This window comes from Denticeps clupeoides, unplaced genomic scaffold, assembly GCF_900700375.1.
Source record: "Denticeps clupeoides unplaced genomic scaffold, fDenClu1.1, whole genome shotgun sequence".
Taxonomy (NCBI): domain Eukaryota; kingdom Metazoa; phylum Chordata; class Actinopteri; order Clupeiformes; family Denticipitidae; genus Denticeps; species Denticeps clupeoides.
The window spans coordinates 1-53136 of NW_021629767.1; the positions used below are offsets into that span (position 1 = coordinate 1).

Consider the following 53136-nt stretch of genomic DNA (forward strand, 5'->3'; position numbering starts at 1 on the left):
GGACAAAAACGGGCGAGGGGATAGTTTGTGGAAGCCAGAAATGATTTGGCCAGCCAATGTGGGCCACGCCCGAGGTTCTTTTTTTTCTTTGAGATGCTACAAGAGGTTAGGGATGTTGAAATTAATCTCATAATCGATGCATCATCGATTATGACATAAGGACGTTGCTTGGTAATTTTCGGACTTTCTGATGATTTTTCTCTGGCTGCGCTTTGTAGCTGCATTCATTTTTAAAAATGCTCCTCAATGTCTAATATTCATCAGAATTAATCAGAAATTGACGGCAAGAAAACGTTGCATGCCGACTTTATTTGACGGCATCCAAAAGCGCAGCAGATCAAACGCTGGTGCTGAACGTCCACTGTCATTGGACGTTCGCGCTGACCTGACCCCACGAACGACAGAAAAGGGGCCTTAACTCTCATGTCACTGACCTATATGAAAACATAATGTGAAGTAATGTAGAAAAACTGAGAGTGAAGTGATACACAGCAGCACAGCACACGGTGACACAACGAAATGTGTCCTCTGCATTTAACCAGTTGCATCTCAGTGGCACCTTGGCGGATCGGGATTCGAACCGGCAACCTTCTGATTATGAGGCCGCTTCCTTAACCGCTAGGCCGCCACTGAAATCGTAATTGACTCGAATCATGAGACCAGTGAAGGTTCACACCTCTGCAAGACGTACACATGGGTTTTCGTGTGTCAACTCGTCAACCTGTAGACAGGCCACGCCTCCGTACCGCCCTTATACATTCAGCGGCGCTCTTTCAGCCGCCCATTCACTGTCTTTTCATTCACCAAAACAGCCACAGCCCGTTGTTTTCCTCTCCTTTATGCGGTGCCAGCGGGGAGGGGGAATCTTAAATTAGCGGTGGAGGGACACAATGGTGGCATTGACACAGGTGGCCCGGTGCGTTCCGCCGGGAGTCTCTGTCCACGTTCGTACTTCCTCTTTTTGTTACGATGACGGCGCGATGGTGTTCGAAACTGGGAAGGCAGTGAATGACATCACCTGCACCACGCCTGTCTTCCGTCTGCAGGCGTCCTCATTCAGCTCCTTTTGTCCCCTGTGCTTGCTTAGTGGCTCTTGCGCGTCCTTCTTTTCTCGCCTTCACAGGTTCCCTGTGTGTTGGTCCCTTTAGACTCACCATCTGCTTCCTCCTTTGTGTCCCTCTGTAGTTTCTCCGGGTGGAGCAGGACCGGGAGTGCAACATGGACTGCGCCGCAGCTCCCCGCAAGCCCCTGTGCGCTTCGGACGGACGGACCTTCTCATCCCGATGCGAGTTCCTCCGCGCTAAATGCCGCGACCCCCAGCTGGAGGTCATTCGCGGGCCATGCAAAGGTCAGGTCACCAGTCACACTTTGGCTGTGCTCGGGGGGCTTTGGGTCAAATCAGAAAATCCCGGGGTTAAATTCATTTGGCAATAATTGACGCTTTGAGCACCAGCGTGGAGAGCAGGAGTGACAGGGTGAGGGCCACTGCTAAGACGCTTAAAAAACCAGGCCGGTGCTTTCCCAGGACTTTACGGGCCAGTGGGTGCCAGCGGCCGGGTCCCATTGCCAGGATGCTGCTTTTCAAACTATCTGGACCAATTTATCCAGGCACATCATAACTAATGAGGGGTTTGGGCATAGATCTTACTCTTCTGGTGTTCCAAGCCATGTGAGAGCTAGACGTCTTCTGTAAATGGACGCAATAGAACAGAATAGAATGTTTTATATATTTATTGACAGTGTACATGCACTATGGAAATTGGAGGCAGACAAAATATAATAATATGATAAAGAATCATCATCAGGAATGACAATTAAATGCATCAACGGATGAAATAGCCAGATTTGAAAATGCAGACATCATTCAAAACGCTTCATTGGTTAAAAGTTGCTCAATGTTACGAACATGATATTAAACAATATAAAAGATATAAGACAAACATGGCGGTCATTAGTCAGGTGGGATAATTGGTGCTCTTGCGTTTTCTATGTCTGAAATCAGGCTGATTTAAAGAATCTGTCGAATGATCTCACCAGCAGGCCGTTAACTCACTTCCTCCTCAATTTTATTGGGACCATTACAAAACCAAAAAAGCATATTATTAATTCAAGCATTCTGGTAGCTGAACACTCCCCAAGTGCTGCAAAGGTTTAATGCCAAATGAAAAATCTGCACCGTAGTTGTCCTTTTTCCTCAGTAGAAGAACAAAAATTGCGTTGAATGGTCAAAAAAGGGGTTTGCGTGTGAACAAATGGGGTGAAAGAATAAAAGCTAAAATGCATTAGCCTGTCCTGGCAAAAGTGGGGGTTTCCACTTTGGTTCAAATGAGCGATTCTATGGCCTGGATACATCAAAGAATTTGGTTTATTCTGCTGCATCTTTTCATCAGTTGACGTGAAGGAGACCAGATGATTGATTTGAGACACATAGCTTCCAAGTTCAAATGCGCTTGGATTATAATGGGAAGTCACTTTGCAAGAGAACAAAATAGAGGCATATTCATTTAGGAGAGATGCAAATTTCCCACTTGTGGGACTAATAAAGGATTATTATCTTATGCTCGGGGTGGCAGGGAGGGGCAAAAAGCCACTGCTTCCCAGTAAGGGGTCAGACAGCTCACAAACCACATCATTGTGTCTGCTGTGGCATGAAGACTTGCGTTGACCACCCCTCCCCGCGCTCTTAACTCCCGGCTCTGCCAGTTCATCATGCAGCAACAGAGGACAAAGCCTTATTCTCATCGTTCTGCATGCGATGTCAGCGAGAAAGGGGAGAAAAGGATGAGGACCATGGCTGGGGCCATCTCCAGTTACAGGAAACTCTTACCACTTTCGTACTAGCCACAGACCATCCACCCACCAAAATGAAGGTTAGAGACCAAATGCCCCAACATATATTGGGGATGTATGCTTATGTAACGTCAAGCGCGTCAGCAGAATTTTCCAGAAATAAATGGATAAAAACAGGACAGGACTGCTGGCTAGTTATCTGTATACTGTCAGCACAAAGCAGACACCCAAGAAGACATACTTCAGTGATGTTAATTTCTGAGGTGAAAGGGGAGGAGCCCATTGTGATGATTGACAGCTCTCACGCAGCCTGCTTCCTCAATCTGGACGGTTGACACCTGCTCCTGTCAATATTTCCTCTTCGGTTGTTGTTCATAATGCATCTTGGTCACGGCGCGTGCGTGACAAATGCAGGTATGTTACATTACCATTCATTACAATTCTAGCATTCCGACTGGCCATGCCTGAATATGACATTCAAAGACACGCCCCACACGTGCCGCATCTGAAATGTCCCCATAAATGTCCACGAGACGGGGCAGAGGGTAACAATCGGACGACATGAGCAGATGTGGACCGTGAGACGCAGGGGACGGTGGGACAGACGTGGGCTAGACTGGCACCACGCTTGTTTTCGATCCCGGGAGCAGATGATTCAACTGTCCTGTCAGTTTTTCCAGACGTGTTTCTGCCCTCCGCTCACTTTTTTATTTTTTTGGTTTCTTTCCACTGAGGGATGGAGTGTGCCGGCCCAAGAGGCTCGCCGACCTGCGCCGTCCCCCCGTCTGCTGCTGCGGTGCAGTCAGAAATAAACCAGCCAGCCCCTGCTTTTCCCCTGTGCCGGTGACAGGGAGCCACCTCGCCAGACGTTTGGCTTCTGGAGAAAGTGACGCCTGGTGGAAGCCATTCGGATCGAGCCCGGCGGCGTTTGGCCGCTGAGGCCTGCTTTTGTGGCTTGTAACTTAGACGCCCGACATCTGCAATCCTGAGTTTTTGCTCGAATCAGGAATAAAGCGTTACAAAGCTGACAATAAAAAAGAAACAACACCGGCCGATCGGCTTCCCTTTCTGCTCGGTTCAGCGTGTGAGCTGGCCTGCCCCTGTCCACCGGGTCCCAAATAAGTCCTTGTTAGTCCTAATGAGAACAAAAGTGGGACGTTGGTACAATTCCCGGCCACAGGAGCATGTGCCGCTTCCTAAACATCCTGAATCATCCTGCCCGCCCATTCCTCTGCCCTCCGCTCCTTTTCTGTTGAATGAGATTCTTGTTCCTTTGTTTTCTTTATTCTTTCGTCTTTGCTGAGGAGTGTCGCTGGGAAACCCCCGCGCAGTTTTGAGTTTCTCAATGTTTCGCAGCTGCCGTAAGCAGATCCTTGTGATGTCTGTGGCCGTGGGTAAACTGAATAAAGGATTTTGCTCTCCCAGAAACATCAAGGTGTGTGGCTGAGAAGAAATACAGGAGCAGCAGGCCAAGAAGCGTGCCCCAGAGGTGTTTGTGCCTGTCTGCAACCCAGATGGCACGTATAGCGAAGTAAGGCGGCTCTTCACCTTCACAGCGGCTCGCTCACTCGTCATAGCCTTTATCATCAGCCATTGATTTGCATTATGATGTGCCCGTCTTGATGTAGGTGCAGTGCCACAGCTACACGGGCTACTGCTGGTGTGTCACGCCCAATGGGCGCCCAATCAGCGGCTCGGCGGTGGCCAATAAGAAACCCAGATGTCAAGGTATGAATACGGGGGGGGACTTTTTGTGCATAAACAGACGATTTAACTCAGGTAAAGTACTCGATTGTCACAAAATAAGCCATAAAACTATGACCAATATTGACTTGCATTTTGTCACAATGGCACATGGCAGTGGGTAGTGGGCAGTAGAACAGCTCCAAGTGCAGATATTTCATGGGAAATAAGTAGCTGCAGTCAGGCTGCCCACGCTGACCCATGTTGGTAGGGTGGTAGTAGCCTAGTGGGTAACACACTCGCCTATGAACCAGAAGACCCGGGTTCGAATCCCACTTACTACCATTGTGTCCCTGAGCAAGACACTTAACCCTAAGTTGCTCCAGGGGGGGACTGTCCCTGTAACTAAATGCTGTAAATGTAATTCACGTCCAAAAGCACCTGCACTGGGCGTGCAAGCATCAGAACTGCACCTCAGAGCACTGGAAGAAGGTGCCCAGTGTGATGGATTGGGCAATGTTCTGCTCGAAATGGATGTCAGTCTGACATGGACCCACTGAAGCAATATTTTGGCATGGAAATGGTATTCCCTGAACGCAGTGACGTATTATAGCTGCGTAATGTGCAAAATGAGTCATGAAGGTTCGGGGAACACATTACAATTTTGAGATTCTGCAGATCTCAGGCCAAAGCAAGTCAATATCCAGGATTTAAAGCATCTGCATCTTGATGCCAGATATCACAGCGTACCTTCAGAAGAGTGATGTCTGTGTTTCGACAGGTCAGGGCCTGTCGGCTGCCTGCTGGTGTATATTAGTGGATGGTCACAATGTTATGGCGGATCTGTGTTTTTTTTTTTTTTTTTTTTGCAGTCATAAATTAAAAAAAAAAACGCAGCAGTAGCATTGCACCAGGCGACGACATTCCTTCAGTGACGAGGAGGCAGCCGTAAATGAAATAACCAAAGGCATGCACTCCTCTCGGCTCTGGCAGCGCTGACTAGTTCTATAGTGGCCGCGATGAAAAGGACTGGCAGCTCGGGGCCGCGCACACCCACAGCATGATTTGCGTCTCAATAAAAGTGCATTGCGGAGAGTGTTTTAAAGGGGGCCAGTTAGATGACACAAGTGATAATGCTGGTAATGAGCTCATCATCTACAAAGCCTAAACAAACCTGTGCTCCACGCCACGACCCGCCAGCGTTTCTTCTCCCTGCCTTCGCACTTAACGGCTCCCCTTCTTTTGCTCGGCTGATCCCCAATTAGATTGCGCCTGGCGCTGATAAAAGCCGTGAAAAGTGAATAGGGGTTCGGCCCCCCTGCCGAGGGACTGTTGAATAGGCTCAGGTGCAGATGCAGCTTCTTTCTGACTTGTTTTAACTGAAGGCCGTGTTAGTGCACGAGGAAAAGAAACCACGAAGGAAGATTCTGTGTTCAGCTATGGTATAAAATTAGGCCAGTTCGAATGTGCATGTGAAGTGGCAGAATGTAATTGAAACTCTCAGGCATTGTGGCCACATAATTAATAGTGTGCGAGGCTCCATAATCACCACTTGCAGTAATATTTATTTTTTTATATTTTTATTAAAAAAAAAACAACAAAAAAACAAAACAGGATCAGGCATTATGAATAAGTGTCCCTTACGTGCTTCTATATAATGGCATTGAATTAGAATGAACATAAAATGCAGTAAGAAATAACTATAGTGGAATTATTATTGTTGTTATTGTTGTCCCTTTCGGCAAATGTTTCGTGTGAGACTGACAACTTTTCGTTTCCAGGGTCCAAAAATGAAAGGGTCAGCTCTCGAGAACCAGGGAAAGCAGGTAAATATATTTATATGTGTATAAGCAGTATATATTTTTAACCTGCTCCAGCTCCTGCTCCCGTCTTTAACATTTCCTCCTCAGAGGCCAAGCGGGACGTGCCAAAGCGGGTGAAATTAGGAAGCAGCGAGTGGAAAAACTAATAACCGCCGTTGCCTTTTCACAGCATGGCGAGAGATGGAAATCCCAATTGACATTTCACTCCGCAGGCTGATTACGTGGTTTCCATTGTTGTTTCCATATCGCCTCTAATCAATGGCTCTCTCACACAAGCTCCTCCTGGGAAAGGCATTTAGCGTTTTTTAACGGCCCACACCATCTGCGCTTCGATCTCTCCTCCTCCACTTCCGCGAACAACGGGATCGCCCCGCTTTGCGTCGTGCTAGGACCTGCCTGTGGCACGTCGCCGGTTTTTGTTTGATTGCGGGTGGTAAATTTGGGTATGCATATAAATCATTTAGGAGGAAAATAGTTTCATCCGAGGCCTGGAAATGGACTCTGCGTATAAAAGCACCGACGTTGTCTTCGTTAACGTGACTCCAGGCCCCTTGCTGTTTTACTCGCGAGGGAGTGCGTTTATGTCTGCGCTTCTCTTTGTAAACTCTCCGATCCCAGAGGACGGGCGCTACCCCGGCCCGGCCCGGCCCAAGCTGTTGCCCGTGGACCAGCTATTGCTTTTGTCATCACGGCATTGTGTTGCTCAACGAGTGACGGCGGTCTCGCTCTAAATTGGTTAACTAAACAGGACAGCGGGGGGGAAATAAACTTCAGCCTTGTGGATTTTGGGACTGCGGTGTCCTGGCTCTGGAAATAGCTTATTTTGCTTATGTAGGGGCTCGGCGTTGGTTCGGCCTTCGTAGGTGGCCTCTTTAACTCGCGTGTGTGTGTAAAATTTCTGTAATTGCATTCTGTAAACAGTGGACTTTGATGAGTCTGGACATATCGGGTCAGGCCTGCGAATGTCGTCCACTCAGGGTCGATTTCCCTACAGCCGTAGCCACAGCTCGTCTGTGCTTTGCCAGTGGTTTTGCTGAAATGCTCTCTGGCTTTGGGGAGTTGCCGTGTTGCTGCTTGTCTCATCCTGGGGTTTTCATTTGATCAAGTGCGCGAGCGGCCTACGGTTTGGTGGGCTGCAGTGTGCGTCTGTGGCTAAAAATGCCAGAGCAGCGAGGGGCCAAATGTTTCACGACCGCAGATTTCATTTCCCAGTGTCGAGGGCTGCCATGTGGTCCATAAAACCAACCGCCACCCCCACCTCTCGCTCCCAAGTGCCAACAGCCCATCCCAGGAGCAGCCTCCAGCAGGACATGACCCCATCGTGGAGGTTAACCGCACCTGGCTGTGGGTTTCCTCCGCCGGGGCTGACCAGCATCTTTCCCAATCCTCAGCCCGAAGAAGAACAAACAGTTACGGCGCCGCAGTCTCCCGGTCGCTTTCATCCCTGAACCCTCCGACACACACTCATACACTTCTTATGGGCCATTTTGTTCTCAAATCGCATCAAAAATCTAAAACGTTGCACGATATCTGCGTGCTGCAGAGTTGTTGCTTTTGTGCTGTAACATTTTGTACCACCAACAGAGGTGAGTAAAGTAGAAAAATATTTTACTCAAACAAGGACAAGTAAAACGTAGTCATCCAAAAACGTACTCAAGCAAGAGTACAAAAGTATGTATTAAAATGAGACCACTGTTGGACTGTAATATCTTATTTATTTTTTACATACGATGTGTTCAGACAGAAAAAAAATGTGCAAATTTTAGTAAGTACTTATAGTAAAAATAACTAGTACAATTATTAGTAAATAATGGACTAATTCTGAGCATATGAACTATCTTATATATGCAAGTTATATGTGTTAGCATTGATAAATTAAATAAAACAGCTAAATTACAACGCTAATGCCTTCCTCTACAGAAAATGTATAGAGGTCTACTAACAAAATGATTTTGAATGCTAAAAGTGTCTAGATGGAAGACTGGAATTCTGTATTCTTTCCGTAACCTTTGGTTTTAGCACTGGAGACCGTCGCAGCTGACATTTTCCATTCTGTCTTTGTGCGGTGTGACCCGTTTGTGTGTGATCATGTGACTGCATGGCTACATCTGATTGGTGAAATGGGGTTGTGTGATTAATTGTTGTATAGTAAGAAAGCTACTCAGGTAAATGGAGTGAATATAAATCGTTCCTACCCACCCCTGACCTTCAAACCACTACGCACTCATCACAATCATCAGTCTCCCTCTTCTCTTGTTTTCATTCTTGACCTCTTCTTCTTGGCCTTCACCTGATCTTTGTCTCTTTTACGACTCTCGCTTCTTTCTGGCCGGGCAATGTGCAAATAATTTATGACAGGAGCATTGCTGTGACAATCTAGCTTACTCTCATAACTGTAGTTTCCTTGCAAATCTTCTCCATTCTAAATGCAGATGAGTCGCCAGGACCTGCGGTGGATCCCCAGCCTTCGGCAGATGAACAAGGTAAGCAGTCGTTTTTTTATTCATCCCATGACACTCTCTGTCCCATAGAACAATGGCACAGTTCCACCAGGACAGATAATACACATTTTGTTGCTTTTTTAAAATAATTTTTTCCCCCCATTTACATTCATTCATATCTTCTTGCAGAAAATCTTTTCCAGTATCCCAGCATTTGGTCGGAGAAGGTTCGCAGAATGGGCAGACCGAGCAACAGAACACAAGGTGGGTGAATGATGTCTGCATGCCGTTTTTATACAATGAATTTGGTGAATTGAACCCAAATGCTTCCCTCACATTGTTCATATGGATCCCACAATGTTATACACATCCTGATCACATGCAAATTCACACATAAACTCAGAAAATGAAAGAACTGATTGTTTTAAATGCATTGCTCATCTACATTTCAGTTTAAAATGTGATAAAAAAAAAAAAAAAACTTAATGCAAGTTATATCACTGTTTAAGTTTTTATAATGTTATCGTTCTGTGTATTAAGCATTGTGTTCTGATGGGAAATGCTTTTAAGTGAACATATCTGAAACCAAGTGTGGCAATAATATAATCTATATGCCAATCAGAATGGACTCTCTTAATCCAGGCGGATCTGTTTCAAATACAGTTCCTGCTAAATCCATCGAGTAAATCCAGCCTCGAGTCGAAAAACTTTGAATCGCTTCCAAGGAAAATTTTGCTTCTCACACTAAAGCCAAGAGAATAGGGCTGAAAAAGTGAATATGGTTCACAGACACTTTTGTACCAGCTGGGTAGCAGATATACCCCCCCCCAGACTCACATTGTGAAACTTGGCGTGGCGTTGCCGTCCTTTCGAAGACGCAGCGTGGTGCGTTAGCGGCGTTGATGATGATAACCCTCTGAGCGAGCTTCCCCAAGCGCGAGCCTCTAATTGCCAACACATGCCGCGCACATCCAAGCACCCAGACGCTGCGATTTTATCATCTGCGCCCGCATACTGATGCGATTGCACGCATCAACAGACTCTTTATTGAGTCCCATTTTGGAAAAAAAAATGATGCATAAGTATGTTTTCATACGCTCATAGAAGGGAAATTGGGGGGGGTGCACTTGAATATTTATGTGGAGGTACATTTGTGTGTGTGTGTGTGTGTGCGCCTGCATGGAATCAGTTTGACTCTTGAAGCTGTTTCGATTTGTGGAGGGGCAACACAACAGCATTGATGGGTTTCATTAAGCAGCTTCCCTTCGGTACGGGACCACACTGTCAGAACGAGTTCATGAAAAGAAGAGGTGGATGAGAAGGAGGCTGCACATGCAGACATGTAATGAAAAGAAAGAAAGAAAGAAAGAAAAAAAGAAAGAAGAAGATCCCTCACTAGCTTCTGAGCCCGGAGGGAGGATATGAAGTCAAGTGGGGGGAAGGTGCTGAAAACCTCCATCTTCTTCTTTAGTCTTTTTTTTTTTTTCTTTTTCTGGATTTAGATGTTCAAGCTCAAAGCCCTGCTGGGGAGCATGAGGGCGGAGAATGTGGCTGCAGAGTTATTTGATTGAATCCCGATGTAATCATTAATGCTTTCGTCTTAACTCCATCCGTGCTTCAGCCTCCTCGGGTTTCCGTCCTGAAGGAATCCTCGTGGCAACTGCGTCGTTACAGGCGCAAATTGCCTCGTGCGGCCAGAGAAGCCCTCGTAGTGTCTCAGTGTGTATTGAGTTTGGCCACCGGGAGCTCGGCACAGCCTTCCCTGCTTATAATGCAGTCCGCACCGCCTCCGGATCCTGCTCCTCGCTTCGTTCGGCTCGGATTAGCATTGAAACCGGCACGCTTGTTTTATGAGGTCCAAGTGGTTCGGCCAGGCCTACCGAAACGGGCCTGAAACGGTGCCCGTGCCCGTCTCACACTTGCTCTCCCTGTGCCAGCCTCTTCGTGCAACCAGGAGCAGCAGTCGGCTCAGGAGGAGGCGCGGCAGCACAAGAACGAGGCGGTGTTTGTCCCCGACTGTGCCCACGGTGGCCTCTTCAAGTCGGTCCAGTGCCACCCCTCCACGGGGTACTGCTGGTGCGTGCTGGTGGACACTGGAAGGCCCATACCCGGCACCGCGACAAGGTGGGTCGCGGCCTTGTCCGTTCTGAAGCTCTGAAGCTGCACAAAACCATAAAATGTTCGAAAAAACATCAGTTGGATCAGCTGAGGTTACGAACCAACCATAACGAGTGAAATTAGATCTGGAAATGTTAGCATTATCAGATTTTAATGTTGTTATTATTATAACACAAATGTTCATATCAGCATCCATTTCAGCCTGTGACGCAGCACAAATTTGTGGTTATATTTATATGGGAACTGTTTCCTATCTCAAAAAGGAAAAAAAAGAGAGAGAGAGACTCCTATAGACCCTCGATGTTTATCTGTGAACGAAATTTGATTATAGGCTTAAAAAACCTGGTAGATGAACTGGCTCTTGTGCCTGAGAAGATGGACAGAGGAGCCAAAGCCTCTGTTCTCTGCTGAGGAACTGGTGCTCCGCAGGTCCTGGACGTTAGCTGTCATCCACTGGCACAGGGACGGGCGGAGCGGGCACAGTTGTGATGGGCCGAGGGGGGCGTCACCGGGGAGGGTGTCGCGTTAATAAAGCCGCCAGGCAGCCGGCCAGACTGCACAGACCGCCCCGGGTCCCCTGCGCTCCAGTCCTGCGTCATTTATCGGCCTTTTTCTTGCCCCAGAACTCCTTCCGCGGTCTTCATGTGCCGGTCTTTTCCAAACATGAGACGGACTATAAGCGCAAACGGATTCATGTATGCACATAAACAGCCACGCCCAGTTGCTAAACACAAGGATGTTGTTGTTGAACTTGAATGAAAATGTGTTATATTTCTGCTATACTTCGTATTCGCTTCATCTTTTTAACCACCATCATTCATGTTTGTATGGACGCAGGTACGAACAGCCGAAATGTGACGGCAATGCCAGAGCCAATCCCAACCCAAAACCCAAGGACCATTATAAAAGCCGGCATCTCCAGGGTAGGTTTTAAAAAAACCTTTCATGAACAAGCAGACATTCTGTTCCTCGCCCCGTTAACGCCTGGACTATCGCCCCGCCGATGTTCTGCGCCATCCCTCCCCCCCCTATGGATGGCTGCTCAACACAGAGGCTGTTGATCAAGCAGGCGAGCGCGTGCATTTCACTGTGAGGGTGTGTTGTTGGACGGGTGGGCCCGAGGAATTTCGGGCAGATGGGAACAGGGGATGGATGTGTGGCAGAGACGGACACTGTGCGGCTAGGCGGTGGGGGAGGACAGGCGATGCAGAACAGAAGATGGACTGGTGAGAGGGCCTGAAGGGGTGGGCGTGATGAACGATGCCGAGACTGATTGGGGGGACGGTAATGACATACGGCGCGGCTGTGGTCGGATAACATGGTCATTTATCATTGCAAGCTGTCATGGAAATGCAAATAAGATGGGGGGCAAACGAGAAAGGGGCGGGGGTGGCCTAGCGGTTAAGGAAGCGCCCCCGTAATCAGAACGTTGCCGGTTCGAATCCCGATGCGCAAAGGTGCCACTGAGGTGCAACTGAGCAAAGCACCGTCCCCACACACTGCTCCCCGGGCGCCTGTCATGGCCGCCCACTGCTCACTCAGGGTGATGGGTTAAATGCAGAGGACAAATTTCACTGTGTGCACCGTGTGCTGTGCTGCTGTGACAATCACTTCACTTTAGAAAACTTTCCTTTTTGGTATTTGCTGCGTAATATGTGATAGGAAATGACTATCGTGCTGAGTAAATGACTTTTTAGTTCGTCCACGGACATGATAAACTCGTATTGTGTGTGAGGTATGACAACAATGCGAACGTGAACGTAATCGGGGCCCTGAACAGTTGGCGGTTCTTCGCACCGCGCGTGTGGATTTCCTCCTGCGCATTCCTGCTATCGTATTTATTTATGAATTTATTTTCCGGTAAACAGGCTAATAACCGCCAAACAGAGCGGCCACTGTTTCCGCCGCTGTTTGTGTAGCGGCCCCTCCGCCAACTCTCGGCTTTTCGGAGCTGGTCAGCCCGAGTGGGACCTTTATAATATGCTGAAGTGCACCGTGTGGGTAATTTTAAGGTTAGATTGGGCAGAGGGGCGAAAAAGAGCCGTAATTCAACACTGTTTCTCTAATTATTTTTATTATATATATATATATTTTTTTACCGAAAAAACTATCTGTGAGTTTCAGTAAGCTGTAGACTCCAGGGGGTAAAAATGAAAACTTTCCTCCAAACAGGTATCGCTTTAGCACCTGCGAGCAGAGCGGCGGTAACTGTACGCGCTGCTGAGGCGCCGGCGATGAGAGCTTTATGGGCCGCCGGGAGGACGGGGCGGGCAGCATGTGCTGAAAGGAGCGAGGGATGTTTGGCCGGGCTTCTCCTGAGGGAGACGGGGGAAGAAAGGATGCTATTGGGGTTGAGGGTTGGGGTGCGGAGGCCTGCCAAGGCCCTGGTCCCACATGTGTTTGCAGAATTGAATGTACACACACACAGTAAATAATATACTATAATCTAAATGAATGCTTGGTAAATATTTTACACAGGATTATTTCATCGCTATAATATACTTTAATAGAAGAATTTCAACATTTCATGTCTCTATATAAATGTAAATGTAATTGAAAAGCTCTTTTCTGAAAGCACCGGATATGTTATTTCAGTTTCTGAAAACCGAGACTAGTGGTGCATTTTTCAGACACAACTTTTTGAAAGCCAGAGATCGATCGTGCCAGGGTTGTCTAGACCAAGCGAGTTTTAGAAAGGAAGGGGGGGTAGGGGGTAAAGTGCCACCAGGAAATGGCTTCGCTATTAACTTGTGGGTCAGTTCTTTTATTGGGTCTGGTATAGTAAAGCCTGGCCACAAAAAGCCGGTTAGCGTCAGCCGCTGAAGAATGTGTGAGACCAGGTTATAAAAACCCTTTCGAGGCCACGCGCCCTTAAAGCAGTGAGAGATATGGGCCTTGGTCCAAAGTGGTCCTCCTCACCACCTGTTTGAGAGGCTGAACCGTACTATTATCCACAGGCCTGGAGAATCTGGGCCCTCGGGGCCCGGGCAGTAAACAGAATGGGCCCCGGAGAATGCTGGGTTTCCAGGGAGAGTGTTTCAGTGGCCATCTGTGAGAAAAAAGGTGGCGAGATCCACGTGTTTCTCAGGGTCAGCGTGTCCCTCAGCTTTCCTAGTGCTCCACTGGACCCCCTGACCATTAACATTATATGGCCTAGCACACAATTACTATCATTAGTGTCAATCTGAAGGAACGTTCCTCCCCATATTACTCAGTTGCCCCCTTGAGATTGGCGGGCAGAATCTGCCGTTGTGTGAAGGTTTCAGTGGCAAAACAGAAGTCAAGCACAGAAGCTAAGAACTTATGGTGGTCTCAAATGACGAGGAATGCACATGCTGCAAGATGAATACATTCTGATGCCCATCTAGTTGTTCTTACGCTTGCTCAAGATTGCACGGACTAAATAAATTCATTAAACACACGACTAACAGCTGGCATAACAGAAACGCATTTTGGTGAGATTCGTCTTCCCCTTCCAGGAAGTGGGAAGTCTGGCACTTTATGAAAAGCCATAAAATAGGGACAGTCTTTTTTTATGTGAAGCTGGTGTTTAATGATCTTTGGCGTCCCTCCCCCTGTGGCTTGTAGGGGTCGCTTGTTGCGGCTGTTTCCACCGTGGCCACTGTGGGCTTGATGGGTCTCATATACTGATGAGCTGATGGCGAAACCTTCATTGTGTTTTTCCTCTTCAGGATGCCCCGGGGCGAAGAAGGCAGAGTTTCTCACAAGCGTCTTGGATGCCCTGTCCACAGATATGGTGCAGGCGGTCACAGACCCAGCATCGGCCAGCAGGTAAATGCCGCATGCGGACAAAGGCGTATTGGTATTCGTATTGGTGCTGGATTTAGTTTGGATGGCAGGCATTCTATGGGAAGATTTCCCACAATCTTCAAGTGGAAGCCTTAACTCAAATGATGGAACTTAACTTTAGTTGATAATCTCATTTACTATTTAGTCGCCATCATAATCACATCTTACTCACTAATAGTGTTGTTTTTGTCAACAACATTTATGACGGAATATCATAAATGGCGGAAACGAGACATAAATGCTGGTCATGTGACGATAATTATAATGAAATATATCTGGTAATATTGTTGCTGAATAAAAACAAGACAACCTGTGTTTCACTAAATAAAAACTAAAATGTCTCTTACTTTTTGCTGACAAAAGCAATGAAATGATTTTTTATTCTTGTTTAATCATGTTATTATTTTTATGCAGTATTTCTGTCGTATCTCCCATTTAGTCGCACAGATGAGGTAACTTCCTCAATTCTGATTTGCGGCATTAAATAGATTTCAAAATATATGCAATACATACAAAAGGTAGTGGGAAAAAAAGAATGAACAAATCAGAGCAAATTGTCTGTGTCTGGATGTAGTGTATTCTTGACTCTGTAAATTAACAATAATAAAATAATAATAATATAATTTTGTTCTATTAGGTACTATATTGACAGGGTTAAATAGAATTGCATTAAAAGAAACTAAAACTATAACAACTATATTCAATAATTGCTGTCTGACTGCCAGGATGCTGGAGCCGGATCCAAGCCACACCCTGGAAGAGAGAGTAGTGCACTGGTACTTCAGCCAGCTTGACAAGAACTCCAGCGGTGACATCGGCAAAAAGGAAATCAAGCCTTTCAAGCGTCTGCTGCGGAAGAAGTCCAAGCCTAAGAAATGTGTGAAGAAGTTTGTTGAGTACTGTGACATCAGCAACGACAAGGCCCTCTCTCTGCAGGAGCTAATGGGATGTCTGGGAGTCACGAAAGAAGATGGTGAGTGACACGAGGAGACGGGCAGCCGTACAGCAGTGAAACCTTCTTTCTGGTGTTTCAGTCATCTGGTTTATCTCTGATATCCAAGGAAATCCTTTTACGTCGTCTTTTTTTTCTTAGGAGCAAAAGCAAGCGAAGGCGCAACATCTAGCAAGGTGGTGAGTGTTTTTGAGGATGCATTAATCTTTACACTTTATACTGTTTACAAGATCCATATTAAGGATAAAAATGAACTTTGCTTGTGTACCGACTGCTACAGTGATGCTGTTTCTCATTGCAGATCACCTCAAAGAAGCAAGACTAAACCAGCGACTGAGATCCCGACACCCTGCCATCACCAAACGGCGTTGGAAACCATAGTATTTGCACTTTGTACTTAAAAAAAAAATTCACTTGTAAATTCACATTGTAGAGATGAGGTATTTAAACAGACTGCTGAATTTTTGAATGACGAAATAGTTAGCTTTTTTATGTTCTAAAAAAAACAGGTAAGAATAAAAACAAAACAAACAAAAAAACAGCAACAGCAATTCTTAATAATTAACACATACAATGTATGTGTCTTTTGTGTATGCCTTTCCCAAGTTGTAAAAGTTGTATTACGTTACGCTGGTGCAAGAGTGCTTGTTGTTTTCTGCTCCTGTTGTGGTCATATGTTAGTGTAGATTTATGCATAGTCCCCCCAAGAGCCGTGCGTCGTAGCCAGAAATGCTTCATTTGTGTTCCCACCATCCAAGCTCTTCCTGCAGCTGTTACAGTACAGTATTTGTCTTACTAAACACAGATCTTCACTAAAACCAGTTTTTAGCAAATGATTGATTTTTATTTGAAGTTTTTTTTTTTATACTGTTTTGTACATTCTACAAGATTCTACACATACTGTATAAAAAGGTCGGCTGTAAAACGTCTTTTGTCCTAATAAAAAGAATAAAGCTCAGAATTAAAGTGTCAGTTATTACTCATGCAAAACAGAGTGGAGATATTATCATCATCGACATCCCAGTATCACACCGATCCGAGGCCCCAGGGATCGTTCCGGCACAGTTGCTGTCATTAGCGTGTTGTCTGCTGAATATATATGAACCAAAAAAAACTACTCTTAAACAATGATAATAATGGGATGTTATTTAAAAAGGCCATTACTGTTCTTTATTCGTCAATGTGAAAGTATTATTATCAATAATACAATAATATAAATATCGCACCTATTTGTACGATGGCTGAAGAGTGAAAATTAAATAAAAAATTTGAAAAGCAAGTTAGCACTTTGTAAAACCAATCAACATTTCGTAAAACAAGTTAACATTTTGTAAATCAAATGTACATTCCGTAAAACAAATTTACAAACATGCGGAATGCTTTCACCGAAACAAGTTTACAAGGATAGGTACGAAAGGCCTGTGTGTACATTTTTTTAAGCAGATGGAAGAAGCAGTTTTAATACTCTGTGTGAGTAGATGTCATATTTTTGAGACTGGCCGGATTTTTAGAATAGTATTGGTTGTCATGTCTGGTCACCCTAGATTCCTACAAAACCTAATTTACGATCTCACACTAACTTTACTGTTTTCACTTAGTTTTGTAAATTGGCTTCGGTGATTGGTAAAAGTATCTTGCGCGTTTGTAATTCGTTTTATGAGATTTTCATCTGATTTGCACTTATTGGCCACCGTACAGGGAGTGCAGAAGTATTAGGCAAGTTGTATTTTTGAGGAATAATTTTATTATTGAACAACCATGTTCTCAATGAACCCAAAAACGAATTAATATCAAAGCTGAATGTTTTTGGAAGTAGTTTTTAGTTTGTTTTTATTTTTAGCTATTTTAGGGGGATATCTGTGTGTGCAGGTGACTATTACTGTGCATAATTATTAGGCAACTTAAAACACAAATATATACCCATTTCAATTATTTATTTTTACCAGTATAACATCTCCACATTCACAAATATACATTTCTTACATTCAAAAACAAAACAAATCAGCGACCAATATAGCCACCTTTCTTTGCAAGGACACTCAAAAGCCTGCCCTCCATGGATTCTGTCAGTGTTTTGATCTGTTCACCATCAACATTGCGTGCAGCAGCAACCACAGCCTCCCAGACACTGTTCAGAGAGGTGTACTGTTTTCCCTCCTTTCTCACCTTTGATGGACCACAGGTTCTCAATGGGGTTCAGATCAGGTGAACAAGGAGGCCATGTCATTAGTTTTTCCTTCTTTTATACCCTTTCTTGCCAGCCACGCTGTGGAGTACTTGGACGTGTGTGATGGAGTATTGTCCTGCATGAAAATCATGTTTTTCTTGAAGGATGCAGACTTCTTCCTGTACCACTGCTTGAAGGTGTCTTCCAGAAACTGGCAGTAGGGCTGGGAGTTGAGCTTGACTCCATCCTCAACCCGAAAAGGCCCCACAAGCTCATCTTTGATGATACCACCTCCACCTTGTCGGACTGGAGCTTTCTGCCCTTTACCAATCAAGCCACGGGGCCCATCCATCTGGCCTATCAAGACTCACTCTCATTTCATCAGTCCATAAAACCTTAGAAAAATCAGTCTTGAGATATTTCTTGGCCCAGTCTTGACGTTTCAGCTTGTGTGTCTTGTTCAGTGGTGGTCGTTTTTCAGCCTTTCTTACCTTGGCCATGTCTCGGAGTATTGCACACCTTGTGCTTTTGGGCACTCCAGTGATGTTGCAACTCTGAAATATGGCCAAACTGGTGGCAAGTGGCATCTTGGCAGCTGCACGCTTGACTTTTCTCAGTTCATGGGCAGTTATTTTGCACCTTGGTTTTTCTTGCAACCCTGTTGACTATTTTGAATGAAACGCTTGATTGTTCGATGATCACGCTTCAGAAGCTTTGCAATTTTAAGAGTGCTGCATCCCTCTGCAAGATATCTCACTATTTTGGACTTTTCTGAGCCTGTCAAGTCCTTCTTTGGACCCATCTTGCCAAAGGAAAGGAAGTTGCCTAATAATTATGCACACCTGATATAGGGTGTTGATGTCATTAGACCACACCCCTTCTCATTACAGAGATGCACATCACCTAATATGCTTAATTGGTAGTAGGCTTTCGAGCCTATACAGCTTGGAGTAAGACAACATGCATGAAGAGAATGATGTGGACAAAATACTAATAATTCTGCACTCCCTGTATATATGCGAGTGCATCGTCTCTTGCTCTTTACATTTTGTAACTCAAGGCGAGTTGAGCCTTATGTATTGACTAGATGATCCATGTCTGAGAAGGCAGGATTACAGAAGTACCCATTCACCTGAAGTCCTGGCTGCGTCCTGATTGGCTAGTCTCCTGTAATCACGCACATGTCACTAATGTCAATGGGAAGCAGCTGCGGATTAAAACGCCAACGTACAATAGAAACTTGTCTCTAAAAACAATCGTGGAAGAAATTTTGAAGTGATTTGTAAAACCTGAGCCCCTCGCTGCCCCACCCAACATCACCATTGCTGTAGCTCTACGCCGCTGTACTTTTTACACTGCATTGTTGTAGCCACCTCTAGAGCCGATGACCTCGAGATGACCTCGCCAGTCTAATGCACCGCGTAATTTATGATTAGCAGATCAGTCTCAGGCTTTGTGATGCAATCTAGTCCATGGCCTGGGGAACAGAGGGGCTAGATTACCAACTAAGGTCTCCAAAATGGTGGATTAAGGATTTATGGCATCTACCCAGTCCCCTGCAACCAAATAAAATGCCACTTTGGACAATAAATAAGCACAAACAGGAGTTTCAAATTTAAGAAACGTTTACATTTTTCAGCACCCAAAAGCAGACAAAAGTGTCAAAGTTGAACTGTGATTTAACAAGATTTTAGCTGCAATGAAATTTAATCTCAGTAATATATCCAGGGGTTTTATGATGGACTACATTAGAATATTATGACTATTTTATATTCCATTACTGGAATGGTTCTCTAAACCACCACCTTGGTTTTGGATTCTGAGCAGAACAGAGCAGAATTCAGAAGATATGCATGTAAAACAGGGGAATTCCACTTTATCTGCACCAAAGCAGGGAATTATCCCCAGACCCTCTGAACTCTATTTATATCTAAAAGGACTGCATTGTTCGAGCGAGTAATATGCTATTCTTGCATGTAGCGGCACACCTCAGCGAAACGACTGACATTTTGCGTACATGCTGTACTGTATCCAAGAGCTTGGACACAGAGTACAACCTATGGTAGGAATGGCGAGTAATCACATTTAGCTGCTTTAAAAGAATCAAACTTTCAAATGTTGTACTGTGATTATTTCAGGACTATCGTTCGGGTGTTTGTTAGAGCTTTTGCAGTGACTTCAGCTGGCAGCTTGACACCAGTGACCTGAACCCTTGGCCACTTTAGCTGGGTGCCCGGCACAAACCACATTCGCTTCCCCTGAGCAGGCGTTTAATATGCCACGGCTGCACGGAGTTCAGAAAACAAAGCGGAGGTAATCCTGTCCATCCTCCTTATTCCACTTCTAAGTCTTCTATTCCTCCCTCTCCGCTGATCACACCCGCCTCCTCGGCCTCATCCAGTTCCACGGTTGCTCTCCGACTACAAGTTAAACCATCAGCGTGTCATTTTTGCCGGGCTTGTTCATAGTAGCCTTTGTTCGGCACCAAAACACTCAAGGCATTGTTCACGCATTAACATATTACACCATGTTGCAAAAAGGTCATGCCACTTTTCACACAAACTGGTATAGACGCGCCATTCAGTGTGCTTGCACACGTTTTATTGGGCAAGAAGGAGGCACCGAATCCCACCACTGGCAAACCATGAGGACAGAAATTACTGTCAAAACCCATCAAGGCTTTAATGAGTATTGGCCTGACCACGGCGTCCCTTTGACTCAGGGCTGCTCCAGTGTAGGTAAATAGCAGATGAAGGAGACCTGGGGCCGAGGAACCGGCCTACTTCAGGACATAATGCACGATTAATTCATGCAAATGCGGTTTTCCACACATGGCTGAGGAACAGGAAGTCAACCGATCCTTTGCACTTAAACACACTGGCTTTGGCATCAACAGCATCACTCACTCAACCCCTGAAGTGATGCATTGGGTGGAGGTTATAATCAAAGCGAGCTAAAATGCACTTTCCATGATTTCAGCTAACGGAACTACACACTAAAACGTCCTATACAGAGACACTCTGTACTTCTCACACAATTCGGGTGGAAACTATGGAACTGGAATCAATTTAAAGACCCAAAGAAAGCTCAATAACTTGTGATCAAGTTATTGAACACAGACAAACACCATATGGCTTCAAACACGAGCTAATTAAAAAATATTTATTACAGACTCCCTGTGAAATGGGGAAGAATGCAGAATGCATAATACAGCATGGCATTAGACTTTCTAAAAACACAGCGGAAAAGGTCATTGAAATAAATATGATCAAAAGAATTAAACAGGGGTGTAATGTGCTTGAGTAACTGTGGTGAAATATGATCTGTTGGAATTTCTCTTGTATTTTGTTCTATATAAAAAAAATCCTCCTTACTCCTTCCATAACCACTAGTCTTTTTACTCAGGGTCCCGGGACACTGGGCTCAGGGCGGGGACTCATCCAGGGCGGGCGCACACGCGTAATTCACTCACACATACAGATCTTTCAGAATTGCCAATCTTTTGTACGGCAGGAGGACACCCACACCAACACGAGGAGAGCGTGCAAATGACGCACACATAAGGTGTAACCTCGGAGGAACGAGGCCACGCCGCTCTCCACTGCACCATTGTACGGTACCAAGGCTCCTCTTGCACTGTGGTATAGGGCAAGTTCTCCATGGACCAGACTTCACATGGCCCTTCACTTCCCACTCAATGGCCCCACTTCTGCTGTCTTATAATTACATAATCAGTTAATTTCCTGCACAATCCATTTAGGTTTAAATAACTGGTATTTGGGACTGATGAATCCAAATAGTATTCTTTTACGTTGGATCTCAGAACCTATGTATTTTGCACAAATTCAGAACAGCGAAGATCAAACGCAGCGGCCACAATGCCCTGATGCTCTGTTGGTGCAGCTCCTCACTCACCCCACTGCCCTTCAGAGCAGGGGAAGAAAAAAAAAAACAATATTTGCTTTCATTCTCAAATTTTTGTGAGGATTAAAACTATTGGGGGGTTTTCTGAACGTGGGGCAAGGGTGGGGTGGTTTCTCTTTAATCCCGCTAATTCGGAATCCACGTTTTCTCCTGGAAAGCGGCTGCCCGGTGGAGCCGAGGGTGGACGTGGTCGGGCGGAGTGATTCGGGAAGGGGAAGCATGGATGAGGGCTCGAGGGGCAGTGAGGAGGTGGGCTGTAGTGGTTATTGGGGTGGGCGTCCCGGGCCCTAAGCTCTGAGGGATTAGTGGGGTGACTTCTCTTCTGGAATGTTCCTCTGACAGCCAAGTCCCGCCCACCCACAGCTGCCTGCCTCAGACAGGTGCACGACAGACGGGAGGGCAGGAGGAGGGTGAGCAGGAGCGGGGAGGTATGGAAGAAAAGGAAAAAACGCAAACAATCACTCTCTCGGAGACATGGACAGATGAACATGGTGGTAAACACGCGGTCTAAGAGACTCGTAACCGCTTCACAGCAAAAAGGTCACCACTGGTACCAATACCTTAAAAAAAAAAAAAAAAACACTAATCTCACATTAATTATCTCATCTAAAAATAAATATGTATAATTACATAAATCTGTAAGTGAAATAATACCCACAATATTCAACATTATTGTACTGTCATTTCACTACTATCATTATTAATATTAATAGGATCAATTTCCTTCCTGTTTGATTTGGGTTAATCATACACAGTAAAACAAGTTGCCACAATTACTGACTCACTTTCTGTTTTTGACTGTGTTATTGTCCCAGTTCCCTATTCACACTGACCTCAGTTAGAACCCCTAACCTGACAAAACACAAGGCACATATTAATTTTATACAGTATTCAATTCCCACGTTTGAAATCAGTAATATAAATACACGACTGAGCAAATGCAATACTGTACATTTAAAGTGCATTTAAACTCCCTTTATTGGCCACTAATTGAGTAGAAGAATCTCAATTAGCGTTCAATATCTTTGGCCTGGGGCTGTTGTGACCATAACAGTGAAGATTGTGATGCATCTTTCGGGCTTCAAAGATCGCTTTCTTCTTCAAGGCTTGCTAACAATTGCTTAGTGCAGCATCTGCATGTGGCTGGAGAGATAGCATTGTTCTGGTGAAGAAAGACTCGGCAGATCCACGGTCTGAATGAAAGCGCGGAGAGCCAAGCCATACCTGAAAGGGAGCTGCTGTTGACAAAGCAGGTGCGTTACCGAGGCGGGAGGTAACTGACAGGAATGCCTCTGGACCACCAGGCAAGGCCTTTTTTTACTTCCATGGAAGCACAACAGCTACTCTAATTACCATGCGGCGTAATTCCAAATGAATGCCGGAGTTCCACAAAATCCACAATTTCGCAAGGACGACGAGCTTGAATTTTCTTCAGATTTCCCAAAACAGACAACACAGCTGAAATGATATAAAAGCATAAAGCAGCATGTGGAGCCGGAATAGCGCAATATATACTTGTATATATAGTTCTCAATTTACACCCATTAAAAACTATTTGCATTTGCAAAATACTAAACGGAAATATGCGTCAATTGATTTGTATGCAATTTCAGGAATCCAAGGGCTCTCGCAAATACCAACCTGCGAGCGCGAAGTCGTACTTGTTTTGTATTTTGCAAATACAAATTGTACTGATATGTTGTGTAAATTATACAAACAAGTAATTGTTGCACAAACCATAAAAAAAGTAATATATATACGAATGTTTATAGTATAATGGCCAACTACCATGTTCATCCATTTGCTGCTTGATGCAGCGTGGCTTGATGACATGAGAATTTAGATGACTTGGTGGATCTCACATGCTGTTGATTCAGGCCAATATGGCAAGTATGCCAAATTCACATTACATAACATTAAGCATGACAGATTTTAAAAGCCAACTAGAGTAATGGTGACTTGAGGATTGTTGGCCGCAGACTCCCTGCCACTTGGATTCTCCCATGGGTTGTAACCCCTAACCGCCCGCATTATTCACACTTAAAGTTCTCAGGGCTTTTAAAATCCCCACCCACTGTCAGAAAAACACGACTTAAAGAATTGTTATTAGCCCCTAAAAAATCCAGCAAAGCTACAAATCTCGGAGGCATTACAGTCACATTGTCCAGACTCGGCGAGCGGGCAGCCGCCGTAATCCCTGCTGAAAGAGTGTCAAAGGGGCTCTTGTTGCCCCCTCCACCCCTGACTCCCAAAAAACGTTAGAAGTCAGGTTATATGTGTCCTCTGTCAAAGGTTTGCTTTAAAGGCATTAGGTTTGAATGTCTGTTTCAGGGGTTAGACAGTCTGGCCAAGAGACCGGCGCTGTTGAGATAACCAATGACCAATGACCACTGTGATCTTTCAGCAGAAAAAGAGAAGTGTCTTATTAAGACGTCCCACGGGACCTCAAAGGGATCACAGATTGTTATTTTTTTTTGCTGTTGCTGCCCTGTGTTGTTAATATATGCAATTTAGCAATGGAGGCATTTGAATAAGTTTACACACCCCAGCATAACAAAGCGAGGACTCTCAGCGGTCATGGATTATTTCCTTTGAGAATTGGGTTTGGGCGAGAGACACCTTTTGTCCTTGTCCTTCTACCCACACAACTCACTGTCACCGTACCACCAATGGGAGGCTTAGTCTGAAGTGCGGATGGGAGAAAATGTGATTTGGAGGAGAAAAAAAGGAGAAATGCTAAAAGGTCAGTGAAGTGTAAGAACATGAGGTGCTGCTGGCCAGTAGCACGTCGGGCAGATCATTCGACTCTGAACGAGACAAAGGGCTTTTTCACCCACAATTCCGCGGGAATTGTGGTACATGGGCTTGGGCAACCATGAAGAAACACAGCAAGGCGGCGAGAGAGAAAGACCCGAGAATGTGCTTGCATTCCTACTTTGAACTGAACTCACGAAAAAGAGGGAGAAAGGGGGCCGAGCGAGAGGCGGAGGAAGGTCGCTTGAGGAAAATGTGGCGGGAAACGCAACAATGCGCGGCGGTGGGGACGAGATCCGCCGAGAGACAGGCGACACGCTGCAGTTGGCGCGCTGACAAGGCCGGCGGCACGGACAGTGCTGTTATTGATAGAGACGATCTCGGAGCTGTCCAGCATGTCACAACAGACACGGGGAAAAGCGCAGGTGTGCGGCCCGGGTCGCCTGGCTGCAGGCAGGCTTAGGCAAAGCCGCGCTTGGCTGACATACCTTTGCCCGTATAGGGTTCCTCTAACCTATACAGTCTACCTGGTGGACCTGGGTGAGGGCAAGGCGTCCTCTCCAAGCTTTCCAAGGTGCGTTAATCTGCCAGGCAGGCCATATTAGGCCTGCAGAATTGTGTGGGATCGGCTGTGATGCGATGCTAGCCTCAGGCGTCTCAAAACAAGTAATAAAAGACTTCGTGCAGTTGTATGATGTGCAGTTTACATAAGAGAGAGTCCCTGATTTACTGTAGCTCGTTACAGTCATATTTTATTTGAAATTGACTTGTTACAATGTATCCATACATTAAGATTTACATTTACAGCATTTACCAGACGCCCTGATCCAGAGCGACTTACAATCAGTAGTTACAGGGACAGTCCCCCCCTGGAGACACTCAGGGTTAAGTGTCTTGCTCAGTGTATTACCCACTAGGCTACTTACCCACTAGACCGTCCATAAATGGTCCAGCATACCTTTTAACAAAATATAGCACCGGATATTTATATTACATACATTTACTACTGATCAAATGTTTAAGGCCATACATGTTTTTTTGGATGGGAAGCAATTGGAAGGTACATTAAAAAAAGTACTCAAAAAGTCATCATCATGAGGCAGTGGTGGCTTAGCGGGTGAGACAATCACTTCACTTTCATTTTCAAATTGGTAAAAGGTCCATATATTGTTCATGTTGTAAATGACTTTTCATGATGGAATATCTGCAGACATGTAGCAAGGAATGTTGTGTTTATTAAACCAAGTCTGTCACTTTTTATTTGAAATCCTTTTTACTTATTTAAGCAGGACTGATAACAATTGCAACAGTTAATACAATTGGCCAAATTGCATCAATAGATGTGGGTTTGACTACATCATTATTTCAAACTTATTTAAACTTATTTCATGCCTTTTTAATGGAAACCAGGCAATTTCTCATTGATCCTAAACTTTTGAATGATTGTGTACATTTACGTACACACACACACATACATATACATATATATATATATACCATAATCTACAATACTTAAATGGTATTGCATTTTGTCATGTGCTACACAATATTTTCTGGTATTATATTAAGTGCTGCACATATTTATTTCATAGAGTGTGTTGAATATGGAATAACTGTAATTATGGCTAGAAAAAAAATTATAAGAATCTTACATTTACATTTACCAGATGCCTTTTTCCAGAGCGACTTACAATCAGTATTTACAAAGGACAGTCCCCTTGGAGCAACTTAGGGTTAAGTGTCTTGCTCGGGTACACAATAATAGTGAGTGGGATTTGCACCTGGGTCTTCTGGTTCATAGGCGAGCGTGTTACCCACTAGGCTACTACCCACAATCTTTTCTGGTTTAATTAAACTAAATTTATATCATTAGCTGCTACGTCAACAGGATCACATCTTAGTCAATGGTATTATAATGAGTGTTAATTGAGATGCTAAATACCATTGACGATACTGTTTCATTCTCCCACATATTTAAACAGAATGGCCCCTGGTCATTTTGACCCCGCAGGCATTATGCTTCTTTCAGGCATGATTGGGATCTTCCACAGCAGATTCCATCTTTGACTAGGGGTTTGTCTCAATTCAGGGGTCAGATTCTTTGGAGGCCGCATCTTTAAGACCAGATGTGGCCTAAGTGGCTGTCCAAAATTCAGAGGGTCCTTCAAAGGCAGCCCAGAAATACAACCTTGTTTATGGGGCAAGAAGGACTCATCCGCTTAATCCTTCATGGTCAGACCTATCCAATCATTTATGGCATGTCGTTCCTCCAGATAAAAGGGTAAAATAAAATAAAAAAAGGATTATTAGATCCTCTGAGGACGTTGTTTGTAACGAGCTCCCTTAAATTTCTAAGGGAAGAGTTACTGCTGGAAACACTGACCTTTGTAAACCATGGCGTGTGGACCCAAATTCAACATACTCTAAATACCTGTGATGGTCCCCTGTGAACATGCAAGCAAGTTGTTAGGAGAGCAATGTATTTTATATTGCCCCCTTGTGGTCTCCAATAGCTATAACACAATAGCTACAATACATTTATATAATAATAAATGTACGTGCAGATCAATAAATGACGTGTCCCAAAGATGCTGATTGTGCACAAATTAAACTCGATCACATTCACACCCTCATTTGAGTACACATGCACACACATATGCATGCACGCAGAGTGACATTCTCACAGAGACACACATTCATGGATGTGTATGCTCTTTTCAGGCTGCCTTGGGACATGTACCTCTCTGGCTGCAGCCAAACGAGTTTGGGTAATCACCATGTTTGCTTACCCATTAGCCCCCTCTTCAGATGTGAGGGGCGTCGGGGCTCCCATCGTCCCCAAGGGGAGTTTTTCACTCACCTCCGCTGAGCATTATGGGGGCCAGGACCGCATAAACACCCGCAAGAGAGGGTGGAAGAAGGGGGCCTTCCCAAAACATTCATCATTTTTAGTGTCCCTCACTGAAAATGTTCCTGTTTGTGCCACTCAAGTCAGCATAAAAGTTTTCAAAATTTCCCTAAGAGGACCATTTACCGCACAGAAGCACCAGTCTGAATCTGAGCCATGGATTAAGAAACCTGTCGTTAATAAATTTGTCCAGGTCAAGCCCAGCATGGCTTCAGGTTCATCTTGGCACGACAATCAGTTGTACATTTCGGGGCTGTGTTTATTTGAAATACTTCCCAGTATACTCTGCTTCGGTCACAAAACGCAGACAGAGCCGCAAGAGCAGCCACAGTGGTTTTGAGGCCATGAGGCACGTCCTGGGGCATCTGTGAAGGTGAAGAGTGCAGCATTGGAAAGAAGGCCAAAGTCGAAGATGGGACGCTTCATTTGCACTCGTACAAACACATAAACATTCACACTGGACGAAGAGTGTGCAAAAGGCCATTTATGACTCTCAAAAAAAGCAGCTCAGCAAAAATCATGGGCAGAGAGGAGAGCACGTGCAGATTGTACTGAATTGGTGGAGATTCAGCATCATTACAGGAGTTATAGCATCTAACCCAGAAGTGCTGAAGAAAGGTATCATATTCAACTAAAGAACGCATTTAAAAAAGCAGGCCATACAGTAGCATAGTGTTACCAGACCTTACAGTGCATACGGATACAGCACGTGTGTCACGTCCATGCGGGCATGACGCGGCGGGTGCACAGAGAGGAGGACGAAGAGTGACGAGGAGACGAGGAATGAAGGACGCTTTCACCTGACATCACGAAACCGGGGTTTAATGGTGAATCACAGGACAGGGGAGACATCCGAGACGTAGACACTGGTGAACACGGAACATAACTTCAAAGACCTGACAGCGGACAGAAACGAACAGGGCAGCTTTATACAATTAAACACAGGTGAAAACGATTAGGGAACATTACACAGGACAATGAAACTCCGGATCCCGGACCGGAGTAACCCCCATTTCGGACCGGATCCTGACAACGTGCACGGTTGCAGTATATACACTGAAAAAAGGACTAAACAAGACTGCACAAAACTATACAAAAAAGTGGTAAAAAAAAGAAATATACCACTTATTACGGATGGTTATTTATGCCAAAAACAAATACAAAAGTATTGGACATTTTACATTAATGAAGAGATATATTGCCCGAATGCAAGATGAATTTGAAGGCAACTTGTTTGACAGGTTTTTAGAGGACAATTTACGATGCAGGACTGATTGACTTGAAAAATGCACAAGTACACCGTGGAAAAGGCTTGCCATTAATTATTAAAGCCAACATTTGCTGGGCAAACATACAAGATGTTAGTCCACAAATCGACTCTTGTGTGGACTGTTTTGTTTAGCCTCCCTCCGACACTTACACCAAGTTTACAAAGAAAACATTTAGGTTGTGGTATTTGTAAGAAATGCAGCCATTAAGAGTGTCAATATGAGCCAGGTGGTTTGCTGAAAGCTCGACACTGTCCCGTTACCTGGGCCACAGGTCACCAAACCTCAGTGACACATCAAGTCCTACGTCTGGCCATTCGTTTCTGCGCCTTCGACGTCAATGGCAGCATGTTGAAGGCTCGTTGTGGCTTCACATAGGACAAATGTACTGTGTTTAGGCCAGTTTAATCGATATTAAGTCCAAAATATTCTAGCATTGTTGGTTCTAATCCCAGTAGACATTAATAACTCTGCAGGATATCCTCAGTGCCAGGTTCCAGGCGCAGCAGAATCAGCCAGTGTTCGAGGCTCGTGCCCTATCCACGGTCATCAATCACAAATAGAGAGGGCTGTGCACGGCAGCAAATGGAGCTGACGGCTTGACACGACTTGGCCATTGCCGCGGCAGAGAATTCCAGGCGAAAGGATTACTTGCATAGCCTAATATTTCATAAGACAAGAAAGCATTCATGCTCTTTCTGGAGGGGTTTTATTGGCTTCTTAGGTTTGATTTATTTATGTGTGAACACTGCCCCCTTCCACCGTCCTCTCACCAAACATTAACTGTGATATTTGCCTTTGCGTCTCGTTATTTAGTCGGCACTGGATTTGCATTTTAGTGGCTTTTCTTTTCTTTTTTTTGGACTCATGTATCAGAGTGGTGGGAGCTGAGCGAAAAATCCACAAATGAAAAAAAATGTTCTCGATGACTTGTGCAATGCAGAAATTTCCCCATCCATTAGATGACATTTCAAGGTTTCATGTTTTTATTGAAGGTAAGAAGAGGGATTCTGAAATCCCATTAAATTAATAAGGGTTGCTAGACTGAGAGGGAACGGAAATGTGTGGGGAAACGAGCGGGATAAACATAATCGGCTAGCCTCCATTTCACCTAATCAGCATCCATTTTCGCATCTCTTGCATCTCGCACGTCTTAGAATTTGATAAAATCCCTTTTACTAATCACCAAAACAAATTTACAGGGAGAGAATTATATGGAAAGGACAGGTACTATAGACCGGATAGGTACTATAGTTCTTCTAATAAGAACGTGCCTGGGAAATACACTGATTTACATTTACATTATTTACCCGACGCCTTTAACCAGAGCGACTTACAATCAGTAGTTACAGGGACAGTCCCCCCCTGGAGACACTCAGTGTTAAGTGTCTTGCTCAAGGACACATGGTAGTAAGTGGAATTTGAACCTGGGTCTCCTGGTTCATAGGCGAGTGTGTTACCCACTAGGCTACTACTCCCCTAAATGTATTGATTGTACTCCGAGGGCAAAATGAATTGAGCATTGCTCAGTCTGTCTCACAAGTAAAAAAAAATTCCTGCTTTGATGAATCGTGACATGATAATGTCCTTTATCGCTGACATCTTGAGCAATGAAGTTTATCTGAGTCCATCTTGATATCACACATTCCTGCATTATTACCTTGTGCGGAGCAAGAAACAATCCTGCTATTATAATAAAAAAATTATGTTTTTTCCTCTTTGTCCCTTTTTTTTTCACATCCAACAAACATAGAATATCGTGCCAATTAGCAGCCTACTACACCTGGACAGATGGATGAAGCACACAACGGCCCACAGTTTACACACCCGCGCTACCCTGACCTCACAACATCTCGCTTGATCAGATCCCGATAGATATTTAGAGGAACATAAGCACTGGCGGCTCTAACTGTCTCCGGGATCTCCGGGGGGGCCAGGCCTCGCGGCACAGGAACCCGGCTTCCGAGCTCCGCTGTTTACGTTGTGTCCATTGTGTCTGTCGGACTTCGCCTGTGACCCCAACCTGCGAAAACATACTGGCTGGGGAGCGAAAGAAAGGGGCAAGTCAGGCGCCTGCCCAGCGCTGCATGGCTTAGCGGCGGGCGCTGGTGGCTCGGGAGAGAGGGGGCGAGGAGAGCTGTCACAGAGGGGCTTCCTCTTCGTGCCAAGGTGACAGGGTTCTGCGGTTGGGCCGCGGCACAGAAGCCTGCACTGTACCAGGCAGCGGGCCCTCTGCTCCCTGCGTCAGTCCCAGCCGCCGAGAAAAGAGCTACATTATAGTGCTTTGGCCTTCGACGCTCGCCGCTAATTCACGGCTTTAAAAAAAAAAAAAAAAATTCGTCTTGAGGCTGCCGTGGTTTCAGGCCCCCCCCCCATTCCTCCCATTTTAATGACGCTTTTTAATGAGGCACTCAGCACCCAATCACATCGAGAAACACGTTCATGGCATCAGCCGCTCCGGGTAAATAACGCCACGGGCACGGGATTGAAATGGCCTGGTCGGGAATTCCGAATGTTCTGCAAGTGCTATACGTCCGTGTTTGTGCATCCATGACATGTACAGCTGTGCTGTGAAGGCTGAGAAAACAGACAGACACTTTTATAGAATCCATCTGCTCTGCTCCGTTACCGTTATCAAGCCTTAGTCATTGTCAGAGGCGGGTAGTAAAGAGTTACATTTACTCTGTTACCTTTACCTGAGTAACAGTTGGAAAACTTTTTTTTACTTTACTTAACTCTACTTTATTTTATTTTGCAGACGCTTTTATCCAAAGCGACTTACAAGAGGAAGACACCAGCAATTCTCGTTTGGTTTCTATAGATTTTGAGTTTATGAAAGTAAGATCCCTGATAAGGCCCAACTTGTCAGGAAAAGAACATGCTCGGAAATTGTTAAGTGCTAGACAAAGAAAAATGTGGGTTTACAACGCCATACTTTTTACTTTTAATTGAGTATACTTGTGACTACAGGATGGGCCATTTAATGGATGCACCTTAATAAAATGGGAATGTTTGGTGATATTAACGTCCTGTTTTCAATAGGAAGAGGGTCATGTGACACATCAAATTTATTGGTAATTTCACAAGAAAAACAATGGTGTGCTTGGTTTTAACGTAAATTTATTCTTTCATGAGTTATTTACAAATTTCTGACCACTTATAAAATGTGTTCAACTTCACTAACATTTCCCATTTTATTAAGGTGTATCCATAAAAATTGCCCACCATGTACATTGAGCAACACTTGACCAGATGCCGCCAGTAGATCTAAATAACATGACTATGGGCAGTGGTGGCCTAGTGGTTAAGGAAGCGACACATTTTGTTGTGTCACCATGTGCTGTGCTGCAGTGTATCACAATGACAATCACTTCACTTCATGTCGCACCATTTCAGACGTAGCAAAACTAATCCCATGACACCGTTTCAGAAGTATACCACTATGCATTTTCTGTGCAGGAATGAATTAGCATCAGCATATAGAAGATAGTTAGTCCATTAATTACTATAAATATATATCCTGTAATAAGTTCCAATTATTATTGTAAGGAAATACTAGAATTGGCACAGTTTTTTTTCAGTCTGATTACATCATTTCCCAAAAATAAATGAGATATTTCTGTACTTGAATAGTCTCATCACTACATAGATTTGTACTTTTAGTTTAATTTTAATTACTACTTTTTACTTGTACTTACTATTATTATATACTTATAATATTTACATATATACTTGTATTGAGTAAAATGTTTGCCTACTCTACACACCTCTGGTCATTGTCTTTAAAACAGACATTAACTGCTGTTTTTTGGTCTTTGGTCAAATATGCAAAAAGTGAGGCTGGGGAATTTATATGCACTTGCCAAGCATTATCGCGGTAATAACTTAATAACTTTGCTGAGCTACTCACTGTGGAGAGGGAGGGTTGAACCTGTTCGGGCCATTGTGCTCGGCGGTTGCCTGTAGACAAAGAGTCAGAAGAAATGGCGATATTTGTGCCGCTTGCGTCTCGAGTGTTTATGCGATTAGCAGGAACTCCTGTGTGGTCCGGTCTTAAACGGAACGCAGTGCGAACATGAGCACAGTTCAGATGTTCCAGCTCTACTTTAGTGTTTTTTCATTTGTGAGCAAGTTTTTGACGTAAGGTGTTTATTGGTACAAAATACGCTACAGGTAGCAGACAGCTGGGCTTTTTTTGGCATTTTTCCTGCTCATTTCAGCACAAAGAACCACAATGGGCTGTGCATCCATGGATGAAAGTGGAAGAAAATTACAGTTTTTTTTTTATCATTGTTATACACTGCAGGGCAGAACACGGTGACACAACGAAATGTGTCTTCTGCTTTTAACCATCAGCAGTGGGCAGCCATGACAGGCGCCCGGGGAGCAGTGTGTGGGGACGGCGCTTTGCTCAGCGGTGCCCTGGGGGCTCTGGATTTGAACCGGCAACCTTCTGATTACGGGGCCGCTTCCTTACCCGCTTGGCCACTATATCAACCCTAAAGAGCTTTTCACAGATGTTGGATACATTCACCTGTCCACTAATCACGTGCAGCATCCTCATCCTCCTTGAATAGCCTTATCAAAGAAGGGGATTATAAAAGGGTCTAAGTTGAAAGTATCTAGGACCTAAGGAATTTATATTTTCAAACGTTTGGCAAATCTGTAACCTGTTTCATGCATATGAAGTCAGATAAATGAACACGAATCTTCAAGTTATCATCTGCAGCAGATGTCATCCCATTTGTCCAAATGCTACCTCCTCATTCAAACGAGTTCCCCAGTTAATAAGTCGTAATTATGTCATAATTGCACAATCACAATCACAATTTTCCAGACTGGTAAGCAGGACCTGGCGAGGAGCACCGAGCGCCGCTGCAGATGAACACGACCGCGGGCTTATTAACGTGCTGTGAGAGTTCAGGGCCCAGCTGTGTTTGTGCTGTCATTTCGGTTTGTGTTTGATTGACCCCAAGTCATGTGCTCCTCCTTGTTAAAGCCGTGCTCAAGATGGCGTGAATTAGATGCAAGTCAAGCTTTTCAAAGGGAATTCCTCATCATAGAGCTATTCGCTGCTCAGTTGAATGAACTCATTGTTTCCCAAGTTCGTTTGTCTTCCCTATCGGGGATTTTGAATAATTTAAGATGGGGAAGCCATTCAAAACATGTGTAATTGCTAAGATCAAATCAGCGCTTGTTGGCCAGTTTATGAGTGTTAACTGTAAGTGAACCACCAGTAAACCTCAGGGCTACTGAGGTGAAATACCAATTGTCATGGCTGTACATTCCAGATTAACAACCAGGTATAAAAACAGATATAAATACGATGCCGGGTCCGTTTACATGATCCCACATTGGGCAGCTTGGACTGCTGCGACACAGTGGGGAATCCTTGGGAATACTGGAAGGCCACATTCAAATGTAAGGCCATTGTGTCGGTAGCAACCAAGCATGACGCCTACAAGAGGGCCAGGCGAGGAGATGTGCATATTTAATCTGGGATGAGGATCACATCTGCTCATTCTCCCACTCACCTTCATCTTGTTTGTTCGGGAAGTAGAATGGCAAACGGGCTCCAGACCACACAGGTTCTTTTTTAATGGAGATGCCGAGCAGAAAGGAGGGCAACAGAATAGTTTTTCCGCTCTGGCTTGGCCCGTCTGTGCCGATAATAAAACAGTTTAGTTTCACCGGGGAGACCAAGTTTGGGGGCGAAGAGGTGCACACATCTTAAAACAGGTTAAAACTCGTCTGCTTAATATCATGCTTTACTCCCTGTCCTCCCGTGCCTCCAGAGATCATCGTTTTATTTCTCCCCTTCACCCTAAAGCCGTAAAAAGGTCACTGTTGGTCTGACCCCATCCCAATGGCAAAGGTTCACTTCAACATCAGTACTAAAGGGTGGTAGTAGCCTAGTGGGTAACACACTCGCATATGAACCAGAAGACCCAGGTTTGAATCCCACTTACTACCATTGTGTCCCTGAGCAAGACACTTAACCCTAAGTTGCTCCGGGGGGGGACTGTCCCTGTAACTACTGATTGTAAGTCCCTCTGGATAAGGGCGTCTGATTAATTCTGTAAATGTAAATGTAAATTACTAAAAGTATGAACAACTGACTTGTGGTGTTTTTCTGAAACAAATGTTCACAATGCCTGCAATGAGCAGGGCACATTTGTGGGTTTAAAATGCCACATTTCAAATGACATGTATCTACTTATGTATTCGTATCATCGTGCCACTTTCAAAGCCTCAGATTGAATAAAAGACACATGTAAACAGGTTCGTGGATGAATCCCATTAGCATGAATTTCAGTAAGTCTTTGATAGCTGCCAGGTTTAGGGTTGGTTCATGTTCCTAAAGAACCACGGGTAGGGTACGGCATCCCATCCAAACCCACACTCTCACCTTAGACAAGCTGCAAGGGGCCAACACAAGATAAGCGACTCCCGCACGGACCCTGGCATTTTTATATCCGTCTTTGAAAAAAAGCTCAGAGGTAAATGGCGCCTTTTAGAGACAAGCGTGAGCCCTTTCACCGTGCACATAAATCCGCTCGTGATTTATATAAAAGTGCATGAAGTGAGTGGAGTGTGACGCAGAACACACTCGTAAATTCAACAAGGCACGTCACGGCGTACACGTTATTTATAAGGATCGCGCTGAAAGCCAGCATCAGGCCGCACAGAAAACGTGGACGTCCAGGACGCCCCAAGGACAGAGCTCAAAAGGTTTTGGTTAATTAAAAAATTTCTCACCTCATGGATCATCGTGAAGTTGTGCTAAATAAACCCACGCCATCATCTTGAAGGAAATCTGCAGATTTATCAGTTCACTCGTCTTTGTACGGGCAACTTTCTTTATCAGATGTAATACTTCACGCACCGTGCCCTGGCAGCCACATCCAAGCCTGCAGGTGTGTGTCTCAGGTCAAAAAGTATTTGTTTCAGACCCGACCTGACTGCTTCCAATCTTCCACCAATGCTTTAAAACAGACATAATTAGACGTGCGACAGGATCGAGTTAAACGATCTGTGACAGCGCATTGCGCACAGGCCCTGGAATCTTTTACAAATTTCTCCTTAAACAATCATCTGCGGTACAGTAAAGATCTGTTACGGCTGTAGGACGAGAGCAGGACCGGGCTGCTTGTTCAGACCATCCCACGGGGTGAAGAGGGCAGAACGAAGAGCCGACGAAGAGCCAGAGCACCTGCGTCACCACGGGGCAACCAGGCTGTTCCTCTTCGAACGCTCATTGTGATACAAACTGGAAATATAAATGTGACTGATAATAATTTGTTTAAAAAAAAAACATATTTATCATGCTAAATTGGCAAGAAATGCAAAGTTACAGGTAAACTACAGGTAAACTTCACATTTTTTACAGTTAATTTTACACATTGTTCAGTAATGATGATTATAGTTTTGTCAGATTTTTTTATAGTGTTATTCACGGCTCATTCATTGCATACTAACACCAGTTGGTGACACAAATCTCTTATCCAGGAGACGCTGGTTTGGATTAAAAAAATTGAAAAGTGAAAGTCAAGTGATTGTCATTGTGAAACACTGCAGCACAGCACACGGTGACACAAGGAAATGTGTCCTCTGTATTTAACCGTCACCCTTCGTGAGCAGTGGGCAGCCGTGACAGGCGCCCGGGGAGCAGTGTGTGGGGACGGTGCTTTGCTCAGTGGCAAAACCTGAACCGCCAAGGTCGGCAATCGCTTTCACTTCACCATGCACCATGACACTAGAAGACTGACCAATCAGGAAGCACTCGGGTTTGTTCAATTGAAATGGCCGATTGCAAATCCTGTTTTAGCTGAAAGTGTCCTCTTTTCCAGAACGGCAACATTGATATGGATGTACATTCTTTTTATACAGTCTTTAATCGGATGGGGTTAAAGGTTTTTTTTTTTCATTCTCATTTTTAAATAAATTCACTGTAGACTTTTTTCTCTAAAAATCTGGGTCTTGACACTTTAATCCATCTGTGGCAGAAAATTGATGTTTACCTGTGTTATTCAACTGAATGGATTTAGTCATTTTGCCCAAGAAGCAGCCAAAGCTGTAATTTGCAAAGGTTGCGTAAAAATATCTGTTAAAAATGATAATCTTCATGCAGACTGAATCTTTCATATTTATTTCGAGAAATGTTACTGTACATTGAAAATGTGGGCAAGGTCAAAATAAAAATGATAAAAAAGGAGAGGAATTCGGAATTTGAAGCGGCTTTGATCTTTGGAAACGTGGCCTTTGTTACAGACGGTGGGTTTCAATCCGAAAAACCAGCATGGGAATCCCCACGACGCGCAGGCCTAACACAAACACGCGCGTTTATGTATAAATACACTTCTGTGAGCGCGCACACCCCCCCCAAAAGCAGCCGAACGATAGCATTATTCAGGCGAATACCTGCCACATGATATCAGATACCCGTCCCTTCAGGCTTGTTTTCTTCATGCGCTCGGAGCTGAGGACGGGCTCATCCCGGGCCGATGGTCCCACATGTGACAACAGCCCATGTTTACTGCAGATACCGCGTTTCCACCCCACGCATCCGGCCTGTGCCAATGCCACCCATTGTTTGCCAGTACAGGTACGCGTTATCACCCTTTCTTTCTCTTTTTTTTCCTCTCTTCCTGTTCCATTTTGTCGCAAGGAAGTCTCTTTCATGGGACAATAAAGTGTTTCTGTGGTCCGTGTGCAGGCAGAGGGAGGGAGGGAGAGATCCAGCCACAATGCCACGCTTTTGTTTTCTTATACTACTCTATAGAGCCCTGAGGGGACATGTATCTCTGTGTGTGTGTGGTGGAGAGAGTGTGTGGGGTTAAGTGAGATGACAAGATGAGAGCCCACAAGGTGTAACCAACCACATCCCCGCACCGTCAGTGTGAGCCCTTGATTACGTGACGGCACACCCGTGGCCTGACACCATGTATTATGTCACCCCGAGGAAGTGCTTTGATGGCAATGAGGGCAAAGGGGGATCCTGGCAGGACAATGTTGCGTTGTACATTCCCCACTCATCTTAATGCCAATCTAGGTTTTGGATTAGAAGAAGACCGGCTGCTTTAAGATTAAAGAAACCTTTTTTTTTTTTTTAAAGTAACTCCCACCTGGACCCTTTCTATGTCTCATAGACATGTACATGAACACATAAACACTGACAATGTCAGACATTTCAAGGTACACATGACACTTCTGGGCTTTTATTCAGCATATGGGATGCACAACATTTCAAGATGACTCTTTGAATAGAAATGATATTACCTGGACGTCTAAAATAAGGACTAAAATTCTGTCAGACGTCAAATATTTTAATGACTTTGGCAATTATGCTGGATCTGGAAAGGTTGCGCTTGAAGGCCTTTACTGTCCATTCCAACACTACACTGCCATCTACTGACCAATCAGCTAACAGGTCTCTCCCTGCACTATACACAATTACAGTGTTCTTTATTCTGTTTATTTTTCTGGTATAGTCTTACAATGCTGAATACCAAAGGTGGGTGGATGGATGGATGGATGGATTATAATACAATATATACACCACTCAATCCATTTAAGATAACTTTTTACTTTACTTTACTTTATTTTGCAGACGTTTTTATCCAAGCGACTTACAGGAGGAAGACACCAGAAATTCTCGTTCAATTTCTATAGATTTTGAGTTTAAAAAAACTAAGAGCCCTGATAAGGCCCAACTTGTCAGCAAAGAGCATGCTCGGATTATTATATATATATTATTATTATATATTTTCTATTTTATTTTGTGCAGTGTGTACGCATGTGCATGTGTAACTGTTCGATTTGTCTGAAATACTTTTTGAATAAGCGGGTTTTCAACTGTTTCTTAAAGGTGGTGGTAGTCTCGGCTAGTCGAATGGAGGAGGGCAAGTAACATTTAAGTGTGGGGGGTGTCAACTGTAGGGCCTGTCAAAGCCCATTGAGACTGCATGTGATTTTGGGTTCTATAAGAAATAAATATTGTTGTTGTTATTTAAATGTCTGAACCTTGGAAAAAAGATTTTATTCACTCCAACAATTGAATATAAATATATGGTCCTTTTCTGAATACAGAAATGTAGAGCTCCATGATGGCAGAGACTCAAAGTGCTTGATAGAATGTCTGGTTTTTTATGCATAAATTACTAGCTGTGACAGGGAAGGCTTTTTCAAACTTATTTATTTATCTCCATGTTCTGTTTGGTTAGGTTATATAATGCCATCATCATAAGCTATTACCTGCACGCCTGTTTTTTTTGCAATGCCATGTAAAAATCCCAGTAAAAATATTTAGATTATTTAGGTAATAGCAGTACATCTTGCAGTGAAATGCATCCTGAACTAAAAAAAAAAAGTAAGCAAGCTCAAATGCAAGCAAACATTATGTTCGTGGACAGACATAAGACACAGACATCACCGAGTGAATCACTGGCCATGATTGTGCATAGACTTGTTTGTAACCCACTGCAATACTGTTCGCAATACCAAAAATGTGAGGACTTGCTAGATCTCCCAACATTTGGTCTGCCGAAAAACGGGGGTTTCCCGTTTTGACCACTAGAGGCCGCTACCGTAACGCATGTTGTCGCTGACCAGCGGTCCTCATGCAGATGCAGATTTAACAAAAGCTCCAGGCACTTTAATAAACTTCCACAGCCCTGGAACAGCACCAGGAATGCCGCAGAATGTATTCATGTTGTCAATGTTTCTATTCGGCGTAATTCTAAACGAGGTTATTAAATGGGTAACGTGGAAAGGAGGTGAAAACCCGCCTTGATGCTCCGAGCGGTGGGCGGGGCCTCGACGTGCCCCGCCCCCATCCCAGGTAACGCCGGCCGCGTCCGGCCCCCCGCCCTACAAATGCGCCGCGGCTCCGCGGAGGGCTTCAAGACGACATGCTCGGCAGGAAGGCGCCTGGAGCCGGGATGGACCGCGGCAGGGCCGGGGAGAGGCTGCGGGCGGCGCTGGCGGGCCTGCAGGAGCTGCGCTTCCTCCGGGACAAGCAGCGCGACATGGTGACCTGGGCGCTGCGCCTGGACCTCGCCGAGCCGCCGACGCCCTTCGTCCAAGTGGCTCCCGGCGAGATCACCGAGGAGCAGAGGCTGGAGGCGACTTTAACAGCACTTAAGCAACAGCTGGTGAGAATTCCAGTTGCAATATCCAATGTAGGGTGGTAGTAGCCTAGTGGGTGACACAGAAGACCCAGGTTCAAACCCCACTTACTACCATCGTCTCCCTGAGCAAGACACTTATCCCTGAGTGTCTCCAGGGGGGGACTGTCCCTGTAACTACTGGCTGTAAGTCGCTCTGGATAAGGGCGTCTGGTAAATGCTGTAAATGTAATATCCAGCGTGCATGTATAAATGCAGCCGTACTGTAAACGGTCGCACTCGAGACGTGAGACTTGTTCGTTCGTGGGCGCAGCAGGGGGTCGGACAGGGTCACAAACCAAGGTTCAATTCAGAAGGCTCCGAGGGGGGTCACTGATCATTAACCCGCTTTAATGAGAATGGAACACACGGCATAAGTTTGACCCCGTCGTAGAACTGCAGAACTTCAGAGGGCTTTTGTGATTTTTTTATTTTATTTTTTTAAGTGTTGCTCCTCCGGCTGCTTGAGGACAACGAAACGCGAAGAGATTGTTCCACCTCAACACATGGCTGGGCGTAATACACTAACCCATTTCAGACTAACCTTTTTTTTTATTATTAATGGAAAATGTCGTGCCATGAAAGAGTTCAATCTTCAAAAAATGCCCCCCAGTGCTTTTGTCAAGTTAATGGTCAACCACCCTCCTCCTTTGTTTTCGTCCCATCGTATAACCAGGAGTGATCCCGAACTCGCCCTCCTCCCTATTACCCGGCCCATAAATCCTGGCAAATCTCCCCGGCATTACAATGGGCTGTTATTATCTAGATTACTGTCCTTTTGATAATTATGGTCTTTTGTTTATCGGTTTTGTTGGTCCTGTTGTGTTGCAGACCCGGGTGAGAAAACAGGACGTGGGCTTGAAGACACATCTGCAGCAGCTGGACCAACAGATAAACGAGCTGAAGCTGGACGTGTGCAAGGTTTCCACCGAGCATCTGGAGAGTGACAGTCGGCCCAGTTCCGGTTCGTTTTTCCTTTAGCTTCTGCTTTCACTGTTGGCAGTGGTGGCCTAGCCACATGTGCCACATTTCTACATATTTTAGCCCACTTCAGGGTCAGTGGTGGCCTAGCGGTTAAGGAAGCGGCCCTGTAATCAGAAGGTTGCCGGTTCGAATCCCGATCCGCCAAGGTGCCACTGAGGTGCCTCTGGGCAAAGCACCATCTGTCATGGCCGCCCACTGCCACAGTGATGGGTTAAATGCAGAGGACAAATTTCACTGTGTGCACTGTGAGCTGTGCTGCTGTGCTGAAGTGACGATCACGGCCCACTTGTGACGTACTTTGCGTTAAAACGGTCTCCCCCCCCCCGCAGGGTTCTACGAGCTGAGCGACGGCGGCTCCGGGTCCCTGTCCAACTCCTGTACGTCCGTGTACAGCGAGTGCCTTTCCTCGTCGTCTCAGACCAACCTGCTCCAGCCGTCCGCTTGCCCCGCCCCCAAGGCGGAGTCGTGCCGCCGGCGCTCGGCAGACGAGAGCGCGGCCCGGGCGGACCCGCCCAGGTCGAGGGGCGCGCGTCTGGGCGGCAGCCGCATACGCACCAGCACGACCAGCGCGGAGCGGGCGAGGCGAAGGCCGGTTTCCACGGGTGAGAACAACTTTTACTGCTCCCTTCCTGTCGCGGTTCCTGTAACGACGACGCATCCTTTGCACGGCACAGGTGACCTTGACCATGTGACGGCGCCAGGACCGGGATGCGGTGGCTCGGCCTTGACCTACAGCCTCAGGAATCCCGTGGTGGACCTGAGGTACCAGAACGACCTGGTGTCCCGCGGCGGCGGGGAAGTGTACCACTACCCGAGCCCGCTCCACGCGGTGGCCCTCCAGAGCCCCATCTTCTCTCCCTGCGCGGACGCCGGGGGGACCCGGCGCCCGAGCGTCACCGAGGCCGCCCCGGCGGTGGCCCGCGGCGCCGAGGAGGGGGCTACAAAGGGCGTCGGTTACATCGACAAGATCCTTCAGCGAAGCGCGAGCAAGATCAGCGTGCGGGAAGATAACGGGCCAGACGGGCCCCAGGTCGGCTTCGCTCGGCGGCCGCCGGCTCGGGGTTCAGGTTCCGGTGCGGTGCGTTCAGGGAGCCGCGTCGAGCCGCCAGGCAGACCAGATGCTGGCAGGAGGGCCAGCGAGCAGGCGGCACCACAGACCACCACGGCGGAGGTCGCGGCCTTGGCAGAGGAGGTCAGTGGGAGGAGCCGTGAGACCCCAAAAGCCCCGGAGAGGAAGCAGAAGCCGGCCTGTCCTTCCGAAGAGCTTTCGGCCAAGCCGGCGTTCGTCCGCGCCCAGTTCGTACCCGCCGGGTCTCAGCATGTCAAAGTGGGGCATGCGGACAAGAAGATGAAAGCAGCGAAGCTGCGGAGGAGAAGTTGCGACAAGCCCAGAGGGCCTAAACCGCCGAAGCCGTCCTCCAAGGAGAGGGACCTCGAGCCCTCTTCCAGAATGCGTGGGGACAGATATCCGAAACATTCCAACGCGGGAAAGCACTCCGGCCTCTCTGGACTTCCTACACCTCCATACGCCTCCTGTGGTCACCAAGTCAGCAGGTCCAGTAAGACCTACCGCCCTCACCACCTCGTCTCAGACCCCACAGCCATAGACCCAGGCAGGACGAATCACTTGAATCCATCAGAAGGCTGGTCGTCCCACCCGGCCGCTGGTTCCCAAAAGCAGAGGATGAAAGACGTCCCGGTCCATGGAGCCACGCGAAGGTCAGCGGTCACGCGGACCGTTGGCGCCAGGCCGAAGTCGGGCCACTGGCCCTTCCAGCCATCCAACCAGAGCGGCTACAATCCCGGCCCGTTCCTGGGCGCGGCCAGATGCTACCCTCCCAGGTGCGAGTCCGTGCTCTCGGAATATTCCGCTGAGTGCGCCTCCCTGTTTCACTCGACCATCGTGGAGAGCAGCGGAGATGAGCTCAGCGACTACACCACCAACCGCTATGGCGACAGCGAGTCCAGCCAGGACTCCCAGTCCCACACGGATTCCGACAGCAGCCTGTCCCTGGACGAGGAGGACCTGGAGGACGAGGAGCAGGAGGGAGGGCTGGTCTGGGCGGAGGCCGCGCTTGGACCAACCGCAGCTGGACTCCCTCTGACTCGGTCCGCCAGGCCTGCTGCATCCACTTGCAGAATCAAGGCCTCTCGTGCCCTGAAGAAGAAGATCAGAAGGTTCCAGCCGGCATCCTTGAAAGTCATGACCCTTGTGTAGCTGTCTGTCCAGAGAAGAATGTTGTCAGAAAAAGACGACCTGTGACCTCTGTCAACATTAAAACGGGACAATGACCACGTCGTGTTGGTAGTAGATGTAAATGATTCCTCTTTCATCCAACAGTTTGTCAGCGGTGTCATTATGAAAGAATGTTAAAACGAGTGCAGTTATTTCATTGCTTTAAACCAACATTATATATATATATATATATCGTGTTATGTTTTCTATTCACAATATTTCTTCTCTTTTTTTTTTTTTTTTTCTCAAACTGATTCATGCCTTTCCAAAATAAAAAGCTATTTAATAATAATGATGTCCTGTGTGTGAGCTCTACCCTGGACCTCCTACTGAAAGCCACAGCGAGGTCTTCACAGCGCCTGAAAGGATCATTAAAGGCGGGGTTATAGCCTGAGTTTATCTAACTGACAATTACGAGATGAGGTTTCGAACCCAATGACTGTTTTCTGGGGCGCCTTTGTCCCAGGACAGAGTCTTATCTGAGGGCGAGATGGGCGCACACACAGAGGCTAAGAATAGAGCAAACTGTAAAACAGACGGCACGGCTGGCCGGGGGATTCGCCAGAGAGGGACCTCCTCACCAAAAGTCTCATTTTCATAAAGTCTGCTCAGACGTTTCTATTAAAAAGTTTATTATTAGGTGCACACAGCCTTCACATTCTAATTCATGTGACCCCTGGGTGCTTATTGGCTAACTCTCATTTTATATATATATATATGATATATATATATAAGAAATATTGCCATGGGGCAGTGGTGGCTTAGCGGTTAAGAAAGCGGCCCCATAATCTCACCAAGGAATCTCTTTCTGAATGCATAGTTTCTAAAAAATAAACAAGATATTATAATACAGCGGTTACTCGGTACTTGAGCAATTTCATCGCTACATTCTTTTGACTACTTTTATTTTGGACTTGAGTATTCATTTTTCGGAGTAACGCTACTCATACTTGAGAAAAATAGTACTCTACCCACCTCTGTACACAACCAGCTGTGCTGCTACTATCCTATCAAAACCAACATTACCTTTCCGTCTCAGTATCAGTGCTCCCCACATGCATCTGCTCCATAATGGTCACAGTGTTACAGGTGATCGATGGAGGCGATTGGCAGACAAAGAGTTTGGCATCAATAGCCGATTTCTCTCAAGGGCTACAATTTCCTATGCATTACGTTACATCCAGAGGCAGGGCGGACATCAAAGCAGTTGTTGCAGCTGTCGCACAGGATCCTGCTCATCTGATTGCAGATGGCCCGTCTGGCTCGCCCCTGATCTGTCTGGATTCGTTGACCTCTGAACTTGCTTGAAGAATTGGGAGAGGTCGTTGAGATTAGTCCAGTTGCCCTCACACGGCCCTGGAGTTGCTCTTTGAAGTTAGGGGGAGGGGGTAGAAGGCTTGACCTTGTGTTGCTGCCGCAAGGGACTTTCAGTGGTCCACGTTTCCACAAAGCAGCGAGGTCAGAGGTGACTTGTTTGACATGCATCTCCCCCGTTATCTCGGTGGTTCTTCTTTTATACACGTACTTGTAGCATTGTGTCTGGATTTAATCATCTGAACAAGTTAAGCCCCCTTGTCCACCTTTGGGAAGTCTACAAATTTGTTCCGAATTGGTGTGAGCAACGCGCAAAGTAAAAAAACTCGACATTGATGAAAACATAAGGAGGGGCTGCTGCGCACCTGCAGCCGATGTTTGGTGGGGTATTTCCAAAAGGGCAGGGGTGACGGCTTAAGGCTATAATAATTTAAGCTCTGCTGGGGGTACTGAAACGCTAAAGGATTACTGGTGTCATTAGGGATCTTGTTACATCGATTACATCGGCCTCCAGGCTCCAGCCATGCAAGCACACACTTCAGTTCAATACTGACACCAGACGAATCCGTGTGTGGATGTCGGAGCAGTTTAATAACACAGAGGAAGCGTAGTGGGTGAAATCAGTACTTTAAGAATCCCTATATGCCTGATCTGTGAATTCAAGAAATGTAATGTTCACATATGCAGCAAAGTGTAAGCTGTTTGTCTTATGTCTTAATGATGAAACGCTGTGAGTCGCTCTGGATAAGTGTAAATGTAAATGTAAGTCCTGAAAAGCATCAGTCGTATGATTTAAAGGGCTCCATACCGAAACGCATTTCTCTAAAACAGGTTTTCGGTTTCTAAAAAGCCTGCTTCCACATGGGAGCGTTATCTGAAATGTTGTTGTCCACACGGAGATGCAGAGCACGTCCCGAACGCTGTTTAAACCCCCCTCCGCACCTGTAGGTGGTGCTGTAATTCACCACGCAACTGGTTTGGCATCTACATTTACATTTACAGCATTTATCAGACGCCCTTATCCAGAGCAACTTACAATCAGTAGTTACAGGGACAGTGACCCCTGGAGCAACTTAGTCTTGCTCAGGACACAATGGTAGTCAGTGGGATTTGAACCCGGGTCTTCTGGTTCATAGGCGAGTGTGTTACCCGCTAGGCCACTACCACTACGTCTAGTGAGTTAAACACGCCGTTGTTCTCCAGCCTTGTCTTTCGTTGGATTTCTTGTAGCTTCAGCGAAAGTGGTATCCACCATTGTTGTATGTAGGACGCATTTGAGGTCAGGTTAGAGGTTGGGCTAATACGTTATCGCGAAATTAGCGTTTTCACGAAAAGGTGCTCCGTTGTCCACGTGGAAAAGCGGAAGTCACAGGTTCAAATCCCACCCATTACCATTGTGTCCCTGAACAAGATACTTAGACTGTCCCTGTAACTACAGATCGTAAGGTGCTCTGGATAAGGCCGTCTGGTAAATGCTGTAAATGTCCCCTGAAACGATGACTGACGTGGGTGTGGGGTGCACTAGCGGCTGGCGTTCGGGCTTGGGTCGGGTCAGTGTCAGAGGCAGGGCTGGAAACTTTCTCGAGGACAGAGAAGCGGGTCGGTAACATCGGGGACTGTCACGTCGGCAAGCTGATGGGGGAAGGAACCGCACAGGCGGGACATAATGGGAACGAGGATTTATTAAACAATAAAGGAAACGCGGCACGAAGGCCGAAAACGGTGGAGGACCAAAACTAACCTGCCGATTGCCAGAACTCACAACAACACTACACACAATAATTGCAGGGTCCACAAAAGAACGTCTGCTGTCTCGATTGGATGATGTCTCCTGCTGCGGCCAATCCTGACAGGGATCCAAAAAACTTGGTCCTCTCAAAGGGGGTCAGCGTGAGGCTTGGTCAATCAGGAAACGGTGGTTGAGGTTGATTGATTGAGGTTGCACTTTGGGCATGGCGTCCTTCCAGCCCGTCGGGGGACAGGGACGGTGACGCTCCTGTGCGACCTGGCGGAAGGACGGTAGCCGTGACAGAAACGCAGTCTCCGTACGGACGCAAGGCCAAGTCGGACGGAACTTTTACCGTTTTAGAGTTGTTGTGTGGATGGGGCCTGTGATACTGCTTGGGACTCCCCTGTAATGCAATGACAGAAACTCATGTTAAGCTTTTAAGCTTTTATAAGCACATTCTGAAAGCACCAACAAAGGAACCAGACGCAAGTCTGGGTTAGGCAGGAGCGTCTTGAAAACACGTACAGACTGGTCACAGCTTGACGCACCACGGCCTCTGTGTTTTAACATTTTGCTGACAGCGCAAGATCTCCAATACACGAAAAACATGACAAACAAGCGAAAGCGGCGGAAGAAGATGAGCGAAAACAACAACTGGCCTCCAGCAGACAGGCGATAATTAAAGTCGGGCCTGCTGGAGCTGAAGGTCCTGTCGGTGAGGTAATCCCAAACCCAAACAAGGGAGAAGACCATCCCGGCCTGTTGGCTTTTCACTCTGCCTTCACGGCATTGTGCACGCGTCTCCCGGGCATCAGTTTATCATGGGCTGTAGCAGCTGTGTGTGTACAGCTACGTGCAAAAATCACACAAAATAAAGTTTTATACCATATCCCTATAGGAATAGCAAGAAAAAACTATATTAACATAGAAGCAATTCATAACCTTTTTTTTTTTTTATTTAGTACCACACGATCTGCTTTCAACCACATGTAATATATATCGTTAAAATGTGTGATCTAACCTCACTTTCATCCTGCACTGCAGACGTTGGTGAGGGAGCGTGCAAGTGTTGACACAGGCGAGCCTGAAAAGTCATTACTCCTCCAGGTTCCCCTTCATTTCTGTCAGCTAACTGTTATAATTGCCCTGACATTGTGTAAAACGAAATATGGCGGCAGGCTGTGCGCCAGAAACAGACTCACAGAATGTGTAACATGCATGCTTTATTGTAACATAACAGACTGTGAGCTCCTTTGAGGTTGAAGTGCAAGCAGTGGCAAAAAGATGAAAATACTGCCAAGCTAATGCGCTGCGCCAAGTGCCTTAGGTGCAAAGTACAATAGATGTCCCACGTCGAGTTAAAATCGTGTCTTTCATCCTATTTAGAAACCTATCCGCGAGAACTGGACATTCTGTTTGAGACGGACTGAGCTTCTCGGAAGAAGCTGTGCCGAATTTGACAAAGGCTGCGAAACTCCTCACCCCGCCTGACCTTTGCCAAAGGGCCTGGCTGAAGGCTGAGGGGAGGGGTGAAAAGGGAGCACTTACTGTACATATCAATGGGGATGGCAGTGGAATTCCTGAGCTCATGAATGTAAATGTGCTGAAGGATTTGTCCTTGGGAAGGACGGCGGGAGCGAGACAGGGACAGGGCACCCCGCTTAGCAAAGCCTAATCCTTCCATTCACCGAAGTGTTTGTTTAGTAGCGGTCGTTTCTGTGCGGTACCTCTTCACCCTGGTCAACAAATGGTTCAAAAGTTCACTGAATGAGCTGAAAACACAGACCAGATAAGGGCATTGTTGCGGCCCTAAATGGAACTATTTGGAACAGAAAAGTGGTTTCCTTTGGGGTTTCCCTTCAGACAATGGCTGAGATAACCTTCAGTAATACGCACTTTACTTCCTTCTACTTTTTATTTCATCTACAATTTAATCAAGTTGTGAAGGTTTTATTTTGGTTTCTGCCTTGACATAGTGCCCACATAGCATCTTCATAGCGCGTTGAAGTTCAGCGTAACAACAGCCTATCGGGGGAAAATGCATAAACGCATTACCTCCATCAAGAGAACACTCGTGGACCAGAGTGGTCAGCAGATGTTGTCCTGCTTCCTTCAACCCATGGGGAGTCCAGGACAGAGGAAATGAGGAAATGGATTCACAGCTCAGCCCCTTTCTCATTTCAATGGCCCAGTGAATGGCAGGATTTACAAACTATAGGCTGTACTGTAATCCCCCCACTGGGGCGTGGACGTGGGTTTAAATCTCTACAGCAGATGCCTACAAAAGAAGTAATGAGTGAAAATCATCACTGAGAAACACAAATGTTTTAGGTATTATGGCGTTACAGGGACGAGTACCAGAGCCTCGGTTCACAGTTAATTGATCTTTTTTAGCAGCTTTCTCACATCTTTTAAAAATCTTACTCAATATCCATCACAGCACCTTATCATTGGACTGGCCTGACTCTCACTCACTCCTGACGGAGGGCATCAAAGGTTGCTCCGGACAAAATGACGGCCCCGCTCTCATTTCCGTCACATCTGTCAGATAACAGAAGGGGGGGACGAAGAAGGAAAGCCTTCCTGTGCTTCTGAGATCGGGTTCCTATCTTATCTTTTGCACTGTTGGTATTTTGCCTGTCCAGCTGTACCAACAAATACAGTTCATCCTTTCTGGACATCTAAGCAAGTTGTAATGTGTTTGTTAACATGGACTCAACACAATGGACTCGGCTCGTTTTGCTTTTTGGAATCACTATTAAAAAAACTGTCATTTTGTAGCAGAGGAATCAGATTAATGACCAAGTGAAAATAGTGTAACATTTGTAAAACTTTCTTTCTGTTTCTTTTTTGCAAGCCTCCCAGCCAATCGGGTGGGGATTGGGTTCTGAAGAACATCACCCCAGTCAGACACCTCCACTTCAAGCCTTTATCTCTCCTTCACATGTGACCGCTTTCCTCCCATAAAGGGATTATAAAGCCATTGGAAGTGCAGTTATAATGACAGCTTGAAAGGCTAAGATTCCGCAGCTCCAGTGCTAATGCGGCCTGTGATCTGTAAAACGCCAAACGGCAAAGCAACCCGCTGTCAATCATTCCGTGTTTGCCTTTATTTAATGGTTTTAAATGCTATTTGGTTAAATTTGTCCAATACAGGATGTTTGTTACATCCACTGCATCAGTTTTCTGTAGCCTGGTGGCTCTTGAGCAGGGGGGAGGCCTAATTAAATTCGATTCATTTGGGGCAGGCTGTGCTGGCTAGTGGGGGGAACGTTTTTTTCGCTCATGCTGTTAATCAGAATCTCTGGGGAGCAGCCAGTGGTGAGCAGTCAGTTCCCTTTCCAAAACTGGGACAGGTCCCAACACGCAGGTGTTCAAAAGTTGTAGATAAAAAGCCCCTTCAGACTGAGACAGTCCTCTAAAAATAAATCCCTTTGCTTGGCGCGCACGTAAAGATTTGAGTAAATGTCAAACGATGGACTGAAACGTCCACTATAGGCTGGAGTGAAGCAGAATTCATGGCTCAGATCAGTTCGCAGTACTTCAGAATAAAAAATATCAAAAATAAGAATGATCAACTTAGGGGACGTTATCAGCAATTGCTGAAATTATTTTCTTCATTTTATGCTTCATTTATTATCTCTGTGAAAACAAACACAGACCCTGCACTACCAGTCAGGTGGCTATCATGTCATCTTAGCCCCAGATGGTCCTATCTGTCTTTTTTTTTTTTCTCGAGTCGGCCCTGACCCCTGGGTCAGGCGAGGAGGTTGAGGTGACGGGGAGTCCCCATGGTGATCCCCGCTGGAGCCCTGGGTCTGGGGCCCGACGCTGTCTTCACACTGAAACCCAATGCGGACTGATGGGCAAGATAGATGCCGCTGTCAGGACAGCACAAAGCCCCCTTGTCCCCTTTCGAGACTGTATAGGCAGTGCAGTAAATTATACACGCCGAGGCTGAACACAAACAAGAGTGTTGGGCTATGGTCATTGCTATAGAATTACAACCAGAACTATGGTAGAGTGCAGTTATTGTCAATGGAAGACATGCATGGACACAGCTGGGCACTTTCCTGGGAATCTTCAACAACGACTTGATCTTGGTTCAATGCAGTAAAGCATTTCTATTTAAACTAACTATTTATTGAGAAATTTGAGCCAAATATGGCTTGAAATTGGCAGACCAAAAGTAAAATAGGTGTAATGGGCATTTTGACCCCATCACTTCTGATGGGGCCATGACCCCATATGGTTTATAATTGTGAGGTTGTGATTGATGTAATGTACACTGGAATGTTCCAAAGTAGTATAAGGGTGTTTTATAGATAATATATAAGGCAATATGGTCTACCTCAGGAATTGGGTAAAGTCCATGCCATATGTAGAACATATCAGCAGTTGCCATAAAAACACATATAAAAAAATAAAGGCAACTAAAAATCATTGTAAAAATCTCCATCATTGCATGGTCCCAAAGTTTGTCCATGCCATCTTTCAACTTGTTACTTTTAGCTCTTTATAGACCCCGGTAAGCAGAAGGCTCGGGCTGATGTGGAACTTTTTTAGGGCCAGTTGGTGACCAGATTAGCACACGAAAGGCTTTGAAGTGAGCATGAGGTGAGATAACATCCCAGATGGCAACTGGTGTGAGGACATGTGTGATATGCTTTTTTTCCTGTTCCACTTACACCCATTTGCAAGGCTCTTCTACAGAAGTGATAAATTACAAAAGACTGACACGGGCCTCATTTCTGAGAAGCCCAATGGAAGTGATGCAATATAGAAAAATGGTTCTGTATTGTTTTCCATGGACTGAGTAATTTATACATTCCCAGAAATGACCCTTTGATACTGTATTTGTTCTCCAAAGATAAAGTTCTAAAGTGGTATTGCTATCTACTGACACTTAGCATGGACACATCTCACATAAAGGCAAAAAAGCACTGAATTGTTATGACCTGCAAAAAACTCGTTTCCAATAAAGAATTATATTTCATGCAGTCTGGCAATGGAAGCATATTTGTAGCAGCCTTCTGAAAAATGTCCTACACTTTCAATGCTCCACAACATGAAGGACAGAAATCAACGTAGATATTGGAGTGCAAGGCACTAGGGATTACATGCTTGCGACTTAATGACAGTACACAGGGCTACCTGTTCATTCCCCCATTCATTACCAAGTTTTGGGCTTAGCAATCAAGCAAACAAGAAAGAACAGAAAAGCCTCAAAACAGGAGGTTTTAGGGCCCCCTGTAAAGGCGAATGTGAAGATTGCAGCGCGAGTCTCTGTTTTGGTGCCAGTTTGGCAGTCAACCTACAGTGAGCGCTTAAGTGCAGGAAATTGCTGTGAAACTACTCAAAACATCCATTAGATCGTGAAGCCCGAACAGATATTCTGAATTAGGGCTAATGCACCTCTCACCTGTTGATTTGGTCCAACCACGTGGTTCCAGTCTCCATAAGGGAGAACATGACTGAAGTTAGACAATTTATGACTTGTTCATTCTTAACATTGCTAAATGAGAAAAAAAACGTATAGCCAAGACAGCAAAGGAACCCGTTTTACTGATATCTCACAGGATCTGGGCTGTGAGATAATCTCTCTGTGATCTTTATGGTGTCTGACTATCTGAAATATCTTCTGTCAAGCCACAAATCAGTCATTCTTATCATGTGCAGTCATGTGCAAGCAAATGTTTTTTGCCCCCATCACAATACTCTTTTGCAATACACATTTCTTATCAACAAATTTATTTAACTTCACAATATTGCATTTTTGTTAGAATTATTGTGTGAATAGGCAAACATTACTTTGGTGGCATCTGTACAAGGCATATAATGAGGGGGGACGGTGCTTTGCTCAGTGGCACCTTGGTGGATTGGGATTCGAACTGGCAACCTTATGATTACGGGGCTGCTTCCTTAACCTCTAGGCCACCACTGTCCCAATATAACATCTGGATTTTGTAAGTTTCCGATTCCTCACTTTAGTCACACTTTTTTTAGTTCAAAATGACAGATTGCAGCCCTTTATCCCCTACAATGCAGCCATGACATGTTTTGTCAGCTGTGTAAAGCGGTATCTAGGGATTCTAAGAGGAAAGCCGTAATTTTTTTTGACAGACATAAATGAGCCGTAATTGCTTTCAGACTTTTCTTAGCAAAATTGTACACAGAGTACGGTTCTGGACCCAATGATGTCACCATAGCATCGTAAAGTGGCCCACGTTTCTGCAACTCCTGTTTAATATAGACTGTTAGCATCCCACGCTGGTGATATTGGCTCTCAAATGTGTGACATTCCCAGTGGCAAAAGTCTCACCTCATCGTCAGCCAACATGTGTTTTGCCCAAATGGGAGACGGGCATCTACCCGAAGCACTTAAATGACGCGCTGGCTTCATGCATGTGTATAGCATTTCGTGTTAGCATTGTTGTTCGCACACACACACACACACACACACACACGTTTGCTGCAATAAGAGGGCTAATGGGTTCTTTTGTGCCTCTGTGTTTGTGCACATATTTACATGAAACTCTCCGGCCACGGTTCCCTCAGAAACGATCTATCTGCAGAGGCGAGGCATGTTTTCAAGTATGCTAATGATTCCTTATCCTTATCTTGTCCATCATGCTGAATTAAATCCAATTCCGTGTACGTTGAGCTTCGTCATTCGCGACCACTGATGCTTCAGTCACATTTGCCAGCTAATATTCATGTACTAGACAGCATGATGGCATTGATACCAAAGTGAGGAGATTATCCAGAAACCGGTTGGGTGCAGCCGATTGTCAGTTTCACTGTTCGTCAGCACCGGAGGACAATTGTCCAGACCCTTCAAGATTAAAGAAAGAAAGAAAACAGTGTCGTCCTGCATGATTTGCACCTCAGTGCTCGGGACAACTCGGTCAATCAGCACATTTTTCAGCCGGAGTCTAGTTTGTCTGTCTGTTTACCAGCTGACCGTGCCGCTGTCGACCCTACGTTGTGTATAGATCATATCGGTTGACTGTGAACCAATGTCCGTTTGCCACGCGGGTGGACAGCTTCTAACCGCACTAATTTACGGG

At 45.6% G+C, this 53136-nt stretch overlaps 2 protein-coding genes across 2 annotated transcripts; both read left to right on the forward strand.

Annotated features, from left to right (window-relative positions):
* Nucleotides 1-1185: 1185 nt before the first annotated feature.
* On the forward strand, nucleotides 1186-16583 carry LOC114773754 (SPARC-related modular calcium-binding protein 2-like; the record flags this gene model as incomplete). Its single annotated transcript, XM_028965926.1, is given in 13 exon segments — nucleotides 1186-1348; nucleotides 4216-4245; nucleotides 4248-4321; nucleotides 4419-4518; nucleotides 6255-6299; nucleotides 8729-8779; nucleotides 8927-9001; nucleotides 10675-10861; nucleotides 11693-11778; nucleotides 14548-14647; nucleotides 15391-15638; nucleotides 15759-15796; nucleotides 15919-16583. Coding segments are annotated over 13 exon segments (1221 nt in total), but the record flags the coding sequence as incomplete, so codon positions are not given.
* Nucleotides 16584-39548: 22965 nt separating this feature from the next.
* LOC114773748 (dapper homolog 2-like) lies at nucleotides 39549-43164 on the forward strand. The gene is made up of 4 exons (XM_028965908.1): nucleotides 39549-39791; nucleotides 40635-40767; nucleotides 41117-41389; nucleotides 41462-43164. The coding sequence occupies exons 1-4, from the start codon at nucleotides 39549-39551 to the stop codon at nucleotides 43003-43005; spliced, it is 2193 nt and encodes a 730-aa protein (XP_028821741.1). The 3' UTR covers nucleotides 43006-43164.
* Nucleotides 43165-53136: the final 9972 nt, after the last annotated feature.

Excerpts from the sequence above, each read along its gene's own strand:
- LOC114773748 (XM_028965908.1), top strand. The coding sequence starts at position 39,549 with ATGCTCGGCAGGAAGGCGCCTGGAGCCGGGATGGACCGCGGCAGGGCC. Across the intron at positions 39,792-40,634 it reads CAGCACTTAAGCAACAGCTG|ACCCGGGTGAGAAAACAGGA; the intron begins GTGAGAATTCCA and ends GTTGTGTTGCAG. Across the intron at positions 41,390-41,461 it reads GCGAAGGCCGGTTTCCACGG|GTGACCTTGACCATGTGACG; the intron begins GTGAGAACAACT and ends TGCACGGCACAG.